Raw genomic sequence first — 72,089 nt, 5'->3', positions numbered from 1 at the left:
TTGCCAGGCGGACTCTCAACCACTGCACCACCAGGGAAGCCCCCATATTACATTCTTTGTCAAAGATGTCCTTTCCTGCTCCACTTCTACACCAAGAAAACTTTTATTCACTCTTCAGTACCCTATTCAATCCAATATTATTCTATCCAATATTATTTCCACACTAAAGCACGTCATAACCAAGTATTAGGCCCTTTGTGAAATTTTTCCTTTTTGGCAATGAGCCACCTCTCAATTTTTGACTCCTAGAATGTTTTATTTATGCCACTGTTATAACACATAGTACATTATACGGAAGTTGGGTTATTAGGGGATGTGTCTCTCTCTTCCTGTCAGACTCTGGTCTCTCTGATAACCCCAGCATCTAACACATGGCTGGCAATCAGTATATATTGACTGAACAACCTACAGACTGATATTATGTCTCATTCTTATTTGTACTTGCAATGTCTAATACAAGACCAAAGGAGATGCTCAAACACATACTGAATGAATACCAAATATTAAGATTTCCAACATTTAATACCAGATCCCAGAGATGCTTTAAGCTTCTTTCCTGAAATTAAGGGAATGGGGAAAGATATAGATCAGAGAAAAATGAGTAGTAATTACAGTGGCCCAAGTTCTTGGGCAAAATCAGGGGCCAAGGGCAACCACTTATTTGGCCCTTTACTCTGTGCAACCCAAGTAATGGAGCCAATCCCTAATAGAGAGGACAGCTTGAGAGCAGTGGCTTAGCATTAGTGCAGATACCTTTGACTTCAAGCAAAAGAAAACCTCAACTTAGCAATTTAAGCAATAAAGAATATTTAAGTAGGATGTTAAGTAGAGTACAAGTACCAGGGTTAGTATCTAGGTTACTTCCATCTTTCCTTTCTGCCAACCACAGCATCTTGGCTTTGTCCTTGCCTAGCTCTCTTCCTGGTTGCAGGATGACTCCAGAGCTTTCTGTCATGCAGGCATGGCAATGTCTGGAAGAAGAGGACTATCTCTCCTTCAGAATTCTTTTAATAATAATAAAAAACTGTTCCCAGATTTCTCCTCACATCTCACTGGGTAGAAAGCTCATACCCAGAGGAATGGACCATCAGGATTGGCTAAAACCAGTCACTTTTTAATTAGGAATGGATGCCAGTAAAGTATGTGTGAACATCTGAACAAAAGTTGGGTTTGGGTTGCAAAGAAAAAAGAGAATTTACTGTAGGACAGGTGATTAACAGGGTCATCTATACACTCTTTTGTCATTTGCTGGTGGAAATAATTGTTGGAGCAATGAAAGAGTTGCAGCCCAAAGGTAGGTAAGATCCTGCTGTAAGGAAATTCCAGTTTAGAAAGGCAGTTATCCACATTTTAAAAATCATGTCTTAATACTCTATGGAGAAAGTAAGAAATGAAAGTTTGTATATTTTATAATTATAACCGTATAGATTTTAAAATTTGCTTAGGAAAAAAGATTGGAAAGAAATAGTCCAAAATGGTGGTGTGTTGGGTGGTTTGATGTAGGGTGATTTTTTGTTTGTTTGTTTATTTGTTTCAAAGTTTTGTAATGTGATTATATTACTTTATACTGATATTTCTATTTTGTAATAGACAAAAAGAAATTATAAGATTAATATAAATTTAGCATAATCTTATTATTTCTCTCTTTGTCTCTTTTTTATTTAATCCCATTGAAGAGAACACAGTATATTCTAGTGTCAGAATATGTTCTCAGAAGCGGGCAGTTTTTAAATGATTTTATTTCTAAATTACTCAAAAACTTCACACATTGCCTCTCACCCCTCCCTTACTAATGACAATTTGTTTCCTTCTCCTACACTTCTTTAAAAAATTAAAGCAATATCCCAATATAAAATGTGAACCAAGACTTTCTCCTATTGTCCTTTAAAAATCTTCTGAAACCCTACAATAACAGCCTTGGGTGCTAGTGCTGACTTACGGTCAATGTCTGACTAAATCTGACAATTGTATGTAAATGTAACTTTTTATTGGTTGTGCAAGGTTTTATTTGGAGCAAAGAAATTTATTTTTCTTTTCTTTTTTTCTGATTGCATTTTGTTTCCTTCTCTTCCAGGTCTGAGCCATGTCTTTTTCCTTTTTCTGAGTTCCTCCCTCATTATGTCTATGTGTCAACCAGGTCAACATCTCTGATAGGATTCATTCTTGGATTCCTCACCACTGCCATTTGTACATACTTCTCATCATTTCCTTCTATAACATTCAGAATCATGCTGGAGCTCCAGGGGAGAAAATACCTCTTCAAATGTGACCAGAAGAGGTCATCTGTCATTAGAAAGGATTCTCGCACCTTAAGAAAAGACCTTGACCTCCTGGGCTTATTCTACTCTCTTGGGTATGGTTGTGTCTTAACTGAACCAAAAGAGATTATTTAAATCTCTTTATTTGTGGCAAGTCATACAGGGAGAGGGTGAATGATCGTTAGGTTAATTTTCCATCACATTTTTGGCAGGGGGAACTTGGTTTCCTCTTGCATCAAAGGAGGAAGCTTGTGAGACTACCATCATTTCATGTGGTGTTGAGCAGCCAGAGACAGTCAAAGTTTGAAAGCAACTGCTCATAAGACCTGGGTGCACCTCCACCTGGTCTCCAGGATACCAACCACCCTCTTGGATCTCTTCCTTTTCTACTGGCCACTCCTACAAAGTCTCCTTTGCTGGTCCCTCTTCATGTTGCCAATCTATAAACATCGGAGCACCTGAGATTTCAGTCTTTGGGCCTCTTCTCTACTGTATCTACATAACATTCCCTCTCTGATCTCATCCTCTCCCCTGGCTTTAAACATCACCTGAAAGCAGATGTTCCCAAATTTCTATCTCTAGCCTGGACCACTTTCTAAACTCCGAACACCTCCCCTTGGATGTCTAATAAATATCTAAAACTAAACATGTCCAAAAGTGAACTCCTGATTTTCCTCCCTAAATGTGCTTTACCTACAATTTTAGCCACCTTAATAAATGACAAATTGACTCTCAGTTGTTCAGGCAAAAGCTTGGAGTCATCTTGAATCTTCTCTGTCACTTTCAATGTCCAGTCCATCAGCAAACCCTTTTTGCCTCTACCTTTAATATCTACTCATAATCTTATCATTTCTCATCACCTCCACCACTGCCTTAAGGACAAGCCACATCTTACCTTTCCTGGATTATCAGAATAGCTGCCTAACTGGTCTCTGATTTTCTTCCTTACCTTCTATAGTATATTCTCCACCAAGGAAACTATCTCCTTAAAATGTGAATCAGATCATGTCACCTCTCTGTTCATAACCTTTGAAAACATCCCATCTCATTCATGAAAATAAACTCCAACGTCCTTACCACGGTACCAAGGCCTAGAAAGCCTCATATGATTTGTCCCTTGCTACTATTATTATTCGGCTAGTCCCCTCCTCAAGTACCCCATTCCAGTCAGGGTTCACTTATCCATTAGGCAGTAGGCACAGTGCTGAAGGCCCACAATACTTTCAGGACAAAAACTTTTCATTTCTTTTAAAAACAGAAGAAAAAAATTTAGGTTAAAGACAATATTTTAACATATAATGTTAATATATTTGTCTTTATAGCAACAGAATCGTAGTATATAATTTTTAGTTTTTGTTTGGTTGGTTGGTTGGTTGGGGTTTTTTGTTTTTTGTTTTTATGAAAGAAGGGACCCACAAAGGCAAAGGTGCTTAGGAACCATGAAAATACTGAGACCTTGGGAGAAGTCTAGGCTGCATCCAGGCTGAGCTGGGAAAGTCTTACTATTTCATAAAGTGGGAGAGCTAAGGAATTGTTCCCTCCGTTTTGGTTTTGCATCTCTCACTGAATCCCGCCGGTCATTGTTCAGTGACTGTTTTCCTCCCTTGTGCTCAGCTCTTTCCCAGATGAGCACGGAACCCCACTTCACACAAACAACAAAGACCTACTATCAACTAAATGGATTCCTACCTTTAGGTCTTGAGACAGGGCTACCCATACCTTCCTTAAGTACCTCCACTCACTCTCTGGATGCAGTGAGAAAAAAACAAAAGGAAATTACCCAAAGAGGGGAGAACCAAAGAGGGGAGATCATCAGACTTGGAGCTCAGCCTACTGTTGCCTATTTAGCTGTAAAAGAAAGTATTTCTTACTATTATGTGTGCCCAAATTCCTTTAATTAAGAAAACAGAACTTATATATTCAACCTTAACATTTAAGTGACTAGTTTTGGTCTTTCCTTTTATAAAGCTTTCTTATCCTTTTGTATCTCAATGAAGGTGAAAGCTTCATCTTTAATTTTTTCCTCCAATAATTACAGCTTTTAAATATGGGTAAGTTGGGACTTCCTTGGTGGCACAGTGGTTAAGAATCCGCCTGCCAATGCAGGGGTCATGGGTTCGATCCCTGGTCTGGGAGGATCCCACATACCACGGAGCAACTAAGCCCGAGCGCCAAAACTATTGAGCCTGTGCTCTAGAGACCGTGAGCCACAACTACTGAGCCCACGCACCTAGAGCTCGTGCTCCGCAATAAGAGAAGCCACCGCAATGAGAAGCCCGCGCACCGCAATGAAGAGTAGCCCCCACTCGCCGCAAGTAGAGAAAGCCCACGTGCAGCAATGAAGACCCAATGCAGCCAAAAATAAATAAATATTAAAAAATATATATATATGGGTAAGTTATAGGTTATTTCTATTACAACCTGGAAATTACCTATAAATCTAGTCAGACCAGTACTTTTACAGTGATCAGAGAAATAGCTAAAACACCCTCTCTGCATTAACTAAGAAGAAAAATTTTGGTAGAGAGTTCTAAGAGCATTCATAAATTGGTTTTGTGAAGTCGGTTTTATTTGTAATATGCACACATGAAAATTTACCCATGGTGCATAGACTCAAATCAACCCTAACTTAACCTTTTACTTCCCTTTTAATTTTCTATAAAAATAAGTTCTTTCTAGAATGCGTTTTACTACTGGTCTACTTACTTACTTGCTTTTCCATCCATTGCAACGTTTTGAAATGGATTACAAAAAGATACTTGGATATCTAGCACTGAAAACCATTGAAAACAGAATATTGATTCCTGGAGCATGTTCCTATCTGGATGCACATGAATGAGACAATTGAACTCTCAAAGTTCTTTTCATGCCCTTAATTCGATGAAGCAATTCAGAAAGTAACACATTAATATTTCATGGCTCATTTGCCTGTATCCCCTTTCTGACCAAGTTTCCTCCTAACTAATACCAGTTCAAACAGGTGAAACTTCAGGCTAGTGGTTTCTCAACCCTGACTGCACAATAGAATCATCTGAGGAGCTTTAGAAAAGTGCTGATGATCTGGCCCCGCCCTAGAGACTTTGATTCAGTGTATGTATTTCAAGTATAGATGCACAGCTTCGTTATCTGGTTACCATGTCATCAAAGCAGATTAAAAAGGAGGGGAAAAGTTATTTTCCTTCTGCTTGACTATCTTCACAACTAGCAAATTATTCTTTACCCCAGAAAGAAAGTTGGTACCAAAATTTTTTTTACTTTTAGTAAATAAAGCACGTTAACTCTCAAGAGATGGTTAGCCCTTTAAACAGCATGGCAATGCACAGAAAGACAGTTGGGTGGGTCTGCGTGGCCTTCATATAAGCATCAATTTTGGGTCCCAAAATAAATATTTTTAATATTGTCTCATTCTGGACTGTTTAAACGGACACTATATTGGCTTGTCTGCATTTCCTAATGTAATAGCATGAAAGTTTCCAGCAGCTCATTCTGGTTTTTTACTAGACATTAATTCTTCATTACATATATTCCCCCTCTGAAAGATTACATCAGTAAATGGTTACAAGCAATACTGATCAGCACAGTATTCTTGAGGGGTTAAGACCCAAATCTTTGTTAAAGAAAATACTGCAGTTTTCCACATAGATATGAGCTGAACCTGGCCCTGTGTCCCTGGTTCCTTCCTGGTCTCCAACAATATAGGTTTAATACATCCTGCTGCCATTTTCCAGGAATTCTCAGAATCATTAATGGATTGATTGTTCTGTTCATCTTAGTTCTCAGAAAGAAGTAGACAGGGCAGAGGAAGAAAAGTATAGCTCCTTTTTCTCTCCATCATATTCTTTTTCCAGTCCTGCTAATGGAAAGGATGAAAGCAGTCCCTTGAGAAACTTTTTTGCCCCTGTGCCCTTTTGGGGCCAAGGCTGGGAATCCAGTGAGTCAACAACACTAATCCCAATCCATGCCACCCCTGGTCAAACCCTTAGTTCCTGGGTTTCAACACAGAGTACGATAGCATAGAAAGTCTTTCTAACCCAAATAAGAACATTTTAAGAGATGGTTTAGGTGGGGTGGAGAGGAGAGAGGAAAAAATGGAGTAAAAAAACCTCTGTAAAATTTTTTCTTATGAATCTGGATTTTTAAAATTATACCACAGCATTTTTCTCCTTTTGGCCCTCTCTTCTCCCAGTTGGTATAAAATAAGCAACAAGACCCTCCTTTGTAGTCTCTCTCTTCTGTGTGCAGCCCTTGGTTTGTGAGAGGAAGTTTTAACCCTCTATGAGGTGAATGCCAGGAATCGGTCTAGGATGATTTACCAGAAGCCAGTCGGGAAACTGACATGTGGTGCCTGTTTATAAAGGAAGAAGTACAGAGCCAGGGTGTTTTATGTCACTGTTGGAACCCACACTGACCTCTGATATAGAAACAGGTAGTACTATTATTCCAATATCACACTTTCAAATGAGACATTGAACCTCACATCTGACCACTCCCATATCCCTCATGGCACAATAAAGAGTCAACATTGGTTTAATACAGACCCACTAACTCTTAACAATGCTAAAGAAGCTCTCCCAGTCTCCCCTCTCCCCTGGGTTCCCTCGCAAGCACAGACAAGCTCAGTTGCTTTCTTATGGTCACCTAGTGACACAGGCTTAGAACCAAGTATCTCCTTCGGTCATCTCAGTGCTAATTCATTCCCCAAATGACTCCTTTTTCTGGGAAATAGACATTTTAAAGTGTAAGCTACTAGAAGCCAGAGACTATGTGTTTTAACCTGAATAGTAAAATGCCCAAGTCAAAGCAATGGAAAATACCAACCTGGGAGACATCAGCCCTGGAATCTTGGCTTGACTGTGCTACTCGCCCTAGCAAATCATTTGGTGAAAGGAGGGCATTGGATTATATGAAACTGAAGGTTTTTCTAGTTTATGGTTGTGCACTGAAGAAATATTCATCAATGGATGTGAACTGCCAAACACCACTCACAAGCCTTTCCATCATGGCATCACTGTCTCCCCGTTTTCCCTCTGACCTGCCCAGTCATGTTGCTCTGCTTTGACGGACCTCACCCAGTTCAGAAACTATAACTGACCCTATTTTCTTTGCCTCTTTTCAAGGCTATGTGACTTAATCACTACTGTGTGTTTTGGTTATATTTTCTCACTCTTGAGTGATCAAAACACTTGTCATCTTCTATGTTTACATCCAGAAACCCCAGCAATGGTGAACAGACATAGAGAAAGGAGTATTCTTCTTGAGGGAAGGGATAAAACGGGGCTGTTGTATTTCTCCATCCGTGTTTTCAGAGCCCTTGAGTGAGCAGCATGCTTGTTATTTAAAAGGTTATGATATTCAGAGAGAAAAAAATATCGTCAAGGTACAGTAGCTGCACTGGTTTTTGCTCCAAAGGCAGGAAATTGCTTGGCCAACCTGAAAATAAAATATGCTTCTCCTAAGCAGCTAAGCTTGTTAGACTTCCAGTCTGGTGGCAGGAACAGCATTGCATACATAATGTGGATGCGCCAGTGCTTGTTCTTTTTCCAGAGATGTAAAAAAAAACTTTCTCCTATTTTTTAATTCCACAAAAAGATTCCAAAATACTAAAAAGATTTTGCGGGACTTCCCTGGCGGTCCAGTGGTTAGGACTTCGCGCTTCCACTGCAGGGGACACGGGTTCGATCCCTGGTTGGGGAACTAAGATCCCGCATGCCGCATGGTGCGGCCAAAAAAAAAAAAGATTTTGCTCCTATGTTTCAACCATCTTTGTTTCTCAGATTTATTGTTGTTGTTGGTGTTTTTTTCCCAACAGACATTACCACCCTCAGGGAGAGGAAAGCTCTCAGTCCATCAACTTTCTGATGCCTGGGGAGCCTACTTTTTCCAGAGAAGAGTCTAAATGGGTCACTTCCCTCTTCTGGCCTCACTGCAAATGCTACCCACGCTTGCCCCATCCTATTTTCAGAATTGAATGACCAACTCAATTCTGTGAGGCCTTGACTACATCCAGCTAAGGTCACAGTTGGTTCTTTAAAGCAGTGGTCTTTTTTTCCCCAAAAGGCTAGTTTTTATCCCTCCCTCCGCCCTTGCTCCCTTTTCCTTTTTCCTCTCCTTCTTCAATAGTGCTGTGTTATGAAGGGTCTGGCCACACACAGAGAATATTACAGGAATAAAACCTGGGAAAGAGCACACAGTTATGAAATATTAAACTTAAACTTCTCTTTATTTTGCTCCCCCAATTCTCCTCCCCCTCCAGGAAAACATGAACCCTGACAGATTTGCGGTTCGTGTTATCTTCAGCTGTAAAAGGCAGCTGAACCAACAGAGCAGCCTTCTCTGTTTCCTGCTGCCTAGAGGTTTCAAAAGGCGCTACTGTAAAGGAACAGTTCCCTCTTTGGCTTTATGGACAACTTTCTTAGAGGGAAGAGATTAAACTAGAAGCAGCCGGATAAAGAACTCTGTACATTGGAGAGTTCTATACAAACGAAATCTGTGAACATCAGGTGTTATTCCACGCCAATTAAAGAGACGATGGTAAAGGACAGGAAAGTAAGAATGTTAGTGCCAGAACACGGCACTCTGTTTTTTCAGTAGAGATTTTTTTTTTTTAAGATAAAGAAGAAAGAAAGTTCAAGGATCTGTCCATTTCTTCAGTCCGCTCCAACCTAGGAACTTCAGTGGGAATTTGGCCTGAGGAAAGATTCACACATCAGACATTGATTCAGCTAAAGCCAATCCATTTCAAGGTGTCACCCATTAATTTATTGACTGCGAATAGGAATTTTGCCCAAGGCCAGAACTCACAATTGGTCCCAGTTGACCTGAAATAGATTTCCACAAGTGGCTGGGGAAAGGGAGTCTGTCTTTAGGATGTCTCTCCTTGGTCCACTCTTTCTTTCTTTATTCCCTCTCTTGCTCTGTCACACTGATCACAGAGCATTCAAAGAGCTTCATTAGTCGATGGTGTGCAAACAGCTGCTCAGAGGATTTGCAGCTGGATTGATCCTGACGTTGCCAATCCAGATATCACAGGGCAGAAATAACTATGCTTTCCACTCTTGACATCATTCCCTTTTCTTTCTTTCTCATCTCGTGTATTCATTAAACGTTCATTTAGTAAAAGAAAAGACAATATTCTTACAGGGTGGCTCTTTGCATTTTAATGAAAGTCTTGGTTTATACATGTTTTCATATAAATACAAAATGTTTTATTTCTGAAATACATATTTAACATACAAGCTGCAAAAGTGAGAAAGAATATTAAATTAGTATTTTGGGGGGTGATGCCATGTGTAGCATTCTTAATCAATAGTTAATCATTGAGACTGGAAAACTAATAGTTGTTTTATGTAGCTGGGAAATGGGTAAACGTTTTGCTAAGATTAAAGAATAACTCTTCCCTCCCCTCCAATTTTCAGGCAAGTTTTAAGACCCTCTGCGGCATGTAGCTGAACTCCAGCTGGTCTTGTAAGACCTGGAGACCCAGAGGCTAGAAACCAAATTATTTCTACCTTAGAGAAACGAACAATCACATAGGTGCACAAGGAAGCTTGTATAAGGATAGTTTTTGCAGCATTTATTTACAGAAGCTATAAACAAACAACCGGAAAGCCTCATAATTGCTAATCATAGGGGAACGGCTAAATAAACTATGACTTATCACACAGATACTACACAGAACACTACTACACAGTTAAAAAGAATGAGATAGAACTCATGTACTAATAAGGACCCATCTCTAACATAGCAATAAAAAAAAAAAAAAAAAAAAAACTGATAAAAGACTCCCTTGGGGCTTCCCTGGTGGCACAGTGGTTGAGAATCCGCCTGCCAATGCAGGAGACACAGGTTCGAGCCCTGGTCTGGGAAGATCCCACATGCCGCAGGGCAGCTAAGCCCGTGCGCCACAACTACTGAGCCTGCGTTCTAGAGCTAGTGAGCCACAACTACTGAAGCCCGCGCCTAGAGCCCGTGCTCCACAAGAGAAGCCACCGCAATGAGAAGCCCGTGCACTGCAACGAGGAGTAGCCCCCGCTTGCCACAACTAGAGAAAGCCTGCGCGCAGCAACGAAGACCCAACGCAGCCAAATATAAATAAATAAATAATAATTTAAAAAAAAAACAAAGATGAGATTATTAAAAAAAAAAAGACTCCCTTGGGAGATACTGGGGCAGAATTGGGATTAAAAATGGTGGTGAAAGGGGAGTTTAGCCTTCTATGTAATGTTTTCATTTTTTACAAAGGAACTGTATCCATATATTATTTATATAGTTCAAATTTAAGTCCTTTTAAATAATCATAGTATTATGAGGTTAAAACATTTATTTCTTGCATTGCTCTATTTAGCCAACCCTTAATATTGCCCTGAAAACCAGTTATTCTGCGGCTTATTTACTCTTGAGGTTCTCTTCTAGCAGAGCATTGGGAGAGGGAGGGTAAACAAAGCAGAATTTGAACTAAATCTCAACACGGAATAAAACATCAGTTATCTCCCCTCTCCACTCTTTCTTGGACCCGAGCCCACTGCTTTTCAGTGGCCACCCACCTACCCTGAGAGAAACAGAATCCTAGAATTGTGCGGCCCTATAAGCCTTAGCTTTGACCCCCCTTGTTTTAAGGTGAGGGTACTGGTTTGCTCAAGTTAGAATCCATTACTCCCAATGACTAATCGCGTTCTCTACAACCGCATTTTAGAGCCCTCCCTTGGGAGTGAGGTAGGGGCGGGGGATGGTCTTCTCTGTCCACCTCTGCAAACTCCTCCTACTAATTTGAGCAGCGGAAAGCTGTTGCTTTTTCAGAGCTGTTGATTTCCATTCTCTGGGGGACTGGTCTCTTTAACTGCATTTTCAGTATTCCAGTTCTACAGAAGACAGTTTCTTCAGTTTCTCTCTCTCTCTTTTCTTTTCTTTGTCTCTCAATCTTTTTCTCTGCCTCTCTGTATTTCTGTCCTTTTCCAATCTCATTCCCTTTCTCACTATTCTCTTTATTTTCCTAAAAGATGTTCTATAAACTAAATTTTTTGCGATGATAAATTTCAGTAATAATACTGATTTTTTAAAAAAGTTACGACCTGAAGGTAGATTCAGTTTTAATGAAGTGCTCTTCTTGTACCTTGCTTTTATGTTGCTCCTTTTTATCTCTTCATCAAGGAAACTGTATTCCATCAAGCCTCAGGGTATGATAAATAACTTACAAGGATGCACGATTGTACATTACTCTCTTGACAGGGTGACTCACAACACTGATAGGTATTATCTACATTCTTTAAATGGTTTCCTGCAGGGGTAAACCCATGCACACCCAGAAATACAAAAGCACATGTGAGGATAAAATGTCTAGAGATGACTTGTTTGGCCCATCATTATTTCCTTGCCAAAGGTTGCTTAGAAAACGCCACTACATTCAAAAAGGCATAAGTAACTGAGAGACAGATGTCAGCGTTCTCCCTGGATCTGGAGCCTTCCAGGATGGCCCATCTCTCTGGGTGTCCAGCCCTTCATGGGACCCAAGAACAAAGGGTGGTGGTCGTGCTGGCTGGGAGAGGCATGAATGCACAGACTGTGTCTTCCTGGCCGTGCTTAAGAAACCTTTCTGCCAAATGCTTTTCCCAAAAAGTGGGAGTTCCATAAAGTGCCATTTCTCCCTTTGAACTTGAGCCTTTTGGCATTTTCATTTACATCTGCTTAAACAGACATAGGACAGGGCTTATCAGTCCAGCACTTGCTGGGGCCTTCTAAACCATGAAAGGAAGCTCTGGTAAAATTACGACTTATAATTTTATACCTGACAGGCTGTGACCTGTAGAAAGCTCTGAGTTCTGGCAGAAACACAAAATCAATTGAGTTTCATCTAAACCATTCTTTGGCTTTCAAGACCCTTTGATAAATCTCAGATGGAAATTCTTCAGTCCCATAGAAGCTCAGGAGGGCAACCGTACACTTTGATTTTTGACTTTATCATGTAATTGAGGTGGCGTTTTTATTGATCAGTTGCTCACTGGCTCAGTGGGTTTATTAATCTGCTTTTCTAGTCAAATAACTTGATAGGACTTCATTTAAAAATGATTGTAGTGTCTGCAACTGGGCTCCCCTTGGACAGTGACCGTTAGTTACTGAAGTCATCATCTTATTACAAAGCACACACACAAGCAGGACAAAGATCCAGGCAAGCTGGGAAAGCTGGGGACCTTAACATCAACTTCCTGAATTACTACTGCACCAATTGACTTCTTTGCCTGGGGTGGGGCGGGGGGAAGGAGGAGGGAGAAAATTAATCCACTCTCCACACTCCAGCAAGAGTATTTGTATTTCTAAAATACAAATCCTATCATGCCCAGACCCTGCATGAAACCCACTGCTTTTGGTATAAAGAACAAAAGACTCAATTGGGTGATTGGGATTGACATGTATACATTGATGTGTATAAAATTGATGACTGATTAAAAAAAAAAAAAAAGCCTCACCCTAGCCTACAAGATCCTCCAAGCTCTGCTTACCTTTCTAGGCTCATCTCCTGCCCCTCACACTGAAAGCCCTGCCACCTGAACTCTTTACAGCTGAAGGAATTCACCAGCCTCCCTCTTACTTCCCTGCTTTTAAACATGACAGGGTTTCTGCTTGGAATACTCTCCCCCTACTCTTCAACTGGTTAATCCTTACTTGCCCTTCAGGACAGTTTAACTATCACTTCCTCCAGACTCTTCAGGAGTTTATGGTATTTAACACACAATTTTGAAATTTCCTTCTGTCTTTGTCATTAGATTGTAAATTCTTTAAAAACAGGGATCATGTCTTAGACACCAGTGTTTAGCTCCATTGAAGTATATTTCATAATATTTACACATTTCTGTCCCTCCAGAGTACGTATCCCTCTCTGGAAACATGTTGTATGATGTTTGTCTTCCCAGCCAGGGAAACCTCCGTGAGAGCTTATCTGGCTCATTCACAGCATGCAGGAAGCTTGGGACATATAGTAGGCATTTGATAAATATTTGCTTAATTAATTGCGTCTGCAGAGCCTAGAGCAGAGTCTGTCAGGTACTCAGAACTCATCGAATCTAAAGCACCACTGATGGTGAGATGCATCACTATTTTATGTACCATTAGGAAATGGGAAAAAAGCCTCCAAAAAATGATGGCATAATGCTTATTAAAATGATGACACTATGCTTTCCTATTACTTAGACACTTTTCTATTTAGTATAAGAGAATTATTTGCTCATAGATATTTATCATATCTCTCTTACACGTGTGAAAAGGAAAACATAAGCAAAATAAATCCTAAACTTCTTCATATTCAGAGTCTAGCTCTGCTGAGTTACCTTTTAAATTCAGAGCGGTCAGTGTCCATGACTTTTCCCACAGTATCATCCGTGCCATCCCTAGTGTTGGTATGGCACCATTTCTTAAAAGAGTGCTCCACTATTATCTCTGGGATTTTCTTTCGAACCACTGACACCCACCATTTTGCAAGTTTTGGGGCTAGTGCCTCACTGATCTTACCAAGTGTTAGATTTCAAACGACCACAATTCATGTGCCTTCCTCGAATGGCCCTTAAAAAGTCAACTGACAGAAATAGGAAGGGACTCAGTTATCCAACTGTGCCCCCAAGAATGGTTAGCCAAGGGGGAATTCCCTGGCAGTCCAGTGGTTAGGACTTCACGCTTGCCCTGCAGAGGACTCAGGTTCAATCCCTGGTCAGGGAACTAAGATCCCACAAGCCTTGGCATGGCAAAAAAAAAGTGAATAAATATCTGGCTTATAATTGATGCAATGTAATAGTATGTGTTTAATAAATATTGTTGAATACGTGAGATTGATAGAGAATAGCATATAGAAAAATTACAGAAAAATAATTCTAGGAAGTTAATCCTCAAGGTATAAATAATTTCGTATTCAAATTCTACTCTCATTCACTGAAAATATACTATGTGCCAACCCTGGTGCTTGGTTCATTTGTATACATCATCTCATTTAATTTAACAGTATATACATAATTTTCAGGTGTTACAGTCAGTTGCCAGAGTGAAACAGATCTCCTTTTTTTCTTTTTTTTTTAAAACAGATCTACTTTATCTATCATTCTGTCTCCAGAACTCTTCATTGACCTGGAAATTACTCACATCAATATCACAATGAAAACTGATTTTTGTAATTTTGCAATCAGAAAAGATCTTCATAATCATCAATGAAATATTGAGTTCAGCATAGTTTTATTGTTAAAGATATTCTATAATACTTCCTGAGGACTGGTAACCTATGTCATGCATATTCTTTTTAATTAAAATATTTAATTAACTTGAAGTTCCCATATGGTTTTAAAAATCAACTGTTAAATTGTAAAGCAAAGACTCATGTTCTTGACTCAAAGATGGAACAAATAGCTAGAAAAGTTAATTCCAGCCTTGGTTTTGAAAAAGTCTGGAATGCTGCAAATACTTTCAAAGGGTACCTTGAAATTGTCAAAACAATTATGGAAACAAAATCAAATCTAATTCTCTCTAATTTAAAAATATAGGCATGCTATATGGGGTAGGAATTAGGAGACCGGGTATTGTACTCCAAAGGCTGTGAATTACTCAGTTGGGTAAAACCTCCACCCACATCAATTTGAGAGCAATTCCCATAAAACTAGGAGTGCGTGTATGCATGTGTGTGTGTGTGTGTGTGTGTGTGTGTTTTACCAAAAATAACCAATTAATGGATCAGAGTTATTCAAAGCTCATCTGATGATGAATCTTTGAGCAGAGATGTTGTCCCAGGTTATCTATTAATCCCCATTTCCTTCTAGCCACAGAGCCTTGGCCCCGCCAAGCTACCCAGAGGCAGCTCTGATCTACATGCAGTCAAAGCATCCCAGCCATATCATTCCCCAGCCTTATTTGAAATTTGGGTGGTTGACCTCTGAGGAAGAAGTGAAGAAAAGTTCCATGGTGGGCCTGACAGTACAGAGGCTAATTTCTAAGGGGCAGAGTAATAAAATGTCATTCACCCACACAAGCCCCTGTGGTTTTCAAAGCAGGAGCCAGTGTGTTTTCTGCCACAATCTCAGAAGGGCAATTAGTGGAGGGGGAAATGGGCGGGGAGGTCTGAAACCTTGCCAATGTGTATCTGTTCCTGCTACAAAGATCAGTTGTTAGCTCACTTCCCTGGTCACTAGGGATAATGTGGATGGTGGTCTAGTCCTATGGTGAGGGTGATGCTTTGGGATTTCTCTGTTTGTTTGTTTTTAATATTATAGTGGGCAGCTCTCAATCTGAGAGCCAGGCTAATTTACATAGCTGCACAAAGCCCTGCATTTGCAATTAGTTCCCAGTTGAAATGGAAATATCCCTACTAATTACATGAGCAGGACTTTCTGACTGCGGTTGGAGATTAGAGGGATTTATTCACCTGTGGAAAGGCCAAGGCAGAAGAAGCCCACCCCTTCCAAAGAAGGAAGGAATCCACATAAGAGGGGAGAGAAAAGGGAGAGTGGAGTCCAGGCTGGGACTCAAATTACAATCTGTAATTTCTTTAAAGGAAGAAGTGCCTGATGTAATAGGTTAAATGACATGAAATTGCTGATAAACAACAATTTAGACCTACAAGACAGAGAGTGGCTAGCCAAGGGGTAGAAAATTTCAGTTATGCAAGGTGAATAAGTTCTGGAGATCTGCTGTGCAATCCAGTGCCTATAGAGAGCAATCCTGTACTGTACACTTAACATCTGCTAGGAGGACCAATCTCATGTTGTGTTCTTACCATAATAAAATTTAAAAACAAAAAACAGATTTGACCTAATACCTATCTCTCAGGGGGCCCTTTGCTAGTGTGTAGAAAATCTCAACTCAAGCTAGACAGGCAAAGAAGGCAGAGAAGGCAACCCTTTCTTTCCATCCCTCCTGCCTTTTTCCTGTCCGTCCCCTTTCCTTTCTCCCTTTCCTGTACTCCTCTAGTTCTCTCTCTCTTCCTCTCTCTCTTTCCCCTCCCCTTTCCCTCTCCTCTCTCTCTCCCTAATTTCTAGGAATTTTCTTATGGAACCAAAGGAAGGTTAGTCATCTCCAGTCCTAGGGCCCCCAAAGGACCTTGGACTGTCCCAAGTACTCACCCTGCTCCTCTCACCCCTCAGCGCCATCTCTGCTGTCCTTCTCTAGAACATAGACGGGTTCTAGATGGGATCAGCAAAGCCCAGGTGAACTCAGATCAGGGATACCCTGAAGCTCTCTGGGGGCTGAGGCAGGAGGCAAGGCATCAAGGAAGCATCGATTTCTGAAGCTCTCTTGTTCTTCCCATACTCCTCCTCCAATCTTCGTTCCTCGGATCTTTATGTGGTCAGGAGGGTAAGACAGAGGAGAAAAGCTGATTCTATTTGCTTATCCTTTACAATGTTTCCTACCAAGAATCTGCTTTTCCCCCCTTCTGATTCCATCACAAACAACTCCTTAAAGAAATGGATGCCTTCCGATCTAGCTCCCAAATACGGAAGTCACCAGGTAAATAAGGTAAATAAGACCATGGCATAGAGCACATCGGTTGTAGCTTCACCTGTCACCCACTGCAAATACTAATTAAACTCATTAGGACCAAACTGCAGAGTCGGCTATCATGGGGGATGAGGCAGTATGTTATCAGGACAAATATTGAAAAAGATAGGGCCCTATTCCCAAGGAAGTACAGTTTAGTGGAGAAAAGTCACGCACATAAATGAGGAGGAGGGATAGAGAAGTAGCTAGTATCCAGATGCCCCTTTGTGATGAAAAGAGCTTTACTTTTTTTTTTAAATAGTTATTTATTTGGTTGCACCGGGTCTTAGTTGCGTCAGGCAGGGTCCTTAGTTGCAGCATGTATGTAGGATCTAGATCCCTGACCAGGGATCGAACCCAGGCCCCCTGCATTGGGAGCTCGGAGTCTTAACCACTGCGCCACCAGGGAAGTCCCAAAAGGAGCTTTAAATCTACACCGTGGTCTCAGATGATGGTGGATTATCCACTGTGGTCTGTGGCCTGTTGAGAAGGTTGGGTGACTTCTGTTAAAACCCAGCCCAGAAGTGGGGTTAAACATTTTGACTTAGACAAGTCTGCAGAGCCTGGAGGAAGAGGCCACGGGCAGGCCAGGTGGGAGAATGAAGGACTGACCGAGCTCTCATACCGCACAGCTGTGAAGGGAGAAGCCGACTCCAGGGATTTGGCCCAAGGCTTTAATTTATTTGAAGATGTCAAAGAACCTTTGTTATGTTACTGCTGTTCAGAAATGTGGGGAGAAGAAAATGAAAAAGAGGGCCATTATCTGGCTTCCACAGACAGAGTAACAAAGGCAAAATGGTTAACTTCTTAAAATACATTACGTGTATCATCAGTGGAACAAGGGCTGAGAGGAGAAAGCACGGAGTCCATTTTGTGCCAACTTTAGTTTGGGCTTAAATGATGAGGCTGGAAGAGAGAGGTGGAGCTGGGGAGTGGTAAAGCATTAAATAAGCAACCATGACTAATCTCTGAGTTTAGCCTGAATGAATTCACTCTGCAAACATAACTGTCATCAAATGTAGCTTATGGAAGGCTCCCGAATGGGCTGCGTGTCACAACATATAACTACAAATCCGTGCTTTGTCTGCAAAGTCATAAACAACTGTGTCTGAGGTGTAGCATTCGGTATGGTCGGATGACACGGAATGGTTGCCCCAGGTGAGTTCAGTTTTGATGAAAGCAGATGAAGGTGAGCATTTTATTTACTGTGCTGTTGAAAGTGAATCTGTGTAGTCAAAGGCTTTTTTTGGGGGGCAGGGGGCGGGCAGGGGTTGTTGTTATGTTTAATTCAAAGAACATGCTACAACAGAATATAGCTACCTCTTAGGACAGACCTGGATTCATAGTCTAGTTTTGTATTGAGCTAGCAACATGAGGCACAATTACTTTATCTTAAAATGAAGTCCCTTCCAGCCCTAGAGTGCTGTGATTACATTATTTGGTTACTGTGGAGAGCCTGGTAGGCACTTTCCTCTGAGAAGATGGAGGAGCAGCTGGGGAAAAATGTAAGACACCATTAAATCTACTTACCATTGCATGTTGGAAAGAAAAATAATGAATTAAGTAGGGATTCTGTCAATTTCTTTCCTACTCCATTCTTAACACTAATCCCGGCTTTCAAAACAAGTGTATAGGGACTTCCCTGGTGGCATGGTGGTTAAGGACTTCCCTGGTGGCACAGTGGTTAAGAATCCGCCTGCCAATGCAGGGGACACGGGTTCAAGCCCTGGTCCGGGAAGATCCCACATGCTGCAGAGCAACTAAGCCCGTGCACCACAACTACTGAGCCTGCGTGCCACAACTACTGAAACCTGTGCGCCTAGAGCCCGTGCTCCGCAGCAAGAGAAGCCACCGCAATGAGAAGCCCATGCACTGCAACCAAGGGTAGCCCCTGCTCGCCGCAGCTAGAAAAAGCCTGAGCGCAGCAACGAAGACCCAACGCAGCCCAAAAATATAAATAATTAATTAATTAAATAAATTTATATTAAAAAAAACCAAGTGTATATATTACATAAAAGACTACTGTATAGGGGTGAGCCATAGAACATTCAAACTTAGTACTTCTCCACTGAGCCCACGCACTGAAGAGGGCACACAGTTGGAAGTTTTGACACGTGTGGAATTTTGAAAATGGGCTCTGTATTTAAGAGAGACCTATATATATATTACCTATATTTGAGCTTGGTCTATACCAGGGTTTCTGGACCTCAGCACAACTGCCATTTTGGAATGGGTAATTCTTGGTTGTAAGGGCTGTGCTGTGCATCGTTGGATGTTTAGGCAGCATCCCTGGCCTCTACTCACTAGTTGCCAGGAGCAAACTGCTACCCCTCCAGGTACTGGCAAATGTCCTCTGGGAGACAACCTCCACCCCCTCGGTTAAAAATCAGGGGTCTGGACAAAATGATGAGGTCGTTTTTGATGTTTGCTTCTGATGGGTCTGCCCCTGCCACATTTCTGGCACCCTTCCTCAGCCGTTTCGTTATTCATCCATTCAAGAGATGTTTATTAAATGACAACTAGGTGGCAGGCACTGTACTAAGATAGAAATAAACAGTGAACAAGAGGATAAGCAGTGAACAAGAAGGAGTGGTCCTGACGGTCACAGCATTCACAATTCTGTAGGGGAAACAATGTGAAAAAATAATCATAAATAAAATAATAGGTAGTGTGAAACAGAAGTTCAGGGAACCTGCACAAGAATTATAGCCACTGCTTCCCCAAATCTTGTTAATATTACAGTGAATGGTTTAGAAAGACATAAACCTACAAAGGAATGGTAAAGGAGGAGAACAATAAAAATTGTGAAAACAATGAGTTAGATGGATGAGATGAACTTAGTGAACTTAGAGGAAGTAGAAACCTAAGACCCACAACAAAACATACCCTTCTGATGCTTAAAAATACGGGGCTCAGAGAGGAAAACCTAAACTTCCACAGAGGGAAAAGAAAAAGCAAAACAGATCACATGTAAAGTTATATGAATCAGGGGCTTCCCTGGGGGCGCAGTGGTTAAGAATCCGCCTGCCAATGCAGGGGACACGGGTTCGAGCCCTGGTCCGGGAAGATCCCACATGCCGCGGAGCAACTAAGCCCGTGCGCCACAACTACTGAGCATACGTGCCACAGCTACTGAAGCCCGCGCGCCTAGAGCCCGTGCTCCGCAACAAGAGAAGCCACCGCAATGAGAAGCCCGCGCACCGCAACAAAGAGTAGCCCCCGCTCGCCGCAACTAGAGAAAAGCCCACGCGCGGCAACGAAGACCCAACGCAGCCAAAAAATAAATTGATTAAATAAATAAATTAAAACAAAACAAGTTATATGAATCAGAATGGCATCAGACTTCTCAATAGCAGCGCTCAGAGCTGGAAGACAACGGAGCAATACCTTCAAAGTTCTGAGGGAAAATGCTTCCAACCAAAAACTCTACACCCAACCAAATTATTAAATAAGTAATAAATAGAATAAAGATGTTCAAGATATTCGAGGTCTCAAATTACTTCTCATATGTTCCAGTTGTATATGACTGCATAACAAACTACCTCAAAACTCAGTGGCTTAAAACAACTCCATCTCACGTTTCCAAGAATTCGAACAGAGCACAGAGGGGACAGACTGCGGCTGCAACTCAGTGCGTGCGATCTCCGAGGGGAGGACCAGAACAGCTGGGGGCCAGCCAGGCATTTCTCTCTCTCTTCCTACACGGCCGGCCTCTCACATGCTGAGCTTGGGCTCCCTCACAGCAGGACAACTTCAGCTTAGCTGGACTTCTTGCATTGCTCCGAGACAACAAGACAGAAGTTGCCAGTCCTCTTAAAGACCAGGACTAGACCTGTCATCCTCTATTAGCCAAAGCAGCTGCAGGCCAATCCAGATTCAAGGGGAGGAGAAATATACCCCCCTCTCAATGCACGAAACCAGTTCTTAAATAGATCAAGAGGTGGTCTGTTGCCAGCAAGATTGGGATTGAGTTGAAGAAAAAAGGAACTACGTGAAAAGATAAAAGGATCTACCTTTACACCTGCTAAAAAGAAACCAAATGGATGAAGCTTGTGTGACAAGACCAGACCACACCAAGGAAAGAATTTGGATTGCGTTTATTTGAAATGACAGGGAAAGAACATGATCTGAATCACATTTTTAAAAAATCACTCTGCTGTGTAGAGAATGACTGGCAAGGGAGCTAGCATGGAAACAGGGAGACCAGTTGGATGGTCACTCCAGTCAGTGACTTGGGCCAAGAGAGAAAGGTAGAGAATAAGAGAAATGGTTGAATTTGAGATAGATTTTGGAGGGTGAGCCAAATAGATTTGCTGATGGATTAAACAAAGGAATAAGAGAAAAAGGAGGAATCAAGGATGATTTCTAGGTTTTTAGCCTGAATGACTACATAGATATTGATGTCATTTACTGAAATGGTAAAGAAAGGAACAGATTTGGGAAGGGAATCAAAAATTTAGGTTTGAAATTATTAGTTATTAGATTTCATATCAGGGAGGAGGTTGGATATATAAGTTTGGAGCTCAGTGAAGCTGATGAAATTAAATTGGAAATCATCATCATTCAGGTGGTGTGTAAAGCCCTGGAAATGGATGAGATTGCCTAGAATGAGGTATTGATAGAAAAGAGCAAAGAAACTAAGCCTTTGGAATGCTCAAAAATTTAGTGGTTAAGCAAAGAAAGAACATCCAAAAGGTGGAAAACAAAAACTGTCAATGGTATAGAGAAAAATCAGAAGAACATGGTATCAGGGAAGCCAAGAGAATTTTAAGAATGAGAGAAAGGTTAACTATGTGCTGATTGGTCAGTTAGATGGTGTCAAAAAAATGTCACCATTGTATTCGGCTAGCTGGTATCACTACAAATCCTGGTGAGCATGGAAGCTATAGTACAGTGGATTAAGGAGGAATGGGATGTGAGGCGTTAGAAAAAATAGGATTTGAAGAAGTAGGTAAAGATAGAACAAGGAGCCACGGTTCCTTAGGAAAAAAGGATCCAATAACTCTCACTCTTTTTTGGAGAAATATAGAAGTAGGAAAATATATCAAGGTGACTTGTGGTGACTTGATCCAAAAGCTATTGTAGTAGGGGTGAGATAGGACCAGTGGCTAGCCCTGGCCTGAGACAGAGGTAAGTGTGATGGTACTTCTGGGTGTTGAATGGGGCACTGAATAAGTCCTGATCTACCCAACCTAGATTTACCTTGCACCCTTATCAACAGTGTGGGTGTGAAGCAAAAAGATCTGGTTGCTAAGAACTGTAACAATAAGGGCTTAGCTAGATTCTGGCCAGAAATTCTCTGTGACAGGGCATAACCCAAGAAAAAAAATCACTTTCCCTTGGACAATTTCTGTGAATGAAAAAGGCTTGTCTCTACCCCCTTAGCCCTAGTCACAGTGAGGACTTAGTCTTACCTGTCCTGGTCCTGACTTAACCTCCAGAAATAGCCAGAGAGAACTAACCATAGAGTATTAGCGATTCCATACCAGCCAGGTTTCTGCTACCACCAGCACAGTGGTAATTAACAAAATCAAACCTATTAACTTCAACTTGAGATTTATTAGCAGCCAGTGTAAGAGTTTTAACCCAGAGAGCCCTGGCCACTTGGGCTGGGAAAATTCTTCATTGAACTTGGCAGTAGGAAGTAAATCAGCCTGTTCTTAAAAAGTGTTATTACTGGGCCACTCTGGGGAGAAGGAACGTATCCCAGCTTCTGCTCTTCAGAGCCAGTCGCCAAGGCCGACACCCCTGCACTATAGTCAGCACACATAGAAGCAACTGGACCTACTCCTCAAGTTCCTCACGTGAACTCAGGGATACCTGATGGAGAAAGAAGCAGCAACGGGGCCTGTGGAGGGATATATGTTGGCCTTCCAGATTTCATGATCACTGATGCGTTATTTGAGCATAAATCGGGCAAGAAGATACGGTAGTTACACTTGGTTTATTATGGCTTGGTCACTTTCTCTATTTCCTTTACATCTATTTTTTTTTCTTATTCCTTGATCTATTTTCAATTCTAAGGACAGATAGTATCATCTAAAATGAGACTCTCTTCCTAATCCGTTTCAAGTCAAATTCATTTCTGCAATAATTATATAAGGGATATTTCTGAGCATGATTAGTGGCACATACCCAGGGTTCACTAGAAGTTGGTTTCTGGAATCTAGCTAAATTGGTGGGATGACTTCTAGTACACAGTCCATGAGTGCTAATGGAATTGGAGTGATGGTTTCTAGTTGCCACAATGGATGTCATGTATCATACATTTTTCTTTCTCTAACATCTTTTTTTAAAAAATATTTATTTATTTAATTATTTAGGCAGCATCGGGTCTTAGTTGCAGCATGCGGACTCTTAGTTGTGGCATGTGGGCTTCTTAGTTGTGGCATGCATGTGGGATCTAGTTCCCCAACCAGGGATCAAACCCAGGCCCTCTGCATTGGGAGCACGGAGTCTTACCCACTGGATCACCAGGGATGTCCTCTAACATCTTTTTTGAGGTATTACTTACATACCGTAAAACTCACCCATTTTAAATGTACAATTCAATGATTTTTTAGTAAATATATAGAGTTATGTAACCATCACCACAATCCAGTATTAGAACATCTCTCACTCTGTAAATAGCCCTCATACCCATGTACATTCCAACCCAAGTCCAGACAACTGCTAATCTCTTTCCTATCTCTACAGATTTGCCTTTTCTGGACATTTCATATAAATGGAATCATAAGACACATAGAGTTTTGCATCTGGCTTCTTTCACTTAACATAACACTCTTGAGGTTCATCCATGTTTTGGAAAGTTCCTTCTTATTACTAAATAGCATTCCATTGTATGGATATACCACATATTGTTTATCCACTCACCAGTTCATGGACATTTCATGTTGTTTTTAAAAATCCTTTTCTGAGTGTATTTGGCTCATATGTATCATAAAATTATCTTGCAAACAGCCTATGTGTCCTACCTGTCTAAATAAGGGAGTTAGAAGCACTTCCTCGGGGAGGCTGTCTGCATCCCAGCAAAGCTGTGCTAAGGGCTTATGGTAACTGCCCCAGCATGCTGCTGTGATGCAGGCCGTGGATAGGTAAGTGAGCAATAGTGCAGTTCTAAGTACTAATCCTCTCTCCTTTTGTCATGTGAGGACAGGGAAATGAGACTAAATCTGAAAATCCACATGGTGTCTTACAGATCTTATAATGAATTCTATTGAATTCTCCTGGGGAAAAAAAATAAAGAAAATCAGAGGCAGCATCAAGATTCTAAGTCCTAAACAACAAAGGAAGAAAAGGTTTTGCCTGACCTGGAAGGGTAGGCATGCTGAAGGAAAGCAGAGTTTTTCACTCTGAGTTAACAGATCGCCAAAAGTCTTATGCCTGGTCTTGAGGCACCAGCTGGTCCTTTGTGGGAAGGAAGAAAAACACCGTGGTGTTATTGAATGGTACCTCCAGACCAGTCCCTGGGGAAATTGTTCCAAGTTCCTTAAATGGTGGGACTGGCAAAATTGAAAGAGTAAGACTACCTCTCGGAGGACTAAAATATCTGTGGCCACTAAACTAAAATATCGGGTCAGACCACCCAAGATTTCCAAAGAGTGGTATTCACTTTGACTGAGAGGATGACTCCTCCAGCTGGGAGTGGGCCACTGGCTAGTATGGTGGTGGTGGAGAGCAGAGAGGTGACCCCCAAGCAGACAGCAGCAGCGGAAGGAGAGGGCGTGAGCACATAACAGCAGGAAAGCTATAACCACCGGTGAGGGCCATGTGGGAAGGGAGATGCCTCAGTGGTTTAGAACTGTATGATGCAATTCAGTGGGGGACAATTGTTTACCAAAGCTGTGTGGTATAAGTCGGGCATCTCAAACACACCACGTGCTTTCCTGCCTCTGTGTCCTGAGGTTGTAACTGCTGCCTGGAATATTCTTTCTTGGGCTGTAATAGTAGGACCAACGTTTCCTGTTCTTCAGGTCTGAGCTAGAGTGTATCTTATCCGTAAGTCAAACCCTATTTAAAGACCTCCAGTGATGGTCTATCACAGTCGCCTATATTTTTCCGTGAGAGTACTGCACTGCACTGGTTCTAAGATATACCTCCCCTCCATCCTCCCCCCACCCCACCCACCTTTTAACATCTCTGAAATTGGGATAAATCATAAATCATGGTCTTTTCTTTTTAAGCAATTAAAAAAAAAATAATGGTGTATCTTATAACCAGCAGCATCTCTATTCACTGAAACACAGTATTCTTTATACTCCGTGAGTGTTGATTTATTTGTATGTTTATTGTTTGTCTACCCTACAAGACTATAAGCTTTTTTGGAGCAAGGATCACATCTGACTTGCTTACCCAGCATGTAGTACAATTCTTGGCTCACCATATGTGCTTAACAATGATTAATTGAATGAATGAATTAACCTTAGAATAGGGTTGTATGGATCTCAGCCAAAAAATCCATTGTATACAATACTATGTATAATTAAGTGACATGATAATTTTTTGGACAAAATCAGCATATATTCTCGCTGTCAGATTCACATGTACCCAAGATCTTATCTCGAAGTTTGAGCTGTTAGGTACTGGGTTTAAGCAGAACCTTCCATACAAGCAGATACTAGAAAACAAAGCACACTTACATCTGTCCAACCAGAACTGTCTAACTTTTTGCATTATACATTTCTCAGAAAACAGTTTTGAAGAGGAGATATTATTAGAAAGTATTTACAAAGCCTCTCTCAGTGTAATACCTCGGTGCTTTGACAAGTATGCTATTTTTGCATGTGAAAAAAACTCATTGTCATACATTATGACCAGTTTCTCCTGCTTAATAGCACAGTTAACTCCAATCCTATGTTTATAACCTCTTAATCTGTTTCCATGGAGACAATAGATTTGGCCTTATCTATTCATTTGATCCTGACTTAAAGAAGTAGAAAAACCAGGGGAGTCACTCTTGGCTAAAATAATTTAGTAATAAGCAAATATTTTAGGAAACGTCATTTAGAAACATAGGAAACATAAATGGATTTCAATGCATGGTTGATCTATTTGAAAATTTTCCTCTGAATGAAAGTCCTTCTTTAAGACTGATGCAAGGCTCTGGATAAATCTCATTATTATGAAAGTCCCCAATAGTGAGAATTTAAATACAAAATTATGCAAAATGAGAAAAATGGGTCATTTCTGCCACTGCTTCATTCTGAGGTTTTGGAATGAAACAGAACTGAAAATAAAATCATCTCAACTTCACAGTATACCATGTCTCCCTGGTAGCATTCAGATGGTGGCTCTGACGCAACTTGGAATGATGGCTATAGAACTGGATTCTGATCTTGGACAAATCATACTGCTCTGGACCTCATCATTCCTGCTTCTGGGAGTCTGACTTGTGGAGGCCCAGCTCAACTGTTATCTCCTCTAAGAAACTTTCCAGACTTCCCTGGTCAGAATCAATGCCTCCTTCCTCTTCTGGACACCCCTAACATTTTGTTTCTTCTTCCTTTGTAGAATGACACAGTCCTGTGATATAGTTGGGTGTCCAGGTGCACCTCATTTATTGCACTTCACTTTATCACACTTTGCAGATACTGCATATTTCACAAATTAAAGGTTTGTGGCAACCCTACATCAAGCAAGTCTATCAGCTCCATTTTTCCAACATCATTTGCTCTTTGTGTCTCTATGTCACATTTTGGTGATTCTCGAAATATTTCAAACTTTGTCATTATTATTATATTTGTTATGGTGATCTGTGATCAGTGATCATTGATGTTACTATTGTAATTGTTTTGGGACACCATGAACTATGCCCATATAGGACAGAGAACTTAATTGGTGAATGTTGTGTGTGTTCTCACGGCTCCACCAACCAGCTGTTCCTCCATCTCTCTCCCTCTCTTCAGGCCTCCCTATTCCCTGAGATGCAACAATATTGAAATTAGGTCAGTTAATAGCCCCAGAATGGCCTCTAAGTGTTCAAGTGAAAGGAAGAGTCGCCCATCTCTCAATTTAAATCAAAAGCTAGAAATGATTAAGCTTAGTAAGGAAAGCATGTTGAAAGCCAAGACAGGCCAAAAGCTAGGCCTCTTGCACCAAATAGTTAGCCAAGTTATGAATGCAAAGGAAAAGTTCTTGAAGGAAATTAAAAATGCTACTCCAGTGAACACATGAATGAGAAGCAAGCAAAACAGCCTTATTGCTGATATGCAGAAAGATTTAGTGGTCTGGATAAAGATCAAACCAGTCACAACATTACATTAAACCAGAGCCTAATCCAGAGCAAGCCCCTAACTCTATTCAATTCTGTAAAGACTGAGAGAGGTGAGGAAACTGCAGAAGAGAAGTTTGTAGTGAGCAGAGGTTGATTCGTGAGGTTGAAGGAAAGAAGCCATCTCCATAACATAAAAGTGCAAGGTGAAGCAGCAAGTGCTGATGTAGAAGCTGCAGTAAGTTATCCAGAAGATTTAGCTACACTCATTAATGAAGGCAGCTACACAAAATAGATTTTCAACATAGACAAAACAGCCTTCTATTGGAAGAAGATGCCATCTGGGACTTTCATAGATAGCGAGGAGAAGTCAATGCCTGGCTTCAAAGCTTCAAAAGGCAGGCTGACTCTCTTGTTAGGGGCTAGTGCAGCTGTAGACTTTAAGTTGAAGCTGATGCTCATTTACCATTCCAAAAATCATAGGGCCTTTAAGAATGATGCTAAATTTGGACTTTCCTGGTGGCACAGTGGTTAAGAATCCGCCTGCCATGCCGGGGACACGGGTTCGAGCCCTGGTCTGGGAAGATCCCACATGCCGTGGAACAACTAAGCCCATGCGCCACAACTATTGAGCCTGTGCTCTAGAGCTCATGAGCCACAACTACTGAGCTGCGTGCTGCAACTACTGAAGCCCGCGCTCCTAGAGCCCGTGCTCCGCAACAAGAAAAGCCACCACAATGAGAAGCCCGTGCACCGCAATGAAGAGTAGTCCACGCTCGCTGCAACTAGAGAAAGCCTGTGCAGCAACGAAGACCCAACTCAGCCAAAAATTAAAAAAATAAATTAAAAATATATATTAAAAAAAGCAGATGACAAACTTAAAAAAAAAAGAGAATGATGCTAAATTTACTCTGCCTATGCCCTATAAACGGAACAACAAAGCATGGATGACAGCACATCTGTTTGCAACATGGTTTACTGAATATTTTAAGTCCACTGTTGAGATCCACTGCACAGAAAAAAAGATTCCTTTCAAAATATGACTGCTCACTGACAATGCACCTGGTCACCCCAGAGCTCTGAAGAAGATGTATGAGATGAATGTTGTTTTCATGCCTGCTAACACAACATCCATTCTGTAGCCCATAGATCAAGGAGTAATTTCAAATTTCAAGTCTCATTATTTGAAAAATACACTTCATAAGGCTGTAGTTGCCAAAGATAGTGATTCCTCTGATGGACATGGGCAAAGTCAATTGAAAACCTTCTAAAAAGGATTCACCAATCTAGATGCAATTAAGAACATTTGTGAGTCACAGGAAGAGGTCAAAATATCAACATTAACAGTTTGGAAGAAGTTGATTCCAGCCCTCATGGATGACTTTGAGGGGTTCAAGACTTCAGTGGAAGAATGAACTGCAGATGTGGTGGAAACAGGAAGAGAACTAGATTTATAAGTGGAGCCTGAAGATGTAACCAAATTGCTGCAATCTCATGATAAAACGTGAATGGATTAGGAGTTGCTGCTTATAGATGAGCAAAGAAAGTAGTTTCTCTAGGTAGAATCTACTCCTGGTGAAGATGCTGTGAAGATCGTTGAAATCACAACAAAGGATTTAGAATATTACATAAACTTGGTTGATAAAGCAGTGGCAGGGTTTGAGAGGACTGACTCCAATTTTTTAAAGAAATTCTGTGCGTAAAATGCTATCAGGCAGCATTACATGCTACAGAGAAATCGTTCGTGGAAGGAAGAGTCAATCAATGGGGCAAAGTTCATTGTTGTCTTATTTTAAGAAATTGCCACAGACACCCACCCTTCAGCCACCGTCACCCTCATCAGTCAGCAGCCCTCAACACTGAGGCAAGACCCTCCACCAGCAAACATATAATGACTCACTGAAGGCTGAGATAAAGGTTAGCATTTTTTAGCAGTAAAGTATTTTTAAATTAAGGTATGTACACTGTTTTGTTTTGGTTTTTTTAACATCTTTATTGGAGTATAATTGCTTTACAATGGTGTGTTAGTTTCTGCTTTATAACAAAGTGAATCAGCTATGCATACACATATACATATATCCCCATTACACTGTTTTTTTAGACATATGCTATAACACTCTTAATAGGCTACAGTATAGTGTTAACATAACTTTTATATGCACTGGGAGATAAAAAAATTTGTGTGACTCACTTTCTAGAGATATTCGCTTTATTGCAGTGGTCTGGAACCGAACCCGCAGTACCTCCGAGGTACTCCTGTATATCTGTTTGTCTGCCTCAGAAAGGTGAACTCCTGGAGAGGCAGGACTAACTTGATTCACCTTGGGTCTTGCACACGGAGAGTGTTTCATACCTTTGCCACGTCAAATTGAATGGTCTTATAAGATCAGTCTTTGCTTACTATTCAGTTTATGTTCCAAGGTACTTTGCTTTTGTTTTATGTACTAAAATGCCAGATTAGAAAAAACACCCTGCTCAGCTCAAACCCCCATGGGACTCTGCGTGTGACCTAGAACAAAGAGCTGGGCTGAGCACCGCTCAGCTCAGAAACTACCTCTAGCAGTTCATTCCAAGTTCACGTCCTGAGATATGGTTGGCTGGGGCTTCACTGGGCCCTGGGAGGAGAGCGGTTCCTACAGGGCCCTGCAGATGAAAATTGATTCCCTTTGGTTCTGAGCCCAGAGGCCGATGCCCTCCATAGACCATACAGCCATTAGAGTCTCAGGCATATCTGTGCGGTCTAATACTGGCTCTAATGCTCGTTTTCTGGGTGATGATGTGTGGGTCCCTTCAGCCTCTTGATCATCAGCTCATTGGTCTCGAAAATGGAAAACCTATTATTAAAGTTGCTCTACGCCATGGACTGATGTGAAAACGAATACAAAGCATTCACAGGCACTCTAAAAATGTTCAGCGCTAAGCATAGTGAAACCGACGTAGCCAGAGGCCTCAGGCCTGTGCCCGATGGAACTGGCCTTGGTCACTCTTTCCCATACTGCTCCCAGGTGATGAAGGTCTGGCTGAACGTTCTGCCAGGGCCCACACATCAGTGTTCCCAGAGGGAGCTGCAGGGTCCAGCCTGGTACATGCTGCAAAGCCCCTGAGAAAGACGGGACCCACGCAGAGGGGCAGTGCCCATGCTGTCCCAAAAGATGAGTTCATGAAAGTTCCCAGCTGTAAGCATCGCTTTGCGTGTATCAGTGCTTCTGAGCAGCAGCTATTCATTTGTGATATGAAACTCGTATAATAAAATTCTTTTTATTTTAGCAAATTTTTGGCTTCAGGATTTCAGCCTTATACCTACATAATGCCTAAACTGCGGGCCAGTGGAAGCATTTCCTCGGAAAATCAATCCAACCGCGTTGTTTGATGTTGTTTAGCCACACACCAGTTGACTGCAGTTTTCACTTCCTAGCCAGTTGCTCTGGCATTGCTTAGATGAAGCCCAAATTAATTTCGTTCTTGGTCCCTTTTCATAAAATCGAAAATCTGAAAGTTCAGCCCTGGCCACCTCACAAAATGGGCAGTCTTGTTCTTGACCTCATTAACAAAGGGCTCTCCTTCCAACTCACACCAACCTGGGGGAGGAAATAAACCAGACAGCCCGAATGACGACAGAGAGGGATGAAATAACCCCTCCTTGGGACAATGCCTTTTCCTGTTTCTGGAGGCTCCTCCTATTCCCACACTGGTTTCTGTATCCGTTACTCTACCAGGATCCTCTTTCACATCAAAGTGTCCCTCCTTGGGCTTCACAAGTAGGGGCATAACCTTAGTTTCTACAGGAAGGAATTTTCATCCCAAAGGAAAGGGGAAAACCATGTGTTTGGTTGCTATAAAATTACACGCCACTTTCCTTGTTTTTCATTTTATAATCATGCACACAAAAAGTATAGGCAGGTCTCTAGCTACTACGGGCCAGACATTCAGCTCCTAGAATCCCATAGTTAAGTTGAAAGTATTAAAAAATATTAAAACTCCAGCCATCCAGTCTTCATTAGCAATATTAAATGCCTGAGTCAGGAAAAGTTTTAGTAGAGGATATGATTCTTTTCTACTTCAAAAGCACATAAAAGAGCATAAGTTGGACAGATTTGAAGGAAGAGAGGTTGAAGAATACCATGCATTCCATCTCAGACTAGACTACTGGGACCCTCTTGGGAGGTCTGCATTTAAATCCAATTTTGAACTGCTACATATTATTGATGATGGTAGAGCACTAAAACTTTTCCAAAGCTGTCGTTTGTGTCATTATCAAAAGCACTTATTTAGCAACTAACATATCTTATGCATGGCAGATGTTTGAAAAAGCATGTCCCTGCCTTTCTGGCGCCTCTGATGTAAAACAGCGCAGATATCCTTGGGGACATGGGGTAAATATCAAAACCTTGGGCAGGAGAGAGCATGTCCTATAATATTTTTTTAATGTATTATTTGCAGGGGGATAGGAAAAGTGATGCTCAACAAAGATTTACCTGGTGGGATATGCAGAAAACAGTTTGTTGTCTTTGAGGCAGGACCCCTTTGAACAGTATCCACATTTGCGGGATGGGAGGTATTGATGAAAAGATAGCATAGGTTTCAAAAAGTGAATACTATTCTAAAGGTGTTGATTCATTAATTCATCCACTTGCTCATTCAGAATTTATCAAGTGCTTCCTGGATGCCCAGATGTGTAGCTGGCACTGTGAAAGGTATAAAACAAGTAGACTCATCCATGCCTCAAAAAACTCATACACACTCAGGAGTGCACGATGGTACAATGTTAAAGCAATGTGGAAGGAAGTGAGTTGTCCCAATGCAGATAAACACAATTGGTATTTTGGAGGCAGAGTTAGAATGATTTGCAATCTGCCAGGCCCCATGTGCTTTAACACTGTTACCTTATTACACCTCACAATCGCTTACCGGGAAGGTGTTAACAACTCATTTCATAGATGAGGAAACTAAAGCTCAGTGAGTTTAAGTAATTTGCCCAAAGTTACACAGTAAGTAGCAGAGCCAGGAGTTAAATCCAGGGCTGCTTAAGGCCAGAGCTCATGAATTTCCCCCTTCCCCACACTCCCTCCACTCTATGCTCCAAGCTTCAGAGAAAAATGTATGTATGTATGTAAGCCCCCGGCTGACTGCAGGACAAATATTCCTTTAACAAGGTCTGCCTGTTCAGCCTCTCCAGGGGTACATCAGAGTATTTTTCAAATACAGTTTCCCCATTTCCTTTGCTCACCCAGTTTCTTTATTTCTATACTATTCTTATAAAAGCAGCCATGGTTTATATTTGAAATTGAGTGTATATTGCTAGCTGGAGCACTTATGAGGGACAATGTTATGTAAATCCTAACACAGTTATGAATTAGACTTGAGATACTTATTATACAAAATTTTGCAAAATAAAATAATATTTAAAGAGATATGCCTGTATTTTTACCATTCTGATGTAAACCTATACTATATTCTGACTATTTATAAAGTTATTTCCTTAAATATTTTCTATTTTTTTCCCCATCCTGTCATTCTTATTCCCCCGGTAATCTCTATATATCTAAGGAAGAGGAAGCAAGAAGTTGTACCACCTGTGTTTACTAATTATTGTGTTAGTTCTGGGTACTTTATTTTTTTTTTATTTATTTAATTTATTTTTATTTTTGGCTGTGTTGGGTCTTCGCTGCTGCGCGCGGGCTTTCTCTAGTTGCAGTGAGCAGGGGGGCTAATCTTTGTTGCGGTGCGCGGGCTTCTCATTGCGGTGGCTTCTCTTGTTGTGGAGCACGGGCTCTAGGCGCACAGGCTTCAGTAGTTGTGGCACGTGGGCTCAGTAGTTGTGGCTCGCGGTCTCTAGAGCACAGGCTCAGTAGTTGTGGCGCACGGGCTTAGCTGCTCCACAGCATGTGGGATCTTCCCAGACTGGGGCTCGAACCCGTGTCCCCTGCATTGGCAGGCGGATTCTTAACCACTGCGCCACCAGGGAAGTCCCCGTCCTGGGTACTTTGTTAGAATGCTGGTTATCTCTCAAGCAGCTACCCCTACCTTTTCCTTAGAACTGGCAACAATTTAAATTCAAATATCTTCACGGCAGGCAATTTTATTTCATGTGGCGCACCAGAGGAGGGAGTTGGTTTGGGTGTGTTTGGTTTGGGGCTTTTTTTTTTTCCTTTCCATTTTTGGTAGGAGGTTGTGCTTCAGAAAAGTATGCTCAGTTGGCCTATACCATAGGAAAACTTTCTTGAGTTGCTCTACCCATATGCCACAAGCCTGAACCCAACAGATACCAGCTCCAAGAAAAAGCAGGGCGTTCTATCTCTGACTGATTCCATTTTTGGATTCTCTTTTGACTCTGCCAATAAGTTCCAGAGCCAATAAGTTCCAGATGTGATGTGTTGGTTTTTCAGATGCAAGTTACCTGTCCGTTGGGAGCTAAAGAGACCACTGGTTTGGGCCACCCACAACTGACAGATGGCAGTGACTTTGGTCACTGACGATGTTGGCTGGACTCGACTCAACTTACGAGAGAAAAAAACCATAATACCCCTTAACAATTTCCTTTACTCCAGCCAGTCATTCTACTAAAGAAAAGAAGATTCGAAAAGTCAAGACTCTGCACCACATGTGCCACATTAACATCCGGACAAGGGCTTGAGGGACTCTCCCTGGAAACAGAGAAGAAAAGGAAAAAATCCTCTAGGTCGCAGTTGCTCTCTAACTCTGCAGGGCAGCGTCCTTGACTGGGGGTGGAGTGGAGTCGGGTGGGGCTCCTGGTTTGCTGAGAACAGCCAGCAGTGGTTTGGCTGGTTGGTTATACAAATTAAAACTAATTTGCATTGCATCTAAAAAAATTGGTAAATACAAGGTACCTATTATATATACAGAGTATCACTGAAAGGCTATAAATGTATAATAAAATTTTAATATACATGACATTTTTCATGAAAAAATGTTTGGAAAAAGTTTCTGTATTCTGGATTTAGTTTCCTTCAAGAAAAAAAATAAATCGAGATATTCACAGGTATCATGGCCTATGTGAAGGCTGATTCAGACCAGCCAAAGTGCAAGAGCAGACTTAAAATTGGATTTTCTTAAAGTTCTTCAATAAAAAAGGGATATTAGGACACCTTTACATCTTATAGTGCTTCTTTTTTTTTTTTTTTTCTGAATTCCCTGGTTTTTTTTTGTTTGGAAAATATTTTAATGTTAATATAGTGAAATTAACTAATTCCATAGGCTTTGGAGTCTTAAAGACCCAGGGTCAAATACAATTGAACTTTGGCACATGATTCAACATCTCGAAGCCCCAGTTTCCTTACTTGTGGAATAGAATGCCTATCTTACAGAGTTGTGAGAATTCAGTGAGATCATGTATAACTATCACTTAGCACATTTCCTATTAGATGGGAAGCACTCAATAATTGTCAGATAGGAATATAATCATAGCTGTTCTATTCCAGCTGCTTTCACTCCAGCCCATGTTCATAGTACTATCTTCTAACTCCTGACGTGTGCATTTTATGGGCAGCAGACTGAATGGTCAAGAGCATGGGCTCTGAAGTCCCACTGCCTGGGCTCCATTCTTGTCTCCTCTATTTACCGGCACTTTGACTTAGGGCAAGTGACTTTATCTCTCTGTGCTTTGGTCTCCTCACTTTTAAAATAGGGATAATGGTACCTAATTCCTGAACTTATTGTGAAATAACTCAAATCCTTCCTAACTGGCAACCCAGCCAGCTCTATCCCAATCTTGTCCTACCTGCCTGTTCCAACTGATCTCCCACTGTTCCCCTAAACATAATCTCTGGCAAACACTGCTGATTTCCTCTACCAGCTATGAATTGCAGGGAGGTGGGCCTCAACCCCAGCCATAGGGAGTAAGTCATTGCTCCTTTAGACCAGTCATGGTGTACTCATTCCTCTTGCCATTGACTGAGGTGTGGATATACAATCAAATTTTGACCAATTAGATGTGAGAGCAAACCTTTAGGGAGGAGAGAAGTATCTGAGAAAGATTTTCTTCAATGATAACAATAGACAGGAAGAAACAGTCTCTCTGCTCCCTTGGGATATTGTGGCATTTGCATGTGAGGCCTGGAGTTGCTGCAGCCATCTTACATCCATGAGGGGAACTAAGCCAAAGCTCTGAGGATGACTGAGATGCGCTGATGTGCTGAATTAACCAATCTGTACCATGCTAGCTATAGAATCCTTGTTATATAAGAGAATACATATATATTTGCTTGGGCTTTTCTGTTACTTGCAGCCATAAGTAGCCTAACACAGCAGTCCCCAACCTTTTTGGCACCAGGGACCAGTTTCGTGGAAGACAATATTTCCAAGGATGGGGGGGTGGGGGGGCGGTGTTCAGGCGGTATTGCAAGTGATGGGGAGCGATGGGGAGCGGCAGGTGAAGCTTCACTTGCTTGCCCGCTGCTCACCTCCTGCTGTGCGGCCTGGTTCCTAACAGGTGGCGGACCGGTACCGGTCCATGGCCCAGGGGTTGGGGACCCCAGCCTAACAGATACACAAGAAATCCTCCACCACAACAAAGGCCAAGATATAATACTTAACCCCCAAAAATGCACATATCATAAATATACTGCTCATTGAATTTTCACAAACTAAATACACCTATGTAACCAGCATTGAAATAAAAATTCAACTTCATTAATATTTTAATGAAGAAATAAAATTAAAACTTTTTTACCTAATAAATTGGCAAAGATGAAAGATTGATATTCTTTCTCTTGATTTGGTTGTAGAGAAGTATAGTCTCATTTCACTGTTGGTGAGTGTATAATTTGGCAATATGTATCAAAATTTTAAACATTTACTTTTTGACCCAGCAATTTAACTTCTAGGAATTTATCCTAAGGAAATAATCAAAGAGATGTGCAAAGAGACATAAAAATCTTCATTGCTGGTGTTTCACAGAAAATATTTGCAAATAATCCAGGTAGCCATCAATAGAGAATTGGTCGAATAAACTTTTGTCTATCTTTAAAAAGATGAGATCTTTATGAATTGACACAGAAAGCTCCCATGATACACTGTTTAATAAAGTCAGCATGTCGTCAAATACTAAGTACAGTATGAGCCCATTTATAGTATGTAAGGAAAACAGTGGTTATCTCTGTGGGATGAAAGCACTGACAACACCTACTTGGTACACCGTTGTACTGTCCCACTTTTTGAATCAATAGGCACATGTTATCATTTTCATCAGAAGTCACACTGGAATTGCTGAGAACAAACACTCTGCAGGGCACTGGAAGGACAACCCCAATATACCAGTCCTCTCCTTCTGAATACCGCCTGCCTGTAAGGCAGTGGTTCTCACTGGGTTGTCCCTGTACCACTGACTAGATACAGATGTGGTTTAGGCAAGATGTTGGGCTTTCATAGCAACCACAAAGAATTTACTGTAATGGGAGCTTCTATAGTCTTATAACTGTGAGAGGAATAATTTTTAAGTTTCTATAAGAATTCCAAATATGTGACATCTGGAAAAGGCAAAGCTATGGAGATCAGTGGTTGCTGGGGGTTAGGGTCGGGGGTGGGGAATCAATAGGTGGAGCATAGAAGATTTTTTGTTTTTGTTTTTTTTGCACTAATCCCATTCATTTTATTTTATTTTATTTTATTTATTTATTTTCGGCTGCATTGGGTCTTCGTTGTTGCGTCTTCATTGTTACATGTGGGCTTTCTCTAGTTGCGGCGAGCGGGGGCTACTCTTCGTTGCCGTGTGAGGGCTTCTCATTGCGGTGGCTTCTCTTGTTGCAGAGCTCGGGCTCTAGGTGCGCAGGCTTCAGTAGTTGTGGCACGCGGGCTCAGTAGTTGTGGTGCACGGGCTTAGTTGCTCCATGGCATGTGGGATCTTCCCAGACCAGGGCTCAAACCTGTGTCCCCTGCATTTGCAGGTGGATTCTCAACCACTGCGCCACCAGGGAAGTCCCCAGCACAGAAGATTTTTAGGGCAGTGAAAATACTCTGGATAATGCTATGATGATGCAAACATGTCGTTATGCATTTGTCTAAATCTACAGAATGTACAACACCAAGAGCAAGCCCTAATGTAAAGCATAGACTTTGGGTGATAATGATGGTTCACTGTAGGGTCATTGATAGTTACAAATAGACCATTCTGGTGGGGGATGTGTGGCACGGGAGGTTTATAGGAACTCTGTATTTTCCACTCAATTTTTCTGTGAACCTAAAACTGCTCTAAAACTTAAGTCTATTTTTTTATTTTTTTATTTTATTTTTTTAAACATCTTTATTGGAGTATAATTGCTTTACAATGGTGTGTTAGTTTCTGCTTTATAACAAAGTGAATCAGTTATACATATACATATGTTCCCATATCTCTTCCCTCTTGCATCTCCCTCCCAAGTCTATTTTTTTAATTCAATATATGTATATATTTCAAAATGATCACCACAATAAGTCGAATTAACATCCGTCACTACACATAGTTACAATTTGTTTTCTTGTGATGAGAGGATATCTCTCTTAGCAACTTTCAAATATGCAATACAGTATGATTAACTGCAATCACCATGCTGTGCGTTACATCCCCGTGACTTATTTATTTTATAACTGAAGTTGTACCTTTTGACCCCCTTCACTCACTGCCCACCCTACCCCCCCACCCCCCGCTGGCAACCACCAATCTGTTCTCTGTAACTGAATTTGTTTTTGTTTTGTTTAGATTCCACATATAAATGAGATCATATGGTATCTGTCTTTGTCTGACTTATTTCATTCAGCATAATGCCTTCAAGGTCCATCCATGTTGTCACAAATGGCAGGACTTCCTTCTTTTATGGCTGAATAATATTCCATACATACCACATTTTCTTTATCCATTCATCCATCAATGGACACTAAGGTCTTTTCCATGTCTTGGCTATTGTAAATAATGCTGCAGTGAACATGGAGGTGCAGATATCTTTTCGAGTTAGTGTCTTCCTTTCCTTTGGATATATTCCCAGAAGTAGAATTGCTGGATTACATGCTAGTTCTATTTTTAATTTTTTGTGGAGCCTCCATACTGTTCTCCACAGTGGCTGCACCAATTTACATTTCCACCAACAGTGCACAAGGGTTCTCTTTTCCCCACAGCTTCACCAGTACTTGTTATTTGTTGTCTTTTTGATAATAGCCTTTCTAACAGATATCTCACTGTGGTTTTGATTTGCATTTTCCTGATGATTAGTGATGATGAGTACCTCTTCATGTACCTGTTGGCCATCTGTATGTCTTCGTTAGAACAATGTCTATTCAGATCCTCTGCTTATTTTTTAATCGAATTTTTTTTTTTTTTTTGCTATTGCATTGTATGAGTTCTTTATATATTTTGGATATTAACCCCTCTAAAGCCTATTTTTTAAAAAATCCTATAAGCATAAAAATATTCTTGGGAAATGGGGTCATTTATTTCTCTCATTGTGAGAAAAATTGACTGGTGTGAGCTAAAACTGGAAAGGTTCAAAACAGCTGGCTTATTAGAGCCTGTTTCTGAATGCCCACTGACCAAAGCAGCCTAAGCAACGCCTTATTCTTCTCACACTTAGAACATTTATCTGCCCAAGGGTGTTTTATATTTAGAGGTAAGTTTTCACCCAAAGCATTGACGGCATAGATGAAATCAAATAGAGATGGTTTCAATCACTTGCAGTGCTTAAAATATTTATAATCCTTTCTATAGCCAGAGGCAGCAGGCTAATTATTTACCAAGCAAGTGGAAATGATGTCCCCAGGGATATGTCAGAACTGATACATCAATTGCGAGAAAGATTGGTAGTTGGAATTCAGGGAGTCTCAAAAGCATCTTGGAGTGACTCTATTTTAGCCTCACACAAGAACTGGACCAATCGTGCTACAAATGACACATTTGCTACTGAAAAGATCAAACGGTGATGAGAGGGCTTCTGTAGCAAGTCCTCACGTTGATTTTCTGAGCATCTCTAACGAGGTACCGTGAGAGAAATCTATGCTCTCTGGGGCTAGAAGGTCCCAAAATGGAAAGGCTCTCTAGATTCCAGCAGAGAGATTTAATGGAGGTGGGAGATTACTGGGGCTCCACAGAAGGCTTTCAATTTCCCAGCCGAAAAGCTTTTTATTGCTAACGATGGTGATTTCATGGGTTCTGCTAATTAGAAGACCAATTAAGGCTTACTTTAAAATTTTTCAGACAACCCAGTAACATCTAGACTTGAAAATGAAGCTCGCTCTTGTCTCACCCCTCCAAAAATAACAACAGTAACAACATGTTTATATTCTTCCAGAATCTTTTCTATGCATGTCATGAGCATATATTAGTATTGGCTATGTATTTAGATATCACATTACAATGTTGTTGGTCATTCCCAGCTCTTCTTGAAATGTTCACTTAATGTCAGAGAGGTTTGGAGATGTGATGCAAAGACCAACAGCCTGGACTGAGGCTGCCCAGTGCTGGAAGTTCTAATTTCCACCTCACATCAGTAATGATAATACTTCCTAAACACTGCCATCTGTGCTTTCTAAGTGTGTGAAATCTCACCTGTGAGCATTCTTCAAGCCTGAAACCTAGAAGTTATCCTTAACAATATCCTCTCCCTCACCACCATGTTCCATCCACAACTACATCCAGCCAATTTGATCTCCTTCCCTGCTCATGTCTCTCCATTTTCAACATCAGTACTTTGGTCCAAGTCATCAAAATCTCCCATCTGAACTTCTGCAGTAGCCTCCTTGTGACCTTGCCCTCTTTTAATCCATTTCCCACAAAACAGCTAGAGTGATCTTTTTAAATACATAAATCTAATCCACTTAAACATCCATTTATCAAGGGCTTGCATTGCACATGCAACAAAATCCTTGCACAATGTTGCCATCAGTCGTTGCACGATGGAACTCTGCCTCCCTGCCCAGCCTCGGCCACTCTCCTCTCACCTCCCAGGCTCCAGCCACTCTGACTCAGTTCCTGGAGTGTCCGTGCTCCCTCCTGGCTCAGATACACGGACCCTGCTGTTCTCTCTGCCTGGAATCTTCTTCCTCAAACCTCCCTACTTCACCTAGTTAACTCCTATTCAGTCTTAAGATCCCCGCTCTAACACCACTTTGTCAAGATAAGTTTTTACTGTATGTCTGTGTGATTGTTTGGTTAATGTCTCTGTTGCCCACTAGACTGTAAGCTGCGTGCAGGCAGGTCAGTTTTAGTACCTCTTTTCCCCAGAAACTAACAAAGTGCCCGCAGTATGGCAGGAACTGAAATAGTTGCCGAGTCAATTTACTTCCCTGTGAAAGATCTTAATTTGCTAACAATTAAAGAACCAGTGCAAGTGAAGCTGCTGGACAGAGTCCCAGCTGGGGAAACGTTGACCATGTCCTCTGGTAAAAGAGCCAGAAAGTGGGATTTTTCTCTCCACTTCCAACACTACCCAGGCACCAAAACCCGGCTTCAGGGTGCTCTATTCAGCTTTGCCATGTCTGGATCTGCAGACATGAGATTACTCATATGGACAACAGTACTGATTCCTCCTTTTTCAAGATAACTTTTCAAAGGTTTTTTAAATTAATTAATTAATTTTTAATAACTAATTGACCCGGGGAAATAAAACAAATCCACCGATAATTACTTTTCCATCCTTTGGCGCCCTCTATTGACGGTAAACTCAGTTGCAGAGAAATTATACCAAGTTCTTTCCCAGGTGGGAGAGTTAGGAGGAGGGTAATTGCAGGTCTTTCTACAAATACAGATTCTGGGTGAATTTACAGTCTTCGGGAAAATCCGACTACTCTTTCATCAAAAGTGGTGTTTATGGGTTCATGCATCTGAACTTTTTTGACACATCTTTGGGCATCTGCATCCCGTCAACATTAGAACTCTGAGCAAAATTGTGATAGAATTTCTAAGTCTCAAACAGCAGTAAGAAAGAAAGAAGCATCTTTACTTGTGCAGAAAATATGATCTACACAGAGCTGGCAGATTATCTTTTTGTTTTTTCTGCCTGGGCAAAAATCAGACTTATACTGGAAACAAGGACAAAGCAAATATTAAAATATGACATTTATTTTTAAATTTATTTTAATTATTTTAGGTTTTAAATTAAATAGTTATTTAATTTCAATTTTAATTAACTTTAATTTTTTCCAGGTAATGTTAGTTCCAAACTCATGTTAGTTCTTTTCCAAACATATGACCCACTTCTCATAGAAAAGTGGATGAATCAGTAAAAAAAAAAAGATACATCAATTTCATATATGATTTTAATCAGAAGCATAACTGTTGAGTTAGGAACTTATTTTTTTAAAGTATTAAAATAGAAGCAAACAAAACTATAAGAAAACACCCTAAGATGAATTAATTATATGTGCTTATCTGTTTTCACAGTTTTTAGAAGGAGACACATGTGGAGCAGAACCCAAGAGCCTGAAGGTCAGTCACTTAAAATTTTTCAATGGTCAGCCAAGAGAACTGTCCTATTTTTTTCCTATGAAGTGGTCAGTGAAAATAAACAAAAGAATGATGAATCTCTATATTAGAATCTACAGTTCAGTTTTGTATATCTGAAGTACATTTGGATACTGAGGCAGTATCTGGAAAGCTGGGACCAAAACAGTCCCTAAAAAGAGTATAGGCTGCCAGGTCAGCCAGACCTGGTATCATCTGGTCTGCCATTTCCTTGTGGCTTGACTGTCTGCAAATACTTTAACTCCTCTCATTCTTAGTTTCCTCATCTATCAACTGGAGAGAGTAACATGGAGATAGCTGTTGTGAGGATTAAATAAAATAATGTATGTCAAGTGTCTAGCACAAAGCAATCCAATAGAAATATAATGCAAGCTACATGTGTCACTTAAAATTTTCCAGTAGCTATGCTAAAGACAGTAAAAAGAAACAAATGAGTGTCATTTTAATTTTATATTTTATTTAACCCAACGTAACCCAATTGAAATATTATCATTTTGGGACTTCCCTGGCAGTCCAGTGGTTAAGACTCCGTGCTTCCACTTCAGGGGGCACGTGTTCCACCCCTAGTAGGGGAACTAAGATCCCACATGTCCCACGGCATGGCCAAAAAATAAATTTAAAAATAAAGAAACAAATATTATCATTTCAACATGTAAGCAACATAAAAAATTATTAGCAATTTATTTTGCAAGCTTAAAAAAAAACCCAACAATTCATTTTACACTCTTTTTATCATGATAGGTAGGTCTTCAAAATCCAGTGTTTATCTTATACTGACAGCACATCTCAATTCAGACACCAAATTTTCAATGATTATTGTGAAATGTGGTTCTACCAAAGCAATGAAGTTGTCTTTAGTGGAAGGATATTTTACACTGTTTCAGTTTTTAAATTAAAGTTAAATAAAATTAAGTAAACTCTGAAATTCAGTATCTCCATGTCTCTTGCCACATTTCTGGCTCCTACTATCCCTGTGAGGCTAGTAGCTAACTGTGATAGATGATTTCATGTGTCAACTTGACTGGCCAGTGGGTGGCCCAGATTAAACACTATTTCTGGGTGTGTCTGTGGGAGTGATTCTGGATGACATTAGCATCTGAATCAGCGCACTCACTAAAGTAGATTGCTCTATCCAATGTGGGTGGACATCCTCCAATCTGTTGAGGGCCTGAAGAGAACAAAAAGGCAGAGGAAGGAGAAATCCACCTCTTTTTTTCCTGCCTTACCGCTGAGCTGGGACATCTGATATCTTTTCTTGCCCTTAGACTGGGATTTATACCATTGCCTTCCCCGGTTCTCAGGCCTTTGGACTTGGACTGAATTACGCCACGAGCTTTCCTGGGTATCCAGCTTGCAGATGGCAGATCGTAGGACTTCTTAGTCTCCATAATGGTGTGAGCCAATTCCTCATAATTTCATAATTAATAAATGAATGAATGAATAAATAACGCAGGTTCTGTTTCTCTAGAGAACCCTGGCTAACACACTACAATATTGGACCATGCACATCTAGCACATTCCCTGCCTATAGCAGCTTCTGGTAAATACTAACATTCCCAGCCTATAGCAGCTTCTGGTAAATACTAAGTCATCTGTGTCCTGGCTCTGCCACCAAGTGACATTTATCAAATCGCTGACCTCTCTGGACCTCACTTTCCTTATCTGTAAAATAAGGGTGTTGAACTCCATGATCTTTGAGACCCTGTCTAATCTATAATTTTATATTTGTAAATCCTCCCCCGCATGCCCCTTGGGCTCACCCAGTTTCCAGAAAGGAAAGCAGAAACTTCCCGTTTTTCCCTACACTATCAATTCTGTTCTACAGTCTTTTATGGAGCGTCAACTGTGTGCGAAGACCTGAAGACATACAGACAAATATGGTACTGGCTCTGCCCTCTAGAAGCTGACAGTTGAATGATGTAATCCACTGTAATACATCTAGGACAAGCTCTGTTCAAGCTATAAACAACTGCTGTGTTAACACATTGGACAGTGCAATAATCCCACAGAGCTCACAAAATGATTGTTTTAATTTAGCAAACTAAGTGAAAGATCAGTTAAGCCATGTGTTTGGCATCACCCAACAAAATAACTAATATATTGGATTTTCTTCTCTTTTTGAACCTACGCTCTAGGTTTCACTTGGCCATAGCCTAAATATCTGAGGAGAATACAAATGGTGCTAAAACACATATGTCCTGTTCTGAAATGTGCTTTATTAGGTCTATCTGGTCTAGGAGATGTGTCCTGATCTGCTCCCTGTGGACTCTCCTGTGAACAGCAAGTCTCTTGCCAACATTTGCCAAGCAGATACCAACCTGCAAATTGAAAGTCTGCATAAAGTAATTTCAGGCTGAGGCAAAGCATTCAGAGCCCCCTCCACTGGCTTAGCTGGTAGTATCTCTTTCAACTCACCTGGTCTAAATGCTGCCCATGGTCCATAAAATAATAGTCCATTTCAACCTCAGCAACTGAGACCTACGATTCACCTTTTCTACTTTGACTTTTTGCAAAGTAAAAAGTGGAACCCGTGCTGGTTCCATTTGCTAATGGTGGCTACAGCCTTGTCCCTCCAAATTCCTGCATTGATGGACAAAGACGTAGCTATAAATTTCACTGAACCCTGATATATAAAGTTATTTAGTGTTTCTTAGGACTCTGAAGCATTTATTTCTGCCCCACATAGAAGCTATTCTCTGCAATGAAACGGGAAGACCTCAAAAGAAAGCATTTGATGATCTAGCTGGTGAAAACATAGAAATGATTAAAACAGAGGCAAAGAATCCACATGTTGCTATTACCTTAATGATTAAAACATGCAACTCATTAATTTAATCTGACAGTGAGCCCTTTTGTGGGTAGACAACTCATATGTAATGTCTTACTCCAGCTGAAGAGACTTGTCCCATGCCAAGCCTGGCTCCCCATTTCTTTTATTACTGAGAAGCCATCGGTACAATCCAAAATGATTAAAGCCATAGAGATTGAATTGCAGACAAAGAACTTCAGATTGGATCAGGGATGGGAAAATAAAACTCCAACCAAGTACAGGGCTCAAGGGACTTATGATCAAAACATTCAAGTTTTTTTTACAAACTGGAAAATTCAACTTCCTAGTTTATAACATCTGAGAAAAAAATAACTGACATAGTCTATTAATACATTAATACTATTTTCTGTGAGAGGAGTTCCTCCAGGTTCCCTAAAAAAGGACCCTTAAAATAAAAGTATTATACACAAAATGTCAGAAGTGTAAGAAAACTCATGAAACAAAGATTCCTGGGTACAGTTCTCCTTGTCCAAAGATACTTACTGTATGAACCTGGAGAAATTTTTGAACTTGATTATTGGGATAATGATTAGTAAAATAGCACCTAAAACATTTAACCACAAAACAAAACAGACCAGAAAAATTAACATCCCACAAAAATTACAGAAAAATAAATGAAAAAAAAATCTTCAAATCACCTCCATATAACTAACCCATAAAAAAGAAATTTTTCTCATTATAACTATTCCTTTGCACAAAACAAAAATAATTCTGCTATCACTCAAAAAAAGCAAAGAAAGTCTTTTTCTATTGCTAACACTCTGCACCAACTTTTTAAAAGCCATCGTAAACCACTTCTCAGTCACCAGCCCTAAGTCTCGTTCTTTTTCTTAAGTTATGACTAACGTATTAAAGCAAAGTGTACCCTTAGGTGATCTTAGGTTCCCTACAAAGGAGATTCCTGTTACCTCTGATACACATCTTCTTTCACACTCCATCCATTTCCATGGGACCCTCTTGATCTAGCTCATGAAACAGATCAGCTGAGGGGCACAAGTCTTAGGATACTTTCTGGTGCTTCTTAAAAACAAAAATGTTTCAGGTTGAGGTAGGTCCTATTTTAACCAAATGGGAAATGTCATTCTGATATTCTGCTGTTAGACAGCCAGTTCTTTCAATGGAAAGACAATCATGACAAATGCTATGTGAATTTTCCCACTTGACTATAGACAGGTTCTTCTTAAATCAAAATAAGTTTATCTTCAGTAATAAAAACACTCAAAGAAAAACTCTTAAATGGACTCTGTCTAAAGCAACCCACTCTGGCTGTATTGCCTATGAAGACAAGGAGAGTCACTAAATGGTGATGCCACAATAATTCATTTTTTATTTGTATACATGGGGTCTATTTCTGGTTGATATTTCCTCTGGCTTGGCAGAATTGTTATTGACGCCTAAGAGTAATGTTTAAGGCAAAATCTTGATATATTAGATAAATCCTTTCATTTAAATTCCTCTTTGTGACCTGCTGTTTAACAGGTTTACAATGCATTATATCATGCTCCAATATTAGGACTTTTAGTTTGGGGCTAACAGAAATAGTTCAGCTAATGAAAATAATAATTTTTTCATGCTGTACTACATAGTAATTTAAAGTATTTCAATTAAACAAACTGTCTCATTAGAGCTCCTTGATGATGCTTTGATATGGTCAGAAATCCCAAGGATGCTATTGGGATGCAGTCTATCACATGCACGTGGTAAAGAAGGCTACCATATGCCAAACATTTTAGAGCACTCAAATAACCTACTTTAAAAGCGTTTGAAGCCATTTTCTGGTGTAGACCCAGAACAAATTACCCTTGTCTAATAAGTAGCTTCCAATTTGTGTTCCAAAAGGCATCCAAGTTCTCCCACTGGGATTTATTTTTAAAATTCCATTTCTTTCTCCTATCACAGGATAAGATTATTTGAAAGCACATTTGTTCATAAAGTATCAATACTTGTCCTGTTACTACTTTGCTTTTCACAGGATAGTCTAATAATGAATGTTATAATAAATAATTGACTGTTTTATATCATATTCACTATCATTTTCCCCCCAGAGATTCTAAACTCCCTTGGACAGTTCTCTAGGAAACAAAAGATTAAGTACAAAAATAAACTAAATTGGTTAATGTATCCTTGAGATACTCAAGATAAATTAAATGTTGTTACTTTAAGTTGAATATTCAAATGCCTTCAGATAAGCTTAAGGTTTAAACAAATTTTTAAATTCTGTTAATTTTACTGTTGAAAACAGATGAAAAAAATAAAATCATGATGTTCTTAACATAAGCAAGAAGCTCACTTGTAAACTTTTTATGTCACGTAAACTACTCGCTTCCTGAGTTTAAATACCTGTTAATTTTAATTTAAATATCAGACAGGGTTTCCCTGATGGTGCAGTGGTTGAGAGTCCGCCTGCCAATGCAGGAGACACTGGTTTGAGCCCTGGTCCGGGAAGATCCCACATGCTGCAGAGCAACTAATAAGCCCGCGGGCCACAACTACTGAAGCCCGCGTGCCTGGAGCCCATGCTCTGCAACAAGAGAAGCCACCACAATGAGAGGCCGGCGCACCGCAACAAAGAGTAGCCCCGCTCGCCGCAGCTAGAGAGGGCTCGCTCGCAGCAGCAAAGCCCCAACACAGCCAAAAATAAATAAATAAATATATTAAATAAATAAATAAATGTCAGACAAACCAGTTGTTGGACATGATAACAAATAATATAATGATCAATGTACTGAATTTTCAATTAGTTCTTCTGGTACTGTATGCTAGAGCAACAGGAAAAGTATAGATTTTGAGATCTCAATTCAAATCCAAATTAACTTGTAAAAGTGATGCAGTTTTATTTACTCAGGCCTGCTAATTATAACACTATTTTTTTAATCTAGTTTGCATAAACCATCTCTTTATTAGTTAGGGTAAGTACTGCTAGCTGCCATAACAGACACCAAGATCTCAGTGGCTTAACAGAATAAAAGTTTCTCTCTCATACACAATGTCCAATGTGGTTGTTTCATCTGTGGCTTCAAAATAACCAGGATCTCAGAGTCCTGTCTTGGATCATATAGTCAGAGGATAGACGTCAGAGAGGCTATGAGGAGTATTGCAGGAGTTTTGGGGGAGGAGAGTCTAGGCCTAGAAGTAATGTACCTCACTTCCACCCACATTTCATTGGTCACAACTCAGTTACATGGTCACAACTAAGTACTGGGGAGGCTGGCAAATGTAGGCTGGCTGTCTGCACAGTAGGTAAGAAGTGGGTTTTGGTGAACACATAGAAATCTTGTCACAAGTCTCTATAGCCTCGGCAAGAACTTGCTAAAAGGAATATAATCACATCATTGTTCTTATAACAAAAGAGATCATCATTTGGTCTTTAAATTGAATAGTAGATATAAAATCTATGTAGTAACACTTAAAGTACTATTCTAACTAAAAGGTATTAAGTAACCAGTAACCATTTACAGAACATGATGTTTAATCATCATCGTCTCAGGTGCCTCTTCAAAGCACATGGATTCAGTTTTTCCTTGCAGTTCTCTGAATCTCTGAAGTACTTTTCTTCTCACCAGGCTGTAAAAAAATGGCAGACACGGTAACTTTCACTTAACTTTAATCCTGAGAGCTGGAGTAAATCCAAATAATATCACCCAAATATTTTTTCCTGGCCTGCGTGACCCAAATCAATACACCACACGAACCAATTTGAAGCTGAAGCTGTGTGTGTGTTAAGCTATGTATTTCTGAGAGCCTGAACCTAGACAAAGCCTCAACAGAACATCCAAATAGTCTCTCAACTGATATTTCATGCGGTTTAAGTTTCTGCCAGAGGTCGGATTTCATGAGTCCTTGTTAATTACCAAGCTTTCCAAACTTTCTGCACTGACCTCTGATGCAAAAGGAAATCCATCCCTTTGTATAACTGGTCTCTGAAGCAAAAATTAAGCAGAAAATTGAGGCAAGGACCCAGGAAATTCAGGCAAATCCTCACAGCTTGATATGTGTCTTTTAAATATCACAACCCCAGAGCAAGACAGCAAATAATTGATAGGCAATGCAGAGAAGAGTAACTGACAGGATTGAAACCCTGCAGGGACTGACCTAGAAAGAGAGATAAAAGGCACTGAGAGAGACTGGTTGCTTCAGCTTAACACAGTCCTGAGAGGTAGATGTTGCTGAGATCTGGCCCTGTCTAATCCCTTGATGGCTTCAAACAGATCGCTCAACATTTTTATTTTAGTAACTCTTACTTTTTCAAATGGGGATAGTAAGAAGTGGGTTCAGTTTCATCTCTGGGCTGAGGTGCATTCAGAAGGCATCCATCTGATTTGTTTTTTCTCTAGGAGGCAATCCTCCACCAAAGCCTTCAGGGGAGAGTCCTCTGGGACTGAATGAAAGTTACTTACCCTCTTTGGCCTCAATTTTCTCTTCTGCAAAATGGGAGTTTAAAATACCTTCCTTGTGGGTTTGGATGAGGATAAAATAAATGTATAAAGTCACTGAACAAAGGGCCTCACAAATAAAAAGAACTCAATAAATGATAGCTATTGTTATTATAAAAAGGAAGTTTACACCAGCTGCCAATGAACTTCTGCATTATCCTTCAAACTGGTAAACTATTATTTGAAGCCTAAAACACTCTGTATTTAATTTAATCTTAATTCCATTCATTTTAGGCTATGTTTTAGAGAATTACACAATGTAGTCTATGTGGCTTAATGTAGTTTCAAGTTTTTTGAAAACTCTGGGGATTCAGGAAAATGGTAAGGTTGAAACAGATGGTACCACCTAGACCCAAGTTCATCCACACAGAAGCTCAGTAGGAATTTATGGCGAAACAGTTCTTGACTCAGGCCAGCAAGCACGGCAAATGGGCGGCAGTTGTAAGACCCAGCTCATCTCCAAAATCTACATCCACATCTACTAATGAACATCTAGATCACTGAACTCTTCTAAAAGAGCCCAGATTATTCCATAAACTCCTTTTCAAAAATACTTCAGACAGTTGCCCTGTTGATGTATCAACCACTGCTAATCTATTTCCATTCATGGGCTATCACAGTGAGTGGAGCATGTTTTAAGTGGGAAGGAAGCCTTGAAGAACAAACTGATTTTGACTTCTTATTTTGGTTTTCTATGTCTAGAGACCAAAACAAAACAAAGCAAAGCAAAACATGATTAAAGCCAATTCTTGATCATCTGTGATAATAGAGAGTATGGCATAGCATGAACAAATCAAATTAACAAATCTCAAAAGCCTACATTAGAAATGAAGACTTAAAAGAAAATTATGTCTAAATATAAGACATCATAGGAACACAAAAAGCTTAAGTTTCACTTAAAAACAACAACAACAAAAAAAATCCATGGTAGGCAACCATGGGTCAAGAGCTGTTGACAAGTAACTAATTCTGCAGATTTTATTTGCACCTCTTCTGCCCTTCACTGTAAGTAGACTAGTAGATGGGGTAAGGTATCCGAATAGGGCAAGAGGCAGAAAGGAACAGAGACAACTGAACTGGGAAACCAGACATATTGATCAGTTCTTGAATAATCCATATCTGCAAGGCTATGACATTTTTGGTGATTAACATAAAAACAGTCTCAGTGCTAAGAGGGGAGAAAAGGTTAAGTAATAGTATGGAAAGCCTTCAGGAAAAAGCTAAAAATATTTCAAAGAAAAAAAAATCTATGTATTAGAAAACAACGTATCTCCATAGCAATTTTGTTAAGTTCTTGGGTAAAAGACAAGATCATCTGTGTTGACCCTGGGTAAAGATGCCATCTGTTGGGCCACTACCATTGAGAGAAGCAGAATAGCACAGCAGTGGACTGGCTCAAGTCTGGGTTCAATCCCAGCTCTGCAACTTTCCAGCTTTGTAACCTTGGCCAAGTTAGTTGCATGACTTCTCTGTGCTGCCTCGGTTCTCTTCTCTATAATGTGGGGGTGAAAATAGAACCATTTCACAATGTTCTGAAAAGGTTTAGGTGAGTAAATATATCTAATATCTAGAACAGTTTTTGACATGTAATAGGTACTATATTTGAGTATTTGCTGCTGTTCTTGTTACAACCTGTTAAAGATCAAACCTCAAAGGAATAATACTTTTTTAAAATAGTGGGATGTACTATTGAATTTTGTTATCATGTGTTTATTTTTAGACACTTTAGAGAGTGTATTAGATTTCTATTGTTGCTGTAACCGATTTACACAAATTCAGTTGTTTAAACAACATACATTTATTATCTTACAGTGCTGGACGTCAGAAGTCCAAAATGAGTCTCACTAGGCTAAAATCAGGATGTTGGCAGGGCACTGCCTTTCTGAGGGCTTTAGGGAAAAATCTGTTTTCTTGCCTTTTCAGTTTCTAGAGGCTGCCCACATACCTTGGCTGGTGACCCCCTTGTATTGTCAAAGCCAGCAATGTCCAATCAAGTCTTTCTCACATTAGATCACCCTGACACTGACTCTTCTACCTCCTTCTTTAACATTTCAAGACCTTTGTTATCACATTGAACTCATCCTGATAATCCAGGATAATCTCCCTATTTTAAACTCAGCTGATTAGCAACCTTAATTCCATCTGCAACCCTAATTCTCTTTGCCATATAACAAAACACATTCATAGGTTCTAAGGTTTAGAGTGTAGACATTTGAGGGGGGGCATTGTTCCACCTATGACAGTGAGGAATAGCAATCTATCTGAAACACTGGAATGACTTATATAGTCGGCATGGTAAAGTAAGAAGATAAGAGATATGCGTCCAAGCCTGTGTTCGATTATTAACTAGTTTTATGACCTCCATTAATTTTAAGTCACTTGAACTCTGGGCATGTGCAGTAAGAGTGGTGTTGCACTGCCAAAGTCTGCACCCTTACCTGGGTATTCACTTCAAAAACTGTAATTTGGTAACAAGGAGCACAGAGCAGAGAAGTATGAGATCATTACCTCTAGTGGGAAAACAACTCAAAAATGCTTGAGTGACAGGTGATGGCCATAAACTGTCTCTTTTACTTGTGAAAAGTAGCATATCTGCAAGCTTTGGCTGACTGTGAACCTTGAGACAGCCTCTGGTTCCAACTGGGAAACAACAAAGATCTTGCTGGCTTTCTGATCCAGTCTGTTTTGAGTTCTCATGCACTTACCCAGATGGTTTTAGCCAGTGGTATCCTGTTGTCTTCAGAAGTTCATCATTTACAGAATCTTGGAAGGCAATTCAAGTGTTCCCTGCTCCTCTTTCCAGGCAAGAACAGCTGTGTAATAGCAAATCCATCAGACTTTGGATGGACCTCCAGGGTTGGCCTATCTTTCCTAGCAAATTTGGGCCTTCTCTCTCCTCTTTGTTCCCCATGGCTATCTATGACTAAGGGGTGGGTTCAGAGCTGTGTGGTTCAGTAGGGATATTTCGAGCTAATAATATCCATTGTGCTTGGAAACTTACATTTGTATGTACCACAAGAAAGTTCCTGGGTAGAATTTGCTTGTCTGTGTTAAAAACATCAGCAGAGAGAGAGGTTGTGTCTAAAACATGGTGTGGAGCAGCGAGGCGACTAAGAGTCTGAGATGAGTGACTTACCTTTATCGTTTAAGGTCTGACCTTAAAAATATCATGAAGACAGAAACCAAGAAACAAATGTCACAAAGTTAATCTTCATTCCCAAGCAAATTAAATCTTCTTCTTTACCTTTCCTTTATCAGAGTGGTTCATTAACAAAAACTCTGCAATTAAAGAAAAATTAATGCTTTCTCTAAGTTTGTCATGTGAAATCACTTATTATATCATTTAGATTTGACTTCCTAGGGTGGAAATATTTGGCTGTGCTGACAATGCACCAAGCATATACACACCAGGGCCAGTGGTAGGTCTCTGTGTTTAAGTGATTTTAGTAGATGTGGCTTTTGTCCTCCAGAAGCATGAAATCTGTTTTCGTTTGGTTTGTATGCTAATATCCAGCAAATCCTTCTCTTTTCTCCTTGCATTTAGAAACTGTTGATGCAATTTGATTTGATGGCTGGGTCTCTTTCAATCTTTTACTTAATGATGCAAAAAGTTGATTGATTAATCAGACTGCTTGAATGTTAGACTGAATAACTATTACCATTTTTAATCATTAAGGTTCACTTGTCCAGAAAATCCTTTTTGCTTCAACCCTTATAAATAGAATCATTTAAAAAATATATTGGTTGATCTTGGTTTGTTTTCTTAAAATGGGAGGTATAATTTTTGTTTAGTGTGTTACTGCTATATTAAGGATATTGCAGGGTATGGGAACCAGATTCTAAACAAGTTTGGACATTGTACAGCATGGATTGAAGATTGGGATGGATATGTACTAACGTTAGAACTTGCCACTGTAGCTATTACTTTTTATTAAATGACTGATACTGCATCCTTTTTCCTGAAAGCCAAATGAAGAAGCTAATTCCAGTGAATTTATGGTTTCATTTCACTGAGTTCCACTTAAATGAGATATTATTATAACATGGTCAATTATTATAAATAATGAGATTTGTTTGGGGCAAAGTTAACACTTGCAAGCAGGAAGAAAATTAATGTCTTCAAAACTTGAAAGATAAGGCTTCTTAGAACTTATTTTTCTGCATGCCACACAGGTCTACCTGTTTCCAGTGAAACCTAATTCCAAGCACCTCTTTTCATTTCTAAGAGCTCTGGCTCTGATTGTGTCTTTGCTTTGGTGACACGCTGGCGGCTTCTTTCTTTTGCTCAGAACTTGTCCAAAAAAATGCGGCCCATCCTGATAAGCTCAGCCTCCCTGATCCATCCGTAGGTCAAGTCTCCCTCTCGGAAGAGTTCTTATGATCCTTATGTCTCCTGCCCAAGGTGGTGGGCTTGGCTTTGAAGCAGGACTTAATTGTGCTTCATTTTGAATTAAAAATTTTTCTCAGGTAGTGAAAAGCCACCGAAGAATGGTTTAATGCATAAGGAAAAACAAATTTAGAGGGGAGGGGGTTGGGGGAGGGATGGAGTGGGAGGTTGGGGTGAGCAGATGTGAGCTATTATATACGGAATGCATAAACAACAAGGTCCTACTGTATAGCACAGGAACTATATTCAATATCCTATGATAAACCATATTGGAAAAGAATATTAAAAAAAGTATATATATGTATAACTGAATTCTTTTGCTGTACAGCAGAAATTAACACAACATTGTAAATCAACTATACTTGAATTTTTAAAAAAAGAAAAAAACAAATTAAGGGAAATGATCCGTCTGCTTGTAAATAATAGGTTCTCGTACATGAGGTAGCTAATTCTACACAATATCAGGCACTCCTTTAGTAAAAGCAAGAGAAATGAAAACATCCTAGGATTTCTTTGTCATGCTTAAAAGTCTCCCCCGCTCCGATCGCCTAATTTTTTAGAAGGGGTATTTGTTCTCTTTTATAATCTGGAAATGCATGTGCCTAATTGAAGTAAGATGTACTCCTTAAATGATGAAAATAAAAAGTGATCAAAATAGATTTTTGTTATCCTTTGGGCATTGGGAGTTTAAATGCAAACTGCATGGCTTGCAGTGTAGGGAATTAATTATTGGTAATTGAAGTTGTAAGCTTAATTCCCTGCTTGCTTCAATGAAAATGAATCCTTTTATTTAATACTGAAATAAACACCACTAACCTCATGATCTCGGACAGCACACATATTCAGCTATTGAGCAATAGTGAATGCTAAAAAAAGCTTTATCTTTTATTTATTTTTTAAAAAAGCTTTATCTTTTAAACACTGAATTGTGATTAAAACAAAACAAAACAAAAACACTGGGAGGTAGACACATTAGCAGATAACATAATAGATGGTGTTGGGTATTCTTAATAGATCCTGTTCGTGTTCACCCATTAGAAAACCCATTTTGTAATCTAATAAAAGTCTAAACCATTAAAAATATATATACATATATACTTTTTGAAAACTTGTCCTCAGTAAAATGTTTTCATTGAAATGTATTGTCATATTGAAGCTGGCTGACCATTTAAACTGTTGAGCAAGTAAACTCCCTGCCTGATGTTTCTGCTGTACGGGGTTATTTTCTTTCTGAGGGAATATTGCAGCCGAACATGATGTAGCCTTGGCTTTCTGCCCAGCCTCATCTCTGATCTCTCTCTGTCTCTGTCTCCCTCTGTCACTCGGTTCTGGCCATCCAGGAGTGCCCCTGGGAATTTATTTACACTTACTGTTACTTAGGTCTGGTACTGCTTTCCCGGGCTCCCTACATCTGCTCTTTGCCTAAGCAAGCATCTTTTACTCCTTTCAGATATCAGCTCAAATACTACACCTGAGATTGGCGGGAGTCCTCCTCTTTTATATTCTTATCGTAGTAAGTCATGTTGTAGTCACTTGTTTCACACTTGTCCCTTCTGCCAGAGCATAGTTTCAAGAAGGCAGGGACAGTGTCTGCCTTGTTCATAGCTAGAGCTCCAGAAACAAGTTCAGAGCCCCGCACACACTGAGGATCAAGAAACATGTTTGAGGGAAGGAAGGAGAGGATAAAGGAAAAAAGGAAGACAGCTAACTGTTATTTAAGGTCAGCCAGAGAGGTCGTTGGCAAATTTCCCATTTTACAGTCCTGAAGTATCCATAACAATTATAATACAATTAATGATTTCTTTTGCTCATTTCTATGGGAAATGAATGGAATCAATATTTTCCAACTTTTTATTTATTATTGTACTACATACTAAGCCCCGAGTGCCACTTCCCGGAAGACAATTTATCCATATTTCAATAATTAACACATAATTGTGTGATAAGTAACACAAGAAAAGCTTCTTGTTCAGAAATTAAACTTGCATGCTATTTAATGTGTTTATTAGAGGAAAATTGGACACTGTATTTCCCTCAAATGAGACAGAATAGTTTGAATTTGCTATCAGAGGAACCAACCATTTCTGACCTAGGAGAGGTGATAAGATGGATGCCTCTGTTCCTTAAGTAACCAGCTACCGTGTGCAACAAATTTAGTCACGGGTTGTGGAAAAAGCCCTATGAGTCGGCTTCAAGGACCAAAATGTGGTTGCTCAGACTGTTCAAACTTTCAAAACTAGTTTTCTCAACAGCAGAGAGCTTGAACGAATACGTACTTGTTCGATCTAAATATTGTTTCACATTGTCACGGGAAGAGAATGAAGGAGATGGAAGAACCCCTTGATTGGTCTTTATCTGAATAACCTGCAACTTCTGCCTCAGTGCTTATTTTAAAAGAAGCAAAAGTGACGTAGATGGTTTTCTGGGTGAAGATGGTAGAGTAAACCATACCCCTAATTTCACTTCTCTGAAACATTCCACTAAAACTAGAGTAAAGAGTTTCTTTAAAAGGCCTAAACCCACATGAACATGAAGACAAGAGAATACAAGCGCAGTGAAACTTTGGAATCTAGGAAGCAGATTGACAACTGGCAGCACTCTGTACCTCTGCTTGGTTTCAAAGGTATAAAGAGGAGGCTGAAATAACCAGGTAGCTACAAAAGGGAGGACTCGGTGAAAGCTGTTCCACCAGGCTAGCTCTCTATCTCTGCTCACATTGCACACCGCTATATTTTAATATATATGGCAGTTATATTAAAGTATACACAAATAAACCATATAGTATATAGTTTATTCTCAGAAGTAGGTACAGAAGGCCTCTGGATGATGAGACATTACACATAATTGAAGGTATGTTATTATTATCATACCAAACACAGAGAGATGTCATGACTGAATGCTGAGCACCAACAACATCTATCTCTTCCCTGACTTGGCTCCCAGAATGCCAGCAGCATGACCATTTCCCTCTAGGCGAGAGAGTGGAAGATTCATTTCTGCTAAACATAACCAACCGAAGAGGAAAGATTTGAAAATACTGACATCAGGAGTTCACCAACAAACAGCCCATTCACATCACCTGACAGTGTAATTCAAAGGAAACAAGCCTCACAAAAGTACTCAGAGCAACCAATTATATTTCAGTCCTTCATTCTTTTTTTTTTTTTTCAATCCCAATCTCCTAGTTCAGCCCACCACCACCACCATCCCCCCGCCACCACTTTCCCCCCTTGGTGTCCATACGTTTCTTCTCTACATCTGGGTCTCTATTTCTGCCCTGCAAACGGTTCATCTGTACCATTTTTGAGGTTCCACATATATGCGTTAATATACGGCATTTATTTTTCTCTTTCTGACTCACTTCACTCTGTATGACAGTCTCTATGTCCATCCATGTCTCTACAAATGACCCAATTTCGCTCCTTTTTATGCCTGAGTAATATTCCATTGTATATATGTAGCATATCTTCTTTATCCATTCATCTGTCGATGGGCATTTAGGTTGCTTCCATGACCTGGCTATTGTAAATAGTGCTGCAATGAACATTGGGGTGCATGTGTCTTTTTGAATTGTGGTTTTCTCTGGGTATATGCCCAGTAGTGGGATTGCTGGATCATATGGTAATCCTATTTTTAGTTTTTTAAGGAACCTCCATACTGTTCTCCATAGTGGCTGTATCAATTTACATTCCCACCAACAGTGCAAGAGGGTTCCCTTTTCTCCACGCCCTCTCCAGCATTTGTTGCTTGTAGATTTTCTGATGATGGCCATTCTGACCGGTGTGAGGTGATACCCCATTGTAGTTTTGATTTCCATTTCTCTAATAATTAGTGATGTTGAGCAGCTTTTCATGTGCTTCTTGGCCATCTGTATGTCTTTGGAGAAATGTCTATTTAGGTCTTCTGACCATTTTTGGATTGGGTTGTTTGTTTTTGTAATATTGAGCTGCATGTGCTGTTTATATCTTTTGGAGATTAATCCTTTGTCCGTTGATTCGTTTGCAAATATTTTCTCCCATTCTGAGGGTTGTCTTTTCATCTTGTTTATGGTTTCCCTTGCTGTGCAACAGCTTTGAAGTTTCATTATGTCCCATTTGTTTATTTTTGTTTTTATTTCCATTACTCTAGGAGATGGATCAAAAAATATCTTGCTGTGATTTATGTCAAAGAGTGTTCATCCTATGTTTTCCTCTAAGAGTTTTATAGTGTCTGGTCTTACATTTAGGTCTCGAATCCATTTTGAGTTTATTTTTGTGTATGGTGTTAGGGAGTGTTCTACTTTCATTCTTTTATATGTAGCTGTCCAGTTTTCCCAGCACCACTTATTGAAGAGACTGTCTTTTCTCCATTGTATATCCTTGCCTCCTTTATCATAGATTAGTTGACCATTGGTGCATGGGTTTATCTCTGGGCTTTCTATCTTGTTCCATTGATCTATATTTCTGTTTTTGTGCCAGTACCATATTGTCTTGATTACTGTAGCTTTGTAGTATATTCTGAAGACAGGGAGTCTGATTCCTCCAGCTCTGTTTTTTTCCCTCAAGACTGCTTTGGCTACTCGGGGTCTTTTGTGTCTCCATCCAAATTTTAAGATTTTTTGTTCTAGTTCGGTAAAAAATGCCACTGGTAATTTGATAGAGATTGCATTGAATCTGTAGATTGGTTTGGGTAGTATATCATTTTCACAATATTGACTCTTCCAATCCAAGAACATGGTATATCTCTCCATCTGTTGGTATCATCTTTAATTTCTTTCATCAGTGTCTTATAGTTTTCTGCATACAGGTCTTTTGTCTCCCTAGGTAGGTTTATTCCTAGATATTTTCATCTTTTTGTTGCAATGGTAAATGGGAGTGTTTCCTTAATTTCTCTTTCAGATTTTTCATCATTAGTGTATAGGAATGCAAGAAATTTCTGTGCATTAATTTTGTATCCTGCAACTTTACCACATTCACTGATTAGCTCTAGTAGTTTTCTGGTGGTATCTTTACGATTCTCTATGTATAGTATCATGTCATCTGCAGACAGTGACAGTTTTACTTCTTCTTTTCCAATTTGTATTCCTTTTATTTCTTTTTCTTCTCCAATAGCCGTGGCTAGGACTTCTAAAACTATGTTGAATAACAGTGGTGAGAGTAGACATCCTTGTCTTGTTCTTGATCTTAGAGGAAATGCTTTCAGTTTTTCACCATTGAGAATGATGTTTGCTGTGGGTTTGTCATAAATGGCTTTATTATATTGAAGTAGGTTCCCTCTATGCCCACTTTCTGGAGAGTTTTTTATCATAAATGGGTGTTGAATTTTGTCAAAAGCTTTTTCTGCATCTATTGAGATGATCATATGGTTTTTATTCTTCAATTTGTTAATATGGTGTATCACGTTGATTGATTTGCATATATTGAAGAATCCTTGCATCTCTGGGATAAATTCCACTTGTTCATGGTGTATGATCCTTTTAATGTGTTGTTGGATTCTGTTTGCTAGTATTTTCTTGAGGATTTTTGCGTCTATATTCATCAGTGATATTGGTCTGTAATTTTCTTTTTTTGTAGTATCTTTGTCTGGTTTTGGTATCAGGGTGATGGTGGCCTCATACAATGAGTTTGGGAGTGTTCCTTCCTCTGCAATGTTTTGGAAGAGTTTGAGAAGGATGGGTGTTAGCTCCTCTCCAAATGTTTGATACAATTCACCTGTGAAGCCATCTGGTCCTGGACTTTTGTTTGTTGGAATATTTTAAATCATAGTTTCAATTTCATTACTTGTGATTGGTCTGTTCATATTTTCTATTTCTTCCTGGTTCAGTCTTGGAAGGTTATACCTTTCTAAGAATTTGTCCATTTCTTCCAGGTTGTCCATTTTATTGGCATAGAGTTGCTTGTAGTAGTCTCTTAGGATGCTTTGTATTTCTGCGGTGTCTGTTGTAACTTCTCCTTTTTCACTTCGAATTTTATTGATTTGAGTCCTCTCCCTCTTTTTCTTGATGAGTCTGGCTAATGGTTTATCAATTTTGCTTATGTTCTCAAAGAACCAGCTTTTAATTTTATTGATCTTTGCTATTGTTTTCTTTGTTTCTATTTCATTTATTTCTGCTCTGATCTTGATGATTTCTTTCTTCTGCTAACTTTGGGTTTTGTTTGTTCTTCTTTCTCTAGTTCCTTTAGGTGTAAGGTTAGATTGTTTACTTGAGATTTTTCTTGTTTCTTGAGGTAGGCTTGTATAGCCATAAACTTCCCTCTTAGAACTGCTTTTGCTGCATCCCATAGGTTTTGGATCATCGTGTTTTCATTGTCTTTTGTCTCTAAGTATTTTTTGATTTCTCTTTGATTTCTTCAGTGATCTCTTTGTTATTTAGTAACGTATTGTTTAGCCTACATGTGTTTGTGTTTTTTACGTTTTTTTCCCTGTAATTCATTTCTAATCTCATAGCATTGTGGTCAGAAGAGATGCTTGATATGATTTCAATTTTCTTAAATTTACTGAGGCTTGATTTTTGACCCAAGATGTGATCTATCCTGGAGAATGTTCTGTGCACACTTGAGAAGAAAGTGTAATCTGATGGTTTTGGATGGAATGTCCTATAAATATCAATTCAATCTATCTGGTCTACTGTGTCATTTAAAGCTTCTGTTTCCTTATTTATTTTCATTTTGGATGATCTGTCCATTGGTGTAAGTGAGGTGTTAACATCCCCCGCTATTATTGCATTACTGTCAATTTCCTCTTTTATAGCTGTTAGCAGTTACCTTATTTGTTGAGGTGCTCCTATGTTGGGTGCATATATATTTATAATTGTTATATCTTCTTCTTGGATTGAGCCCTTGATCATTATGTAGTGTCCTTCCTTGTCTCTTGTAACATTCTTTATTTTAAAGTCTATTTTATCTGATATGAGTATTGCTACTCCAGCTTTCTTTTGATTTCCATTTGCATGGAATATCTTTTTCCATCCCCTCACTTTCAGTTTGTATGTGTCCCTAGGTCTGAAGTGGGTCTCTTGTAGACAGCATATAGATAGATGGGTCTTGTTTTTGTATCCATTCAGCAAGCCTGTGTCTTTTGGTTGGAGCCTTTAATCCATTCACATTTAAGGTAATTATTGATATGTATGTTCGTATTATCATTTTCTTAATTGTTTTGGGTTTGTTATTGTAGGTCCTTTTCTTCTCTTGTGTTTCCCACTTAGAGAAGTTCCTTTAGCATTTGTTGTAGAGCTGGTTTGGTGGTGCTGAATTCTCTTAGCTTTTGCTTGTCTGTAAAGCTTTTCATTTCTCCATCAAATCTGAATGAGATCCTTGTCGGGTAGAGTAATCTTGGTTGTAGGTTCTTCCCTTTCATCACTTTAAGTATATCATGCCACTCCCTTCTGGCTTGTAGAGTTTCTACTGAGAAATCAGCTGATAACCTTATGGGAGTTCCCTTGTATGTTATTTGTCGTTTTTCCCTTGCTGCTTTCAATAATTTTTCTTTGTCTTTAATTTTTGCGAATTTGATTACTATGTGTCTTTGTGTGTTTCTCCTTGAGTTTATCCTGTATGGGACTCTCTGCACTTCCTGGACTTGGGTGGCTATTTCCCTTCCCATGTTAGGGAAGTTTTTGACTATAATCTCTTCAAATATTTCCTCAGGTCCTTTCTCTCTCTCTTCTCCTTCTGGGACCCCTATAATGCAAATGTTGTTGCATTTAATGTGGTCCCAGATGTCTCTTAGGCTGCCTTCATTTCTTTTCATTCTTTTTTCTGTATTCTGTTCCCCAGCATTGAATTCCACCATTCTGTCTTCCAGGTCACTTATCCGTTCTTCTGCCTCAGTTATTTTGCTATTGATTCCTTCTAGTGTAGTTTTCATTTCAGTTATTGTATTGTTCATCTCTGCCTCAGTTATTCTGCTATTGATTCCTTCTGGTGTAGTTTTCATTTCAGTTATTTTATTGTTCATCTCTGTTTGTTTGTTCTTTAATTCTTCTAGGTCTTTGTTAAACATTTCTTGCATCTTCTTGATCTTTGCCTCCATTCTTTTTCTGAGGTCCTGGATCATCTTCACTATCATTATTCTGAATTATTTTTCTGGAAGGTTGCCTATCTCCACTTCATTTAGTTGCTTTTCTGGGGTTGTATCTTGTTCCTTCATCTGGTACATAGCCCTCTGCCTTTTCATCTTGTCTGTCTTTCTGTGAATGTGGTTTTTGTTGCACAGGCTGCAGGATTGTAGTTCTTCTTTCTTCTGCTGTCTGCCCTCTGGTGGATGAGGCTATCTAAGAGGCTTGTGGAAGTTTCCTGATGGGAGGGACTGGTGGTGGATAGAGCTGGCTGTTGCTCTGGTGGGCAGAGCTCAGTCAGCCCTTCATTCTTGATCATGAACCTATAAGAGAGGACTATAGAGACTATAGAGAGAGAAGAACACTATAGAGAGAGAAGAACACTTCAATGAAACTACTAGTATCTTCTGAGAAATCAGAAGAAAAGATTACCCTTGTGAAAACTTAAAAAAAGAAAAAAAAAAGCGCTACATAAAAGGAAAATTCAGAGAGTAAAAAGAGCTCTTGAAAATTACAAAATAGCTGAAATTTTAAAAATTTCAATTGAAGAATTGGAAGATAAAGTTGAAGAAATATCTGAGAAAGCAGAGGAATAAGACAAAGGAGAAAGGAAAATAGGAGAAAAGATATAAGAAAAATAAAAGGGGCCGACCTGAGGGTTCAATATCTTAATAATGGATATTTTTTTCCTAGAAAAGAGCACAGATAAAACAAAGTGGAAAAATCATCAATAAAATAAGTCAACAAAAATTTCTCAGAACTAAAGACATGAGTTGCCAGGTGAAAAGGGCCCACTGAGTGCCCCCCACCAAAAAAAGTAGACTGGAGTAGATCTATATCAAGGAACATCATTGTGAAATTACAGAACACGGGGGACCAAGAGAAGATCCTATAAGTTTTCAGAGAGAAAAACAGGTTACATACAAGGGATCAGGAATAAATATAACTTCAGACATCTCAATTGTAATAAGACAAGGGAGAAAGACCTTCCAAAATCCCGAAGAAAAGTATTCCTACTGCAATTCTAGATTCAGCCAAACTATCAACTACATATGAGGGAACAAAGATGTTTTCAGGTATGCAAGATTTCAAAAACTTAATTCCTATGTACTTTTTCTCAAGAAGATAGTGCGGATATGCTCCCTCCAAAATAAAAAAGTCAAGAAAGGGGAAGACGTGGTGTGCTGAAGAGTTTGTTTCTGCACTCTAACCTGTCAGTGAGGCTGACCTTTATGCCCTATGGCTGTGTTCAGCCAGAGAGTCGCCAGCAAGAAACCTGGAAGATAGGAGGGCAAAGACAGCTTAGGGCTCTGATGGGATTAAGACACCTACAAGGTAACCACAGCACCCATTCTATCACCCATTTCTCATGGGTTGAAAATTAAATTTGTGGTGCAGATATTTTTTACTCTTTTACAGCCATCAAAGAATTTCAACTATATAAAAAAATGTGTTTCTAACATGACACATGGTGGTCCATCTCTATTAGGTTAAAAATCCAGATTTATTGGAACTTTTATAAAAGAGACTTCTGTTTCCCTTACTGCTTCATTCAAAGTATTGAGATTGAAAGTATTTGTGCTCAGGTTTCTGAAGCAGACTCTATGAAAAGTGCTATGGGTGCAGCTGTTTAAAAATCATTTGGAATATATGTACAAATGCTGTGAACCACTGCCAACTTATGGAACTTGTTCAAAGAAGTAGAAGACAATGATTTTAGTGATTTTGTCAGTGCTCATTGCCAATGCTCATTGATAATAGTCATGGAAGGAATTAAGTCCAACTTAAGATTTTCCTGAAATGAAAGGGATGTATGTTAAATATTTGATAATCAAAGACAGAAAATAATGGTGTGATTTTCATTTTCTTACAGGTATCAAACTACATATGAACAAACTAAATTTAAAACTCCAAAAAGAGGTAATTTTGACCTAACTAGACAGGTACAAGAATTTATGTTGCGATTGAAACTCTTTATAATATAAATCAATAATAATTACTTTACACATTTTTCTAACATGAATCAAAGTGCAGGAGATTCTAATTGTAATCAATGGCATTATTTGATTGTAAAAAGAAAAAAACACAAGAAAAATTTGAAGACTGTTTTGTTAATATTGGTAAGTTTAGAGTTGCTTTTCAAATACAATGCCCTTTTGAACTCAACATATAATACTAAGTGACACAAGAGTTAGTGAATGTACTTACCTTGAATTAATTTAGTTTTAAAATTGATATGCTTTTGCTTCAAAGTCAAATCAATTCTTCTAAAAAAGATGAACAAGTTTTGTCAACATGGATATATATTAAAGGAAAATATTTTGGGGGATTTAATATATTTATTGGAAAATTTTTAAGTATGTTGGAACAACTGGGGCATATTAGTCTACTTTTTATGAAAATAAATATTTCCAATGAAAATTTATTGTCTAAATTGAAATCTGCTTTAAGTGTAAAACATATACCAGATTACAAGTACTTAGTATAAAATTTTTTAAAAACATCTCATTGAGATTAGGAACCAAGATGGCAGGGTAGAAGGATGTGCTCTCACTCTCTCTTGCAAGAACACCAGAATTACAACTAGCTGCTGGACAATCATCGACAAGAAGACACTGGAACTCACCAAAAAAGATACCCCACATCCAAAGACAAAGGAGAAGCCACAATGAGACGGTAGGAGGGGCACAATCACAGTAAAATCAAATCCCATAGCTGCTGGGTGGGTGACTCACAGACTGGAGAACACTTATACCACAGAAGTCCACCCACTGGAGTGAAGGTTCTGAGCTCCACGTCAGGTTCCCAACCTGGCGGTCTGGCAAGGGGAGGAGGAATTCCTAGAGAATCAGACTTTGAAGGCTAGTAGGATTTGATTGTAGGACTTCGACAGGACTGAGGGAAACAGACTCCACTCCTGGAGGGCACAAAGTAGTGTGTGCATCGGGACCCAGGGGAAGGAGCAGTGACCCCAGGGGAGACTGAACCAGACCTACCTGCTAGTGTTGGAGGGTCTCCTGGAGAGGCGGGCGGTGGCTGTGGCTCACTGTGGGGACAAGGACACTGGCAGCAGAAGTTCTGGGAGTACTCCTTGGCGTGAGTCCTCCCAGAGTCCGCCATTGGCCTCACCAAAGAGCCCAGGTAAGCTCCAGTGTTGGGTTGCCTCAGGCCAAACAACCAACGGGGGGGGGAAGCCAGCCCCACCCATCAGCAGTCAACCGGATTAAAGTTTTACTGAGCTCTGCCCACCAGAGCAACAGTCAGCGCTACCCACCACCAGTCCCTCCCATCAGGAAACTTGCACAAGCCTCTTAGATAGCCTCATCCACCAGAGGGCAGACAGCAGAAGAAAGAAGAACTACAATCCTGCAGCCTGTGCAACAAAAACCACCAATTTAACCAATTCACAGAAAGACAGACAAGATGAAAAGGCAGAGGGCTATGTACCAGATGAAGGAACAAGATACAACCCCAGAAAAGCAACTAAATGAAGTGGAGATAGGCAACCTTCCAGAAAAATAATTCAGAATAATGATAGTGAAGATGATCCAGGACCTCAGAAAAAGAATGGAGGCAAAGATCAAGAAGATGCAAGAAATGTTTAACAAAGACCTAGAAGAATTAAAGAACAAACAAACAGAGATGAACAATAAAATAACTGAAATGAAAACTACACCAGAAGGAATCAATAGCAGAATAACTGAGGCAGAGATGAACAATACAATAACTGAAATGAAAACTACACTAGAAGGAATCAATAGCAAAATAACTGAGGCAGAAGAACGGATAAGTGACCTGGAAGACAGAATGGTGGAATTCAATGCTGGGGAACAGAATACAGAAAAAAGAATGAAAAGAAATGAAGGCAGCCTAAGAGACATCTGGGACCACATTAAATGCAACAACATTTGCATTATAGGGGTCCCAGAAGGAGAAGAGAGAGAGAAAGGACCTGAGGAAATATTTGAAGAGATTATAGTCGAAAACTTCCCTAACATGGGAAGGGAAATAGCCACCCAAGTCCAGGAAGTGCAGAGAGTCCCATACAGGATAAACCCAAGGAGAAACACACCGAGACACATAGTAATCAAATTCGCAAAAATTAAAGACAAAGAAAAATTATTGAAAGCAGCAAGGGAAAAACGACAAGTAACATACAAGGGAACTCCCATAAGGTTATCAGCTGATTTCTCAGCAGAAACTCTACAAGCCAGAAGGGAGTGGCATGATATACTTAAAGTGATGAAAGGGAAGAACCTACAACCAAGATTACTCTACCCGGCAAGGATCTCATTCAGATTCAATGGAGAAATGAAAAGCTTTACAGACAAGCAAAAGCTAAGAGAATTCAGCACCACCAAACCAGCTCTACAACAAATGCTAAAGGAACTGCTCTAAGTGGGAAACACAAGAGAAGAAAAGGACCTACAAACACAAACCAAAAACAATTAAGAAAATGGTCATAGGAACATACATATTGATAATTACCTTAAACGTGAATGGATTAAATGCTCCAACCAAAAGACACAGGCTTGCTGAATGGATACAAAAACAAGACCCATCTATCTATATGCTGTCTACAAGAGACCCACTTCAGACCTAGGGACACATACAAACTGAAAGTGAGGGGATGGAAAAAGATATTGCATGCAAACGGAAATCAAAAGAAAGCTGGAGTAGCAATACTCATATCAGATAAAATAGACTTTAAAATAAAGAATGTTACAAGAGACAAGGAAGGACACTACGTAATGATCAAGTGCTCAATCCAAGAAGAAGATAAACAGTTATAAATATATATGCACCCAACATAGGAACACCTCAATACATAAGGCAACTGCTAACAGCTATAAAAGAGGAAATTGACAGTAATGCAATAATAGTGGGGGACATTAACACCTCACTTACACCAATGGACAGATCATCCAAAATGAAAATAAATAAGGAAACAGAAGCTTTAAATGACACAATAGACTGGATAGATTGAATTGATTTTTATAGGACATTCCATCCAAAACCATCAGATTACACTTTCTTCTCAAGTGTGCACAGAACATTCTCCAGGATAGATCACATCTTAGGTCAAAAATCAAGCCTCAGTAAATTTAAGAAAATTGAAATCATATCAAGCATCTTTTTGGACCACAATGCTATGAGATTAGAAGTGAATTACAGGGGAAAAAATGTAAAAAACACAAACACATGTAGGCTAAACAATACGTTACTAAATAACAAAGAGATCACTGAAGAAATCAAAGAGAAATCAAAAAATACTTAGAGACAAATGACAATGAAAACATGATGATCCAAAACCTATGGGATGCAGCAAAAGCAGTTCTAAGAGGGAAGTTTATAGCTATACAAGCCTACCTCAAGAAACAAGAAAAATCTCAAGTAAACAATCTAACCTTACACCTAAAGGAACTAGAGAAAGAAGAACAAACAAAACCCAAAGTTAGCAGAAGAAAGAAATCATCAAGATCAGAGCAGAAATAAATGAAATAGAAACAAAGAAAACAATAGCAAGGATCAATAAAACTAAAAGCTGGTTCTTTGAGAAGATAAACAGAATTGATTAAAGCATTTGCTAGACTCATCAAGAAAAAGAGGGAGAGGACTCAAATCAATAAAATTAGAAATGAAAAAGGAGAAGTTACAACAGACACCGCAGAAATACAAAGCATCCTAAGAGACTACTACAAGCAACTCTATGCCAATAAAATGGACAACCTGGAAGAAATGGACAAATTCTTAGAAAGGTATAACCTTCCAAGACTGAACCAGGAAGAAATAGAAAATATGAACAGACCAATCACAAGTAATGAATTTGAAACTGTGATTAAAAATCTTCCAACAAACAAATGTCCAGGACCAGATGGCTTCACAGGTGAATTGTATCAAACATTTGGAGAGGAGCTAACACCCATCCTTCTCAAACTCTTCCAAAACATTGCAGAGGAAGGAACACTCCCAAACTCATTGTATGAGGCCACCATCACCCTGATACCAAAACCAGACAAAGATACTACAAAAAATGAAAATTACAGACCAATATCACTGATGAATATAGATGCAAAAATCCTCAAGAAAATACTAGCAAACAGAATCCAACAACACATTAAAAGGATCATACACCATGATCAAGTGGGATTTATCCCAGAGATGCAAGGATTCTTCAATATATGTAAATCAATCAATGTGATAAACCATATTAAGAAATTGAAGAATAAAAACCATATGATCATCTCAATAGATGCAGAAAAAGCTTTTGACAAAATTCAACACCCATTTATGATAAAAACTCTCCAGAAAGTGGGCATAGAGGGAACCTACCTCAACATAATAAAGGCCATATATGACAAACCCACAGCAAACATTATTCTCAATGGTGAAAAACAAAGCATTTCCTCTAAGATCAGGAACAAGACAAGGATGTCCACTCTCAACACTATCATTCAACATAGTTTTGGAAGTCCTAGCCATGGCAATCGGGGAAGAAAAAGAAATAAAAGGAATACAAATTGGAAAAGAAGAAGTAAAACTGCCACTGTATGCAGATGACATGATACTATATACATAGAGAATCCTAAAGATGCCACCAGAAAACTACTAGAGCTAATCAATGAATTTGGTAAAGTTGCAGGATACAAAATTAATGCACAGAAATCTCTTGCATTCCTATACACTGATGATGAAAAATCTGAAAGAGAAATTAAGGAAACACTCCCATTTACCACTGCAACAAAAAGAAGAAAATATCTAGGAATAAACCTACCTAGGGAGACAAAAGACCTGTATGCAGAAAACTATAAGACATCGATGAAAGAAATTAAAGATGATACCAACAGATGGAGAGATATACCATGTTCTTGGATTGGAAGAGTCAATATTGTGAAAATGACTATACTACCCAAAGCAATCTACAGATTCAATGCAATCCCTATCAAATTACCAGTGGCAGTTTTTATGGAACTAGAACAAAATATCTTAAAATTTGGATGGAGACACAAAAGACCCCTAATAGCCAAAGCAGTCTTGAGGGAAAAAAACAGAGCTGGAGGAATCAGACTCCCTGTCTTCAGACTATACTACAAAGCTATAGTAATCAGACAATATGGTACTGGCACAAAAACAGAAACATAGATCAGTGGAACAAGATTGAAAGCCCAGAGATAAACCCATGCACCTATGGTCAACTAATCTATGACAAAGGAGGCAAGGATATACAATGGAGAAAAGACAGTCTCTTCAATAAGTGGTGCTGGGAAAACTGGACAGCTTCATGTAAAAGAATGAAATTAGAACACTCTCTAACAGTATACACAAAAATAAACTCAAAATGGATTCGAGACCTAAATGTAAGACCAGACACTATAAAACTCTTAGAGAAAAACATAGGAAGAACACTCTTTGACATAAATCACAGCAAGATATTTTTTGATCCATCTCCTAGAGTAATGGAAATAAAAACAAAAATAAACAAATGGGACATAATGAAACTTCAAAGCTTTTGCACAGCAAAGGAAACCATAAACAAGATGAAAAGACAACCCTCAGAATGGGAGAAAATATTTGCAAATGAACCAATGGACAAATGATTAATCTCCAAAATACATATACAGATCATGCAGCTCAATAAATAAAAAAACAAACAAACCAATCCAAAAATGGGCAGAAGACCTAAATAGACATTTCTCCAAAGAAAACATACAGATGGCCAGGAAGCACATGAAAAGCTGCTCAACATCACTAATTATTAGAGAAATGGAAATCAAAACTACAATGAGGTATCGCCTCACACCGGTTAGAATGGGTATCATCAGAAAATCTACAAACAACAAATGCTGGAGAGGGCATGGAGAAAAGGGAACCCTCTTGCACTGTTGGTGGGAATGTAAATTGATACAGCCACTATGGAGAACAGTATGGAGGTTCCTTAAAAAACTAAAAATAGGATTACCATATGATCCAGCAATCCCACTACTGGGCATATATCCAGAGAAAACCACAATTCAAAAAGACACATGCACCCCAATTTTCATTGCAGCACTATTTACAATAGCCAGGTCATGGAAGCAACCTAAATGCCCATCGACAGATGAATGGATAAAGAAGATATGGTACATATATACAATGGTATATTACTCAGCCATAAAAAGGAACGAAATTGGGTCATTTGTAGAGACGCGGATGGATCTAGAGACTGTCATACAGAGTGAAGTAAGTCAGAAAGAGAAAAACAAAAATCATATATTAACGCATGTATGTGGAAGCTAGAAAAGTGGTACAGATGAACCAGTTTTCAGGGCAGAAATTGAGACACAGATGTAGAGAAAAACGTATGTTCACCAAGGGGAGAAAGTGGCAGGGGGGGTGGTGGTGGTGGTGGGATGAATTGGGTGAATGGGATTGACATGTATACACTGATGTGTATAAAATTGATGACTAATGAGGACCTGTTGTATAAAAAAAATAAATAAAATAAATTAAAAAAAATTTTTTAAATCTCATTAATAATTTTCTTTATGGAATTCATGTTAAAATGCTAATATTTTGGGTATATTGGGTAAAATATATTATTAAAACTAATTTCACTTTTTTATTTTTTAATGTGATTACTAGAATATTTTAAGTAATATATGCGGCTCGCATTATATTTTTAGTGGACAGCATTTATCTAGATATTAATCCTTTGTTAGTTTTCAACGCTGCAACTATTCTCTCTATCCATTAACTTTGCTTTTGGTGTCCTTCACTGAACAAAAAGCCTTAATTCTGATGTAGTTAAATCACCAATTTTTCATTCATGATTTGTGCTTTCACAGTTTAATAAACTTCACAAAGATATTCTTCTTTTTCTTCTACTGGCTCTGTATTTTTACCTTTCTTACTTAGGGTTTTAATCCATGTAGAGTTCATCTTTGTATAGTGTTAAGTCAGAAGTTCAGCTTTTTCTCCCGGTGAAGAGCCAATATTCTTAATATCATATACCACAACAAGGCATCCTTGTCCATTTTTTATGGTACATTTATATCAAATTCCCATAAACACAGATTTATTTCTGAACTCTACATTCTGTTCCATTGGTCTGTTTCTACCCCAGAACCATACTGTAATATTTCTTAATAACTAATAATTTGAATCACTCCTCATTCCTATGCTGATATCGGTTATAAACATCCCACCAAATGAGGTTCTATATTTTCCCTTTGCTTTGTCTAGTCAGCTATAGGTTTTGACCTTTTAAATATTATTAATACATACCGCCATTAGAACTCCCTTTGACTGCCTTTTTTTTTTTTTTAACATCTTTATTAGCGTAAAATTGCTTTACAATGGTGTGTTAGTTTCTGCTTTATAACAAAGTGTGACTGCCTTTTCTTTAAGGAGGTTGTTCTCAGTGAGTGTTTTAGAACTGTTAATGAGTAAAAATCTGCCTGTCCATTTTAGACAGAGTTATCTGGTCTCATGAGCTGAACACATTGGATAATACTTGAACAACATAACCCAGAACCCAGTAAAATAACCCTCTCAGTATAAGACTTGTATAGGGGCTTGATCAATATGAATGACTGGAATTTTAGGAATATCCTCCAGACTTCACTATTTCAAGTGGTGCAGCTCCCAGCTATTTGAAACTGTGGTTCCAAAGGTCAGTGAAAACAATCTATGACCAACGAGTAAATTCAAAATTATTTCATTCACTGATAGACCATTCTGAGGCATGGAGCAGCTAGGGCTCATAATTCCTTATAAAGAATCTTTCATATGCTGGACATTGGAGTTTCAAATATAAATTAAATGCATTTTATTTATACGTTTATATCTTGCTTCTTTCCCCAGAGAGAACTTAAAGAAAATAAAATTAATAAAATAACAACCTTCCCTTTAAGGAGTTCACCATCTAGCACGGAAAACATGTCAAAACTATTACCTTAATACAGAGTAGAAGTATTACAATACACATATATCACTAACAAAGTAAGGGATATTTAATACATAAGCGGAAGAGACTACGGTATCACATTTGATCTGAAGATTAAAAAATAGTCAGTGAAAATTTTAACTTTAAAATGGAGTGTTCTTGGGGTCATCTCTTGATCAAGTGATCAAACTCAGCATCACTAATAGTGGAATAACCAGATATAATGTGCCTCCTGATATGATGAGAAATACACAACATCACCTAAGAAACAGTCTTGCTAAAAATGTTTAGCATGAATCTAACCAAACCTCTAGACCTTTCAGTTTACCAAAAATATAGGAGATAGAGGAATGCCATGATAAAAAACTAGTGCACTATTCTATATGAAAAGTGACTAAAGAAACCCAGCAACCAAATACGAGTGAACAACTTTATTTGATCTTGTTTTTTAAAAAAGATATAAAAGACATTCTTGAAACAATTGGATTAATTCAGTACGGAAATACTATTAATTTTCTGAGGCATAATAATGGAATTGTGTTATACAGGAGTCTATCTTTATTCTTAGGAGTTGCATGGTGATTGTTTAGCAGGGAATTTCATGATGTCAAATTTACTCTGAAAAAATATAATGCAAATACAGCAAAATGTTAACAATTATTGTCTCCAAGCAGAGGAGGTGTTTCATTTTATAGTTCTTTTAACTTTGATGTATGTGGAATTTTTTTCATAATAAAACTTAGAATAACTTGATTCTCTCCTTTGGGTGATATTAATGTTAAAAAAAATAAAGAAAGAGTAGGCATTAAGCAAGCAGAGAAAGGGAGCAGGGAGGATGACATCCTAGGCGTATGGGAAAGCTTGCGTGAAGGCACAAAGGTAATATGCTTGTGTATTAAGGGACTAGGGAGTTGTCCCTGAGAATGTATAAAATTCAGATCTGAATCACCATGTGGATGATGAGCAAACCTCTACTGAACACCTACTACTGTAACTGTCTTTCATATCACTTAGAGTTCTTTGGCTGCCGGTGATAAAAATCAGTTGAAGTAAAAGCTGAACAGCC

Source organism: Eubalaena glacialis, chromosome 5 (genome assembly GCF_028564815.1).
Source record: "Eubalaena glacialis isolate mEubGla1 chromosome 5, mEubGla1.1.hap2.+ XY, whole genome shotgun sequence".
Classification (NCBI taxonomy): domain Eukaryota; kingdom Metazoa; phylum Chordata; class Mammalia; order Artiodactyla; family Balaenidae; genus Eubalaena; species Eubalaena glacialis.
The sequence above is the reverse complement of the archived record's forward strand: the minus strand, read 5'-3'. Positions refer to the sequence as shown.